At 49.4% G+C, this 71229-nt stretch overlaps 1 protein-coding gene across 1 annotated transcript; it reads right to left on the bottom strand.

The window, feature by feature from the left end:
- Positions 1-15339: 15339 nt before the first annotated feature.
- Positions 15340-52562, bottom strand: Hs6st1 (heparan sulfate 6-O-sulfotransferase 1). Its single transcript, XM_090343004.1, has 2 exons — positions 52013-52562; positions 15340-18164 (listed from the first exon to the last, which is right to left on the bottom strand). The coding sequence occupies exons 1-2, from the start codon at positions 52537-52539 to the stop codon at positions 17456-17458; spliced, it is 1236 nt and encodes a 411-aa protein (XP_090199130.1). The 5' UTR covers positions 52540-52562; the 3' UTR covers positions 15340-17455.
- Positions 52563-71229: the final 18667 nt, after the last annotated feature.

Here is a 71229-nt window from a genome sequence, read left to right as displayed (position 1 = left end):
TCAACAAATAGCCAGGCATGGTGGCATTCATTTGTTATCCCAGCTACTCAGGAGATAGAGGTATGAGGTCACCATCAGAGGCCAGTCTTGGGCTAAAAAATCTATCCAAAAACTACCTGAAATATTAAAGGACTAAAACCATGGCTCATGTGGTAGAAGAGCTCCTGCCTAGCAGGTGTGAGATCCTGAGTTCAGACCCCCATACAAAAAGAAATAAATATGAGGTCAGGTGGCTCACACCTGTAATGCAAGCTACTCAGGAGGCTGAGATCTGAGGATCACTGTTCAAAGCCAGCCTGGGCACAAAAGTCCTTGAGACTCTTATCTCCAATTAACTGCCAGAACACTGAAAGTGATACTGTGGCTCAAGTGGTAGAGTGCTAGCCTGAAGCTGAAGAGCTCAGGGACAACATCCGGGTCCAGAGTTCAAGCTCCATGAACAAAAAAAGAAAGGAAGGAAGGAAGAAAAGCAGAAAGAAAAGAAGAAAAAAAGAGGGCAGGAGTTTGGCCTAGTGGTAGAGTGCTAACCTACCATGCATGAAGACCCAGGTTCCAAATCCTCAGTACCACAGACGTAGAAAAAAGCCACAAGTGGTGCTGAGGCTCAAGTGGTAGAGCTCTGGGCTTGAGAAAGTCCAAGGACAGTGCTCAGGCCCTGAGCTCAAGCCCCAGGCAAAAAAGAAAGAATGAGAGAAAGAAAGAGAGAGAGAGAGAGAGATGGAGAGAGAGAGAGAGAGAAAGAAAGATGAAAATAAATACCTTCTAGTAGATTTTTATAGATAATAGCCTGCTGTAATATACAAGTTTGTTTCTTTTTTATAGACTCTTCTTTCTCCTTCTCCTTCTCCTTCTCCTCCTCCTTCTCCTCCTCCTCCTCCTCCTCCTCCTCTTCCTCCATCTCCTCCTCCTCCTCCTCCTCCTCCTCCTCTTCTTCCTCCTCGTCCTCCTCTTCCTCCTCCTCGTCCTCCTCCTTTTCCTACCAGGGTTAGCTTTGAGGTCCTCAAATCTCTGTTTCCTGAGTAGCTAGGATTACAGGCATGTGCCAACAATGCCCAGATTTAAAGGATTTTTTTTTGTTTTTAATTGTTTTTCTAAAGGTGATACACATACCTCTCTCTCTCTCTCTCTCTCTCTCTCTCTCTCTCTCTCTCTCTCTCTCTCTCTCTCTCTCTCTCTCTTATTCTTTTTCTTTTTGGTGTTGCTTTTAGAGCTTGAACTCAGAGCCTAGATGCTCTCCCAAAGTTCTTTTGCTGAAGGCTAGCCATCTACCACTTGAGCCACACCTTCACTTCCAGCTTTTTGGTGGTTAATTGGAGATAAGATTAGCCAGAAAAGAAAAGAAACCCACCACGTGTTCAGGCAGAAAAGAGTATATTGTGGGCAGTACAAACGGTGGTGGTATCGCACAAGATTGAGTTGTACGGGCAGAGGGGAAGGAGAGAGAGGAAAAGGAAGAAGAGAGTGGGATTTGTATTGAGCTAGATTATATAGGGGAAGGTGGGAGGCAGACCACAGCGGGTGGGGAAGTGATTTCAGAGCCTAGGTAGCCTCTCATTGTCCAGGTGATTACTGATTCTGTACTGATGAAGGGGAAGGGGAGAGGGCCGATCTCCTGGCAGACTTAATAATAAGTCTCGTGGACTTCCCTGCCTGAGCAGGGGTGAATTGTGATCCTCAGATCTCAGCCTCTTGAATACCTAGGATTATAGGCATGAGCCACCAGTGCCTGGCAGACATAAATTTTCATATTTTCTATGATGCAGTCTTAGGAATTGAAATTGAAGTTACATATGTCAAGGTAATGAAAAAAGCCAAAATGGAATAGCATTGGTTTGTAGCACTTAAATTGAGTCATGAAGCCAATTGAGTGGCTTTTCTCTTTTCTCCTCTCCTTTCATTTCTTTTCCTTTCCTCCCTTCCTTCTTGCCTTCCTGCTTGTTTCCTTTCTTTCTTTCTTTCTTTCTTTCTTTCTTTCTTTCTTTCTTTCTTTCTTTCTTTCTTTTGTAAGAGGGGGGGTCTCACATGTACATGGGACTCCTTACCCCAATCCTGGAGACCAACCCTGCACCTGATCTCTTGCAAAACAGCTTCTGTCATGACCCATCACAACTCCTGAGTAAGAAGGGATGTCATTTCCAACCTCCTCAAACTATAAACACAGATACCATTTGATTTTTTTGTTTACTTATTTATTTGTGCCAGTACTGAGCTTGAATTCAAGGTCTGGGTGCTGTCTTAGATTTTTTGGGAAAGAGCTTAAGCTTCCAGTTTGTGTGGTGATTAACTGAAGATGAGAGACTCAGGGACTTTTCTTCCTCAGCTGCTTTTGAAATTCTTCCCTCAGATCCCAGCTTACTGAGAAGCTAGGATTTAAGCTATCATTCTATGAAACTTTTGAACATATTTATTTTCAGGACTGCTAAATGGGTATTTCCCCAAATTGCAACTCTGATCAGTGTCAAATAACTGTAGTTTTCTTTGTTCTAGGCTAGGTTCATTTTATTCTCAGTCAACATTCAGAAAATGCATGCTTCTCTTTTTAAAGAAACTACCAAACGTTTTTCATATATATAATATTTATTTATTTACTATATATAGATTTATATTTGCAAGTTTTTGCTTCTTCCATGAGATATATCTCTCAGTCACACTACATCTTTGCATCTGGGCACTGTGATAGGCTGGATAGGAGAAGAGAACACAGCGTGACAGCTTGCATGCAACCTCAGGGCTGCATTATAGCAGAAATCATGCAACATCACACAGCGGGAACAAGATAACTCCCAACCTCCCTTGACCACAGTGGTCCATGGAAACAATCACTGACCATCCTCTAGTTCCACTGCATTCACCTCACAGACTTGTGTGTTTCCTACTTCCTCTGAGGCCGGGACATAGCCAGTGAATCTGCACTTCATTTCTATAGCTTGCTCATTTCTCAAATGTCATCATATAGATCCTGACATTATATACCTTACAGTCTTTCTTTTTTCTGTAGCAGTTCCAGGATTTGAACTTAGAACCTCTCGTTCTCACCCAGTTCGTTTGCTTATGTTTGGTGCTCTACCACTTGAGCCATGCCTCAGGCTAGCTTTTTGCTGGTTAATTGATGATGGGATCTCTTAGGGTTTTCTGCCTAGTCTGGCTTTGAGCAGATTTCAGCATTCTGAATAGGTAGGATCACAGGTATGAGCCACAAGCATCCAGCTATATCTTGCAATCTTTTTATATTGACTTTTAATTTTTTTTAGTGTGTGTGTGTGTGTGTGTGTGTGTTTTCATACTGGGCTAGATTTTTTTTGCTCAGAAAAGAGGATTATAGACATGAGTTATTAGTGTCCAGTTTTTATATTAACTTGAAAATAAAAACCCTGCATAATCCCTAATTTGGTGTTGGTGGCTTGCTTGTAATCCTAACTACTCAGGAGATCTGAGGACTGTGGTTTGAAGGCAGCCGGAGCAGGAAGGTCCATGAGGCTCTTATCTCCAATAAACTACTCAGAAAAAGCCTGAACTGGAGCTTTGTCACAAGTTGTAGAGCCCTAGCCCTGAACAAAAGAAGCATAGGGACCACACACAGACCCTGAGTTCAAGCCCCAAGATTAGCGCACACACACACACACACACACACACACACACACACACACACACACACAAATCCCAAACAAACAAACATAATTCCCTTAAAACTCAGTAGTTTCTTTTTTTTTTTTTTTTTTTTTTTTTTTGGTCAGTCCTGGGCTTGAGCTCAGGGCCTGAGCGCTGTCCTTGCACTTTCTCAAGACTAGAGCTCTACCACTTGAGCCTCAGCACCACTTCCGGCTTTTTTGTATGTATGTGGTACCAAGGAATCGAACCTGGGTCTTCGTGCATGCTAGGCAAGCACTTTAACCACTAGGCCAAACTCCCGGCCAAAACTCAATAGTTTTGCACCAATAGTTTGTTTCTTTTTCTTACTGTATAGCAATCCATTGTATGGGTATACCGGAGATTTTTAAAGACATTTGTTCATCGAAGGAAATCAGCTATTTTCAGATTTTTAATATTATGAATAAAATTGAGCATTTGGGCACAGGTTTTGTATGAAATTTTCATTTCTTTGAGACGTGTCCAAGGGTGTGTTTGTTTTATAAGAAAATAAGTAGGTTTATAAGAAAACTTCAAACTCTTTTTTTCCAGATCAGCTAAAATACTTTCTATCCCCAACAGAAACATAAAAAGCATTTCTTTACTTCCTTGCCAGATGCAGTGGTGTCACTGTTTTTCACTTTAGCTTTTCTAACAAATGTGTAGTGATACTTTATTATAGAAAGTATTAGTTCGGGATTTGTTAAAATGAAACACCTGAGGCAGGCTAAGTTTATAAAGTAAAGAGGTTTATTTAGCTCACAGTTCTGGACATCAAAGGCATCCGCTCTGCTCTGGGGAGGACTTTATGGCAGATAATGTGAAGGGGAGCAGCGGATGCAGGAGAGAACGTGAGAAAGGAAAAGATTGCTTGGACAGACAGGAAGCCAGAGCTAGAGAGAGGAGAGGATTGCTTCTGTTAGAACAAGTAACATTTTTGGGAGAACTACCTTAATCCTTTCTAAGGACGTCCCTCTCTCTGGGTTATTCCTCTTAACCACAGTGAGGATTGAACTTCACCAAGGAACCCTCCAGGGGAGAAGCACCAGGGCTGTTTCCAAACCAAGCATGTTCTTCTTTTGCACCTACCTCAAGGCCAGTGCTGCAAAGTGCCGGTCCCCTCCCTGTGGTTTGCCCACTTTCTCACTAGACTGTTTGTGGGTTTTGCTGTAGGCTCATGTTTTAGTGTTAGCTCTATTTTTTTTCCCCTGTTGGTCATGGGGCTTGAACTCTGGGCCTAGGCATTGGTCCTGAGCTCTTCACCTCAAGCCATGCTACCACTTCTGATTTTCTGGTGGTTCATTGGAGATAAGAATCTCATGGACTTTTGTGCCCCAGCTGGCTTTGAACCTTGATCCTCAGATCTCAGCCTCCTGAGAAGCTAGGATTACAGGCGTGAGCCACCTGCAGCCAGCTTTATTGTTAGTTCTTGAGGATGACTTACATACTGTAGATATAAGTCTGTAGCCTATATGGTTTGCAAATGTCTTTTCCCAGTCTGTAGCTTGACTCCTAAATTTCATTTTCTTTCTTTCTTTCTTTCTTTCTTTCTTTCTTTCTTTCTTTCTTTCTCTCTCTCTCTCTCTCTCTCTCTCTCTTTCTTTCTTTTCCTCTCTCTCTCTCTCTCTCTCTCTCTCTCTCTCTCTCTCTCTCTCTCTCTCTCTCTCTCTCTCTCTCTTTCTTTCATTTTTTGGTTAGTCCTGGGCTTGAGCTCAGGGCATGAGCACTGTTCTTGTTTTTTTTTTCTCAAGGATAGAGCTCTACCACGTGAGCCATAACACCACTTTTGGCTTTTTTTTTTTCTTTCTGTGTATGTGGTACCAAGGAATCAAAACCTGGTCTTTGGGCATGGTAGGCAAACACTCTACCACTAGCCAAACTCCTGTTCCCAATTTCTTTTCTTTTTATTTTTTTTGAGTTGGTATTGGGGTTTGAACTCAGGGTCTGAATATTGTCCCCTAGCCTTTTTTTTCACCCTGTTTCTTCAGTGCAGCAAAAGTTTTCCTTTTGATGAGGCTTAATATATCTGGCTTTCCTTTGTGTGTTTAGTGACAAGTCTAAGAACTCTCTTCTAAATGACTCTTCTCCTCCTCCTCCTCCTCCTCCTCCTCCTCCTCCTCCTCCTCCTCCTCCTCCTCCTCCTTCTTCTTCTTCTTCTTCTTCTTCTTCTTCTTCTTCTTCTTCTTCCTCCTCTTCCTCTTCCTCTTCCTCTTCCTCTTCCTCTTCCTCTTCCTCTTCCTCTTCCTCTTCCTCTTCTTCTTCTTCTTCTTCTTCTTCTTCTTCTTCTTCTTCTTCTTCTTCTTCTTCTTCTTCTTCTTCTTCTTCTTCCTGGGGCTTGAATTCAAGGTGTGGACACTGTCCTTGGGCTTTCTCAGAGCTAGCACACTACCACTTCTACCACTTGAGCCACAGCATCAGTTCTAGATTTTTTCTTTGTATGTGGTACCGAGGAATTGAACCCAGGACTTCCTGCATGCTAGACAAGCACTCTACAACTAGGCCACTCTGACTTTTTATCTAAAGCTTATTTTAAAAATATTGACTTGAGGGCTGGGAGTTTGGCCTAGGGATAGAGTGCTTGCCTAGCATGCATGAAGACCTGGGTTCGATTCCTCGGTACCACATACATAGAAAAGCCAGAAGTGGTGCTGTGGCTCAGTGGGTAAAGCTCTAGCCCAAGGACAGTGCTCAGGCCCTGAGTAAAAGCCCCAGGACTGGCAAAAAAATATTGACTTGATACTCAGCAAGCTGAGATCTGAGGCTAACAATTCAAAGCCAGCATAGGCAAAAAAGTCTGTGAGACTCATACATTCAATAACCACCAAAAAGCAAGAAGTTATAGCTATGGCTAAAATGGTAGAGCACTGGCCTTGAGCCAAAAACTCAGGGACAGTGCCCAGGCTCTGAGTTCAAGCCCTAGAACTGGTGCGCGCGCGCACGCACACACACACACACACACACACACACACACACACACACACACACACACACACACACACCGATTGATTTCCAATGTTGGGGATTAAACAGAAGGTATTAACTATGGCAAACATAAACGATCATAAGCTACCCTGACCCAGAATGACTTATAACTTTATATCTAACTTCATGGCTAATTTTAAACTAATTTTTATGAACTATGACACTTTGGTCAAGATGTTTTCTTTTGTTATTTGCTTTTACTGATGGATGTTCACTTGGGACTGATTGTGTGAGTCTATTTCTATTTGTTTAAAAATATTCCATTGTACTTTATGTCTCTCTCTCTGCCAGTTCTACATGGTTTTTATTATTGTGATTGTTTGGTTAGTTTTAATATAGAGTAGAGTGAATTCTCTTATTCTTTTTTATTTTCCTGTTAGCTTACAGAATTTCATTGTTCTATTTCCACACATGTTTAGAAGATGTTCCGATCAGTCTCATCCCCTCAATCATTCTCCTTCCCCTTACTCCTTTTCTAAGACAATGTCAAAACGTTTCATGATTGAAAATAACTTTGAATGTATTCCTCTTCTTTCATTCTTCCTGTTAGCCTGCTTGTTTACTGCCAGCACTCACCTCCCACATGCATCAAAGTCGTTTTGACTATTTTAGTTTCTCTGCCTTTCCATGTGAATTTTATTATAATTAATTAATTTATTTTTGTGCCAGTACTGGAACTTGAACTCCGGTCTAAGCTTTTTTGCTCATCTAGCGTTCTGCCAGTTAAGTCACATCTTCACTTCCAGGATTTTGGTGGTTCATTGGAGATGTGAGTCTCATGGACTTTCCTCCCCAGACTGGTTTCAAATCTCAATCTCCTGACTAACTAGGATTATAAGTGTGAGCTATCCATGCCTGGCTCATAACTTTTTTTTTATTTTGTGCCAGTCCTGACCAAAATTTTTTTTAAACAATTCAGTATGATATTGGCTGTTGGTCTGTCATATCTAGCCTGTATTATTTTGAGAGATTTCTTCTATTCCTAGCTTCTCCAGAGCTTGTTTTGTCAGTTGTGGGTCTTGAACTCTGTGCCTGGGCACTGTCCTTGAGCTCTTAAGTTCAAGGCTAGTGCTCTACCACTTAAGCCACAGCACGACTTCTGGCTTTCTGGTGCTTAATTGGAGATAAGATTGGCATGGAGTTTTTGTGTGCAGGCTGGCTTCGAACCATGATCCTCAAATCTCAGACTCCTAAGTTGCTATAGTTACAGGTGTGAGTCACCAGTGTCCAGCTCCAGAGGGTTTTTAACATAAATGGATTGGGGATTTTGTCATAGGCATTTTCTGCATTGAATGTGATGATCTTGTAGTTCTGCTAATGTGATGTATTATGTTTATTAGTTTATGTATGTTAAACCAGTTTTGCATCTCTGGGATAAACCTCACTTGATCATAATGTATGATTTCTTTTTTGATTAGCTGCTGAATTCTGTTGGCAGAATTTTATTGAAGAGCTTTGTGTCTGAGTTCATCAGTGACATTTTTCTATAGTTCTCTTTTTCTTTGGATCCCTATCTGGTTTTATTTTTTATTAAAATTTTTTTTTGCCAGTCCTGGGGCTTAACCCAGGGCCTGAGCACTGTCCTTGGACTTTCTCAAGGCTAGAGCTCTACCACCTGAGCCTCAGCATCACTTCTGGCTTTTTTCTATGTATGTGGTACCGAGGAATTGAACCCGGGTCTTTGTGCATGCTAGGCAAGCACCCTACCACTAGGCCAAACTCCTGGCCCTTTGGACACTTTTTCCTCAAGTCTAGTGCTCTGCCACTTGAGCCTCAGTGCCACTTCTGGCCTTTTCTGATTAAGTGGTGCCAAGCAATCAAACCTGGATCTTCGTGCATGCTAGGCAAACACTCTACTACTAGGCTACACTCCTGGCCCCTATCTGGTTTTACAATGAGTATGATACTGGCTTCATAAAGGAGTTGAGTGGATCCTTTTGTGCTGGGAGCCGAGTAATGCCATGTCTAACTTTGAGCTATATCATCGGTATTGTGAATAACTTTCTGCTGAGAGGCAAGGCAACACGCAAGAGGCAAGGGGTAGGAGACAAGGCAAGGCACAAGAGGTAGGGTGCAAGACTTGATTACGAATGTGTTATTGCTTTATCACTGCTGAGACCTAAAGTGGGGGTGTATTAGCTAGAGGGACTTCCTGCGTGGGGCTTGGGCAGGGTGACATGAGTTAGGAAAGGTTGTATGGTGGGTGGGCTGCAGAACTTAACTCCTGGGCTTGCAGGGGGAGGTCTGTTGAGGGGAGAGAACAGGAAGCTCTCTGCAGGGTGCCATGCTGGCTCCCCAGTTCTCTCTGGGGTGGGGAAGCACTACAACTCCCTCAATAGGCTGAGTTCCATGAAAAAACCATGGGGTGCAAGCAGAGTGGGCATCAATCACCTTCACATCAGCTTCGAACCTGGATAGCTAGCTGCAGGTATTTAAGAATCGAAAACAATTCTCTGAGTATCACAACACCTACCAAGTTATTGGGGAATGTTTTCCTGCTCAGGGGCTTGGACAATATGGAATAATAATAATTAAAAAATCCTAGGTGTTTCCTTTGTTTTAGGGTCCTAGAACTTTGGTGCAATACCAGGCCTCTATGAAATGAGTTTGGAAACATCTGGCTAAAAAATTCAGCTGGACAAAGGATAAAACACAGCAATGGTACACAGTAGACACTGTGGAAAATGAACTTGTGGGTGGAGACAAGAGAAAAAACTGTGAGAGAGGGAAAGAAGGGATGACATTGTCCAAAAAGAAATGTACTCATTACCTGACTAATAAAACAGTAACCTTTCTGTACATCACTTTTAAAACAATTTCACACATATTACTTTATTATTTTCAAAAACTCTTTTATTACAAAGAATTCTTAGACATCACCTTCTTCTTTTTTTTTTTTTTCCAATCCTGAGGCTTGAACTCAGGACCAAAGCACTGTCCTTGAGCTTCTTTTGCTCAAGGCTAGCACTTTACCACCTGAGCCGTAGCACCAATTTCCAGCTTTTTCAGTTTATATGATACTGAGGAATCGCACTCGGGGCTTCATGTATACTAGGCAAGCACTCTACCACAAAGCCACATTCCCAGCCTGCAAAAGATTTCTGAATAATTATTTTTTTATTAAACAAAACAAACACAACTGAGAAGGAAGGAAAGTAAAAAAGAAACCCACATCTGTTCTCAGGAGGGGACGCTCAGGTGCACGTGGCTGCACAGTTCCCAGAATCAGATGTGAACGAGCGGGGTGACTGCCACTGCTGTTGTCCTGCGTGGCTACTGAAGACTGAAAGCCCACCTGCACAGGGGAGTCCAGGCGTGTGATTCCTGCCAGTGCCCAGGAGTGCAGATCAGCGGTCAAGTTTCCTTGGGTTGACAAAATGAGAGGTTTTGCAGGGTGCTGAGGGCCTAAGCTGTGTGCTGGCAGCTCATGCCTGTAATTCTAACTACTCAGGAGACTGAGAGCTGAGAAATGCTATTGAAAGCCAGGCCAGGCAGCAAAATCTGATATTCTTATCTCCAATTAATGAACAAAATCAAACAGCCAATTAAAAAGCCATAAGTGTGGACCAGGAGTTTGGCCTAGTGGTAGAGTTTGGCCTAGCATGTATGAAGACCAGGGTTAGATTCCTCGGTACCACATACATAGAAAAAAATCCAGAAATGGTGCTGAGGCTCAAGTGGTAGAGCTCTAGCCTTGAGAAAGTCCAAGGACAGTGCTCAGGCCCTGAGCTCAAGCCCAGGACTGGCAAAAAAAAAAGTCAGAAATGGAGCTGTGGCTCAAGTGGTAGATAGCATTCAGCACAAGAGCTCAGGATAGCGCACACACCCTGAGTTCAAGCCTAAGCACTGGTGTGCCCAGATGCACACATGTCATGAATTTAGCATTTACTTTCTATTTGTTTTTAAAAATCACTAGCTGCTCATGCGTTGAATTATTTATTCACACGTTCCCAAAAATACAAGTGAGAGGCTCAGTGTCCTTCCCTGCATTTGAGAGCTGGGCATAAAAGGAGCTGGGAACGGTGGGTGGGAACCTGCAGGCACCCCCTCTCCACAACTTGGTGGCGTTGGAGTATCCTTACCTGGTTGTGACCCCCCCAGCTCTGTTTCCTCTGCAAGAATTTGATCTCCAGTAGTTATATCACATGGCCCATCACTGTGGTCCAAGATGGCTCCTTGAGCGCAAGCCATGACAATGTTCTAGTTTTTAGGTAGGAGGAAAAGCAAAGGGGCAGTAGGGCACTGGTAGCTCACCCCTGTAATCCTAGCTACTCGGTAGGCTGAGATCCGAGGATTCCAGTTCAAAGCCAGCTCGGGCACAAATTAACCACTAGAAAACCGGAAGCGGGGCTGTGGATCAAGGGGTAGAGCACTAGCCTTGAACTGAAGAGCTCAGAGGTAATGCCCAGGCCCAGAGTTCAAGCCCCACGACTGAAGTGTGTGTGTGTGTGTGTGTGGTGCGGGGAGTGGGGGGAGGGAGGCAGAGGGCTTGCTGCTTGTCTTCCAAGATTGTTTTCTTGTGGTACATGCAACACTTCCGAAGGTGGACTGCTTGATCAGAGGGTGGTGAGGTGGTCACATCTCATTCTAGAGTGTTCTGGGAAGTATTATTTCCATCCTGGTTGGCTGTCTTCCCACAGACACACGGAGGCTCAACTTCTATGGAAGCAGGGCCTCAGAGCCACCAGCAGGGATGAGTAGCAGGCTCTCCAGAATCCCCGAGTTTCAAATCTTGTGAAGTGGAAAAAGGCCTTTCCTGCTGGAAAAGCCAGCTGAGCGGAGGGCAATGTCATCAGGTCATTCTCCTCTCAGTGCTCTGAAAGCAGATTCAGCCTGACTCTAAGCTGCTTCCCAAACAAGAATATGTCGATTGTATGGAGGCCTTCGTTGGGCTGGAAGTCCTATATTGTTATTATTAGTATTGACACATTTCTTTCTTTTTTTTTTTTTTGCCAGTCCTGGGCTTGGGCTCAGGGCCTGAGCACTGTCCTTGGACTTTCTCAAGGCTAGAGCTCTACCACTTGAGCCTCAGCACCACTTCTGGCTTTTTTCTATGTATGTGGTACCGAGGAATCGAAGCTGGGTCTTCATGCATGCTAGGCAAGCACTTTAACCACTAGGCCAAACTCCCGGCCCCGACACATTTCTTTTTGGACAGTTACTCCTTCCCTCCTTCTCTCCACGTGTTTCCCCTCTGGAAAGCCTTCATGGGGCCAGAGCCCCTGAGCTCTTCCTGCTCCTGGCATTAAGCCTCCATGACCACTTCCTGCAGAAGAGACCACCAAGTGCCAAGCTGTGGGTTACACCATTAAGAACAGACTGGCTGGCACTCCTTGGGCTGGGCCCATGGAGCCTCTGGGGCCAGGGTGTCACCATGGGGACAAAGAAGGCCACTGAGCAGAACCTTAGCTTGAAGCCAACTCCCTAGCATCTCAGTCTCTGGGTCTTGAATGCCTGGCTTTTTTGTTGTTCAGGAAAGAAGTTTTTCAAAGTCTCCAGACTGCCTACGGCATGGGGACACATGGTTCTTTGGAGGCAGGGAAGGGTCGGCAGGATGTGGTACTAAAGCTACAGGGGGTGGGTGGCAAGAGAAACTGGATGCTGAGTCCTGGGTCCATGCCAGGGCTCCGGGTGTGGGTGTGGGGTTGGGAGGAAGCTGAGAGCTAGGCAGTATTTGAGCCAAGGGAGCTGGCCAGGGGCTGGCAGGGTAGGGACAGTGGGTAGGGGAAGCCTCCCTGCATGTGGCCAGCCAGGAAGGTGGGTGAGGTAGGGGCCTAGTACAGCATCAGAGGAACAGGCCACCCTGGCAGCCTAGCTTGCCTGGGAGTGGGGGAGGATGGAGGCTGCCTTCTGGTTGAGCCGGGAGTGGGGGGGGGGGCAAGCCGGGGTGTTCAGCCTGTCACTGTTGATGGGGGGAGGGGGGCTTGGATCCCATGTTCCCTGAGAAGGGACTGGGAGGGGCCCTTAACAGACTGAGTCCGTTATGGAGCTCAGCGCAGTGGAAAAGACAAACTAGGAAATGTCTATGGGCCATGAAGGGAGCAGAGCTGTGTGGGGGTGGTGATTGGGGGAGGTCTAGCTGTCAGGCAAGTCCTGCAAGACCCTTCTTTGGGTTCTCCAGGACCACAGCTTCCCAGGGGAAGCAGGGACCCCAGTTCCTGAGCTGGGTCTAAGGCCTGGCTGGGTGGGAGGCTGTAACACCAGGATCCTGTTTCCCACATGCCAGCTGGGTTGTGAGTGACAGAGAGAACGTTGGTGTGAGGGTCACAGGGAGGTGTGACCCATGTGAGGGTGACAGTGAGGACACTGGTGTGAGGGTGACAGCAAGGATACTGGCATGGGTCTGGCTCAAGTAGATTGGGAAGCAGTCTTCAACTTTAAACAGAAGTAGAAACAAAAGTCCCATGCTGGGGGAGTTCAGGATAGCCTTCAGCTCTGATCACAATCTCGTTGACTAGAGCTAGAAAAATGGAGGACTTTTCCATCTAGGGTTCTCTGAGGAAGCAGCCACGCTGAGGGGTGGCCCACAGGATTCCGAATCATGAATGAAATGGTGGTGGTGGTAGTGGGGTGTGTGTGTGTGTGTAGCTGAGGGGAACTTTTTTCCTTGATGTTCCTCTCTCAGATGGACTCCTGTGCTCAGACAGGCACCTAGCTGTCATGTTACTCTGGGGGTGAAGTGCAGATGTCTGATGACTGAAATCTGAGGCAGGCTGTGACACAAAGTAGGAGACTGGTTCTAAAAAGTAGGTGGAACCAGAGGGCTGGAGTTGAAAGGGATAAAAGGCTACCAATCACGTTCAATCCCCAGAATTGCCCCTCCCCCAGATCAAAACAAAAGAAAAGGTATTTGTGACTTGAACTAAGGGTTGAGGAGGAAGGCCTAGGTCAGCAGCATATGTTCACCTTTGCTCAGGTAACCAGATCTGGGGCTCTGTGGGGCTTGGTTAGAGCTCCCTGCCCTTTTTTTTTTTTTTTGGCCAGTCCTGGGGCTTGAACTCAGGGCCTGAGCACTGTCCGGGGGCTTTCTCAAGGCTAATGATCTACCACTTGAGCCACAGCACCACTTCCAGCTTTTTCTTTGTAGGTGGTACTGAGAAATTGAACATAGGGCTTCATGCATGTTAGGCAAGCACTCTACCACTAGGCCATGCTCCCAGCTCCTTACCCCTTTCACAGAGTCCAAACCCTCTAAGACCAGTCCCCAAGCCCACTCCCTGGTGTGGCATTTGGGTCCAAAATTCTATGATCACAGGGCAACAGGTGTATGAAGAACTTTGAAGGGATGACTGGTTTGTGTTGGTTAAAAACACCACCAATAAAACTGTGCTGAAAAATGCTCTGTAGGGCGGTAGGCCTTTGGTTAAGACAGTAGCAGGTTAAGCAATGTGCAGCAAAAGCTTTTGGAAGTATACCATTGAGTCAAGGGACAATCTGGACATAGATTGTGTTTTAGATAGGAATAGGGTGCCGATTTTAAATTTGGGGCCCAAGTTATAGAGTAGAATATCATCCTGAGATGAATGTGAAACATTCTGATGGCCACAATGTACTGCCAAATGTGTCAGGAACGTGTAAGTACAGGTACACTAATGTGTGAGCAGTAGACAGAGGGAAGGTCTAAGGACAATGTGGCAAAATATCAGGTGAATTTAGGCAAAGAGCTTGCTAGGGTCTGTATGGAATGGTACCCAAGGCTCATGTTGGAATTTAAGCCTGACTGTGAGGACTTAAGAGGGTGGAGACAGTCTGAGTTTGGTGTCTGGAGGTGGGGCCTCTGGGAGGATTAGATGTCACCCCAGGAGAGTACCTATGCTAGGGAGTGCCCACGCTGAAACTTTGTGGCTACATATATGCTGCTCCCCCTTTTACCACTTGATGCCCTGTGCCACAAGGCAGGAAGGGCAGTGCTAGTAAGATAAGGCATGTGGACCCTGGACTAGGAGCATGAGCCAAATGAACCTCCTTTGTTTATTTATTGCTAGTCCTGGGGATTGAACTCAGGGCCTGAGCACTGTCCTTGGGCTTGCTCAAAGCTAGAGCTCTACCACTTGAGCCACAGTACCACTTTTAGCCCTTTCTGTGTATATGGTACCAAGGAACCAAACCCATGGCTTCATGCACTCTACCTCTAGGCCATGCTCACGGCTTCCTTTCTTTGTAACTGGTCCAGTATGTGGAAAAAACTTTTGGCAACAGAAAAGGGATAGTACTGAGCCTTTGAGCAGGTGTCTGTAAACTGTTTGAACTCTTTCCCAATCGAATGAGGGGAGACCACAGCAGGTGTGACGATGGTGTTCAACATCCCTGCTCAAGACCACCTCACTCACACCTGCTTCCATCTCTTTGTGCTGTCACGAAGGAGTCTGACAGTGACTGGCTTACTCCTGTAGAGTCGCATGGTGTGACTTTTGTTTTCCTGCCCTGGTGGACCATTTATACACAGGAAGTCTCCAGCCTGCTGCCTGGGCCTGGGACCCGGGATGCAGGTGCTTTACCAGATGAGCCACTGCTCCACTTTCAGCATTTTGCTGGTTATTTGGAGATTATGATCTTAGATTTTCCTGCCCAAGCTGGCTTCAAATCTTGACCTTCAGATCTCAGCCTCCTGAACAGCTAGGATTACAAGCACGAGCGACAGGTGCCTGGCTTAGGACCCTGTTTTGAGGGCAGGCTGCCATCGCCCCATGCCACCACTTGGTGGCACCACTACAGACCACAGCACACAGGGTCCTTTCTGGGGTTTATTTCATCTGCTAACATTCATTCTTGACCTAGACAAAAACAATTAGATGATTATGACTGGCTATGTCATCATCAATTCAATTTTTGTAACCAAAAAATTTCTTCCCAACATTTTTTTTTAATAAGAAGCTATAAATAAATAAAGCTTTAAATGCTCCTGGGTTCAAGTTAAACAGTTCCAGTTCCCAAAAGGTTCACAGACTTGCTGCTCGGGCAGTTCTGCTGCCCTGGCTTCCTCTCCGGGAGGGGACGTCTGCAGGTCCACAGGGTCCCTGGTGACCAGACCGTCAGCCTGCTGAGCTTGCTTCTGTCCGCTCAGCGCTAGGGACGGCTCCTCAGAGCTGGGGCCACCCTATCCTTTGACATCTGATGAGATGCTGTAGGCACAGGGAAACCCACCTGGAAGCAGGTGGCCTGAGCGGAAGAGTTGGGTTGAACAGCCCAGGGACTGAGGGGCCTCAGTGTGGGTCTGGCCTGAGGCAGGATCATTTTCCAAATGCAGCAGAGATTGAGGAGAGACCCGTGCTTCCGTGAGTTGGGATGGCGGGGCATAAGTTAAAACATATTCCAATATGTACAAAACAGATCCTACACTCTGGCCATGTACATAGGAAGCCCACCAGACAGGGCCACTGAGATCAAGTGCCCACTTCTGGACAGGAGGCCTCAGAACCCTGCATGGCCTGTGTAAGTCTCCAGGAATCCACAGACACACCCTATCCGGCTACTAAGAGTAGCCACCCGAGATGAGCCGTGAAGATGATTATCCCACAGGGACCTCAGCTTCCCTTTACAAGAGCCACTCTTCCTACTCACCTGGGCCCTGCCCCCTTGGTGTGACCATGCTCCAGGAGGCGGCCCTGGGTTAGAGGCTGTTCACCTCGAGCCCAGCTTGCCTGTGGACCCAAAGTGAAGTGGCCAGTGTAGGAAGCCTGAGTGTGGAGCCTCTACGCCGGACAAATGAGGACTGAGCCACCTGCTCCCGGGCATCTGCACCAGCTTACACCTGGGTTTCATGTGGGCTGCAGATAGGCCCTGCCTGTCTGTGCTGGCTGACATCTCCATTCCATAAAGGAGCAGCCAATGGCTGAATTAACCAGGGAGAGAGGGGGTCTGGTCCTACGTTGGGGTCAGCTCTGGCTTCTCAAGCACACAGCCTCTGAAGAGCCAGGGTCTCTGCTGCTCAGCTGTGGGATCATCTAGGGCTTCTCAAGAACATGGGGCAATGTTTTCAATGGATATGTAACATGGCTTCTAGTAAAACCACTGGCCAGCCTGTGGGGCTGCTGGAACAGGGCCTGGCCAGTCTTCGTGAGGGGCAGAGAAATGCAGGGGGAAGGGCCAGCACTGTTTCTTTCAACTTTGGCTCTGGGGGTCCCTATGACCACCTAGAGCCACCATGGCCCCAGGCTATGGCTCACAGGCAGGCTGTGGTTGCATTACAGCCAATGGAAGATGGACTGTACTTTTACACTCAGGGCTGTGGGAGGGGTGGTAGAGGAGCCCTTGAATCTACTTCCTGGTGATTGGGGGCTAGCAACTGAGGACCAGAAAGAACAGGGTTAGTAGGGGCACTTGGTACCCATCCCCTTCCTAACGAGCTAGGGCAGCCTGGACGGTCAACACCAAACGCCAGGCTGCCCTGGGTTTTGACCATGAGCAGCGGTGGATGGGCGCTGGGGAGCTCTAGGTCTGAGAACCCCCAAGGCCTGCCTGTGCTCCTTAGAGACCGCGTGGCCCAGGCCTGGGGCCACGGTGCCTCCCGAGGCAAAGGGGCTGGGGGGTGCTCATTTGGAGCCGGCCACTCGCCCCTAGCGGCCCGAGCGATCAGGGTGAGGGCAAGCGCGTGCATAGTTGGCGTGGGACTCACTGCTGGCCCTACGCGTCCCCTCTCCAAAGTCTGTGTCCTTTGCAAGCGTTGTGACAGGGCCGTGGAGACCCCACGGTGCCTCCGGCTCCCTTCCAGCAGCTTCCCTCCGATCCGCTGTGCTGCGCCCTGATGGGCCGCCCCGCCCCGGCGCCCTCCCCAGGGTGCCCTGGGATGGGAGTTCCGGGTGCGCCCCGACCCTGCCGTCGGTCTCCCCTCCCCGCGGCGCCACCACTACCACTTCTCGATGATGTGGCTCATGTAGTCCTCGGTGGGCACGCGGCCCGCCTCCTCGGCGTCCTCGCGCGGAGGCGGCTCCTGGGCGCGGTGCAGCAGGCGCTGCTCGCGGCTGCGCAGGCGCTGCTCGCGGCGCTCCAGCTGCCGCTTGTACTGGTAGCGCTGCTGGAAGAGGTCCTTGGCGTAGTCGTAGAGCTGCATGTCCAGGTCGTTGAGCTCCTCGATGCGCCGGATGGTGTCCTCGTCCACCTCCACGCCGCCCGCGCGCGTGCTGTTGTACTGCATGAAGGGCCGGATGAACTTGAGGTTGAACGTCCGCTCGAACAGGTACTGCGTCTTGCGCTGGAACTCGGTGAGGCCGAAGAAGGCCATGCCGCGCAGGTTCTTCTTGGCGCTCTCCAGCAGCAGCTGCGCGCGCTTGCCCTCGGGGATGAAGGACAGGTTGTAGCAGCCCACCAGGCTCAGGTCGGCCAGCATGCGCACCTGGCGGTTGTTGGCCAGGTTGTAGGGGCAGTCCATGAACTCCTGCAGCGTGCAGCCCGACCAGTCCGTGCCCTCGTAGCAGGGCGGCAGCTCCTCGGGCGTCGGCGTGCGCCCGTCGCACATGTGCAGCGACGTCTTCCACGTGGCCCCGCGCTGCACGTGCCGCCACTCGCTCAGGTAGCGCGACACCGGGTCGCGCAGCAGGGTGATGTAGTAGAACTTCCTGCAACGGGAACGGAAGCCAAGGTGAGGGGGGCGCGGTGCGGGGGGGGGGGGGGACGCAGGTGACTTGGCACTTGGCTCTCCGGACGGCCATTTCTCAGCGGACATCCCTTCCCCCGGCTCTGCGATGTGAGGTCTGCAGGGCCCAGGCTCAGAGGTCCACTGGCCTGTGGGACACATGAGCACCTATGAGGTCACACCGTGGTTAGTTCCACGAGTGCTTAGACCCTGGCACCAGGATGGCCCAACAAGATGTCCTGACCTTCCCGTCTTGAGGGCCCCCATGTGTCCCGGGCACACCACAGAGGCAGGGCATGCACTGCACCTACCCACAGACCTAGGTGCTGGCAACAGTCAGTTCTGGCATGGGAACTGTAGCTCAGGGCCTTAAGACAGAGGTCTATGCTCCTTTCTCACTGCCCCCCCTCCACCCCCAGGCAGGAGGTGACTGGGCAGGGAAGGCCTGGCAGCTGTGTGATACAGGCAGGGGCACAAGGAAAGGGGACTCCATGCCCAGGAAGCCCCCTTTGCTCCCTGAAGTCTTCCGGTGGGATTCAGGGGGCTGGCAGATGCTCCCTTCCTGCCTTACTCCAAGTATGACTGCTGAGTCTGGCTCCAGGCCCATATGGGGTGCTTAGCAGTCACAGGCCAACACCCTCACTCAGCCTGCCAGGCTGAGGGTAAACAGTGCATGTGCCCCCAGGCTGTGGGCCCACGATCCTGAGTGACCTGTGTCCAGCCACATGATCCACATTAGTTACTGATACTCTCCAGAGGGGCTCAGTTTTGTGTTGCTCTAGCCTCCTGGGACATGGGCCAGGGCTGGATCCCAGGCCCACTGGCCTCCACGCCTCCTCCAGAAATGACAGTACTGCTATAGTGCAGGTGTCAGGATGCAATACTCCCCATATCCATCGCTTACCACCTTTGTCTGTGAAAGGGAGCTGCTATCCAGTGAGGGCAGCATCAGAAGGTAATGGGTAGGGAGGCTGGGTGGATTTTGGCCTCAGTTCCTCTACACTCTTCCCACATTGGTTCTCTCAGGCCATATTGCAGATGGGAAGAGCCAGACTTCCTGGAGGAGGTGGCATTATCACTCTCAGCAGAATCTGTCCCTGCAGGTACTCAAGGGTGACCCGGCAAGGCAATGAGAAGATGAAACAATGGAAATGGCTCATCTGGTGCTCAATAAATGAATGTGAAGACTGGACAGGTGACCTTTGAAACAACTGAAGATTAAGGAAAAAAATAACGAGGACTGGTTGTTAGAATAGGACCCAGCCGATGGAGAAACCAGGAGACCACATGTGAGAAAGCAAGCAGTGTCTTTAAAATGAAGAGAAAATGACCTACATCAAACTATCTTCCAAGTCTGGGGGTAGAGTAGAGACTTTCAGGCATTGAAGAGCTTAGGAACTTTATTTTAGGAAGATACTGAAATACATACTCCATTTAGTAGAAATCAAGACTAAGACAAAGAACAAAACTCCCTAAACAAGAAAACAACATGTAGGGAGTAGGAACTGCAAACCAGGAGAAAGATTCAGTTGTGTATCTTACTGAGCCTATCAGAAATAAAGGGGCAGTGGCTTCAGGAAAAAAAAGAGGGGGAGGGGACATGGACAGTTTACTCAACATAATAGAGCATCTAGGAGAAAAATGGTAAGTACATGGCAGAGTAGAATCGCTGGAAAAAAATTAGTCTATAAAAACGGAAGAAAAAAAAAGTAATGAATAACTCCAGGAAAAAAGAAGTCTATTACCAGTCCCAGGAGTAAATAAGAGGCTTTGGAGACATCGTAAAGTGAATATTGATATAATAGACACCTGCGCTTGAACTCTATTTGGGGAGGGTGGAAGAGGTATGAGCATCTACCAAAATAGAAAACAGGAACTGAGGAAAGGCGCTGTGGCACATAGTAGAGCACTAGCCTTGAGCTGAAGAGTTCAGGGACAGCATCCAGGCCCAGAGTTCAAGCCCCTACTGACCAAAAAAAAAAAAAGAAAAATAAAAATAAAAGGTACTCGGGGAGTGTGGCCTAGTGGTAGAGTGCCTGACTAGCATGCACAAAGCTCTGGGTTCGAGTCCTCGGTACCACACACACAGAAAAAGCTAGAAGTGGTGCTATGGCTTAAGTGGTAGAGCACTGGTCTTGAGAAGTCCAAGGACAGCACTCAGGCCCTGAGTTCAAGCCCCAGGACTGGCAAAGAAAAAAATAAACAAAACCCTCCACCAACCCTCTCCCCAAAAAACCCCCAGATATTCATCAACAGGACTTCAAGCTGTCTCAAAATATGGAGGGGCCAGGTGGTGGTGGCCTATGTCACCTAGCTATTCTAGGGGCTGAGGTTTGAGGATGGTGGTTTGAAATCAGCCTGAGTAGGAAATTCTGTGAGATTCTTAGTCTCTAATTAAACACTGAAAAGCCATAAGTGCAACTGTGGCTCAAGTGGTAGGCATGCTAGCCCTGTGCAAAAAGGCTCAGGGACAGCACTCAGGCCCTGAATTCAAACTCCAGGACTGGCACCAAAAAACAAAATAAGGCTGGCTGCTGGTGGCTGATGCCTGTAATCCTAGTTACTCAGGAGGCTGAAATCTGAGGATTTTGGCTCAAAGCTACCACACACACACACACATAATCGCCCGAAGAATATTGAGCTACAAAATGGTTTCTTGGTGAGGTTGGAAAGAAGAGTATATTAGAGTATAATTTTGTTTCCTCACAAACTGACTGAACTCTAAGGAGGTATATAAATTAAACTGAAATGAAGCTCAATATTGAGGAAACTGGCCAAAATTTATAGAGGCTTCAACTTCACCAGTAACTGAGGCAGTGGCGCATTAAGCCACATGTGGTTCCACTAGAAAGGAAACGTGAGATAAGAGTAAGTGAGGACACTCATGTAGGGCAAAACTGAACCTAGTCTCTGCTTGTGGGCCGTGACTGTGAATGGTTACTTGTGTGTCTTCAGTAGGAAGCTGAAGGTCAACACAGAAATCCCTTTTGCAGACACACGTGGCTCTCTGACACGAATCCCATCTGAACGATCAAGCTGGGCCTTGGGGTTATAATACTGTGTTTACCACTGACTTGTTGCTGTGTGAATTATACAAGTTCAAGTGTGTCCCGAGCACTTCAAGATAAAAAATATAGCTTACACACGGGAAGGAAGACAAAAAGTAAGACCCAGTAGGGAGATATGTGAGATGCCACTGCTTCAAACCAGGAGTCTCACTCCCCACGGCTCCTCTTCTGCAGGAAGGAGTGGCTACCTTGCAGGGAGGTCCCTGCGGTCTCAGTGAGGGTGGCCGGTTGCCAGGCCAGCTGGGGCCGGCTGTGGTTTGTTAACCACCTGTACATCAGTGAGGCGGAATGTTGTGTGGTTTCTCTAGGAAGGAAGTACAGACCATATGGAGCCTCAGCATCTGGACGGAGGCTGGCCTGGACATCCTACGGCTTTGCAGACACAGATGGGGGCAGCTCGGCCCTCAGGGTCTCCCCTTCCCCAGCACAGAGGCCAGGGACTCTGTTCAGTGGGAGGCATGGTAGATTATGCTGTCAGGGTGGCTGGTCACAGATCCCCTTCTGTGATCCTGCCCTACCTGGCAGTCACAGCAGGTCTCCGAGAACATGTTTCACGTGAGGGTGACAAAGAGCCTTGCCCATGCTTCTGGCTGCTTATCATATGATAGCCAATGCCGGGAAGGCCCACTGCTGTAGCAATGGATAAAATGTGGGGTGCGACTGAGACCAGACCTCTGTAGCTGTATCTGTGTGTCCACCATGGGCTACCCCCAGGCCTGTGTCTGGCCCTTTGTCTCCTGGGCCTCTGATCTAAACAGCCTGAAAACTTTGGGGGCAGTGCCTATTGAGATTGATCTATTATTATTATTATTATTATTATTATTATTATTATTATTGCTGCCAGTCTTAGGCTTGAGCTCAGGGTCTGATTGCTGTCCTTGAGCTTTCTCAAGGATAGAACCCTACCACTTGAGCCATAGAACCACTTCTGCCTTTTTTCTATGTATGTGCTACTGAACCTTGGTCTTTATGCATGCTAGGTAAGCACTCTACCACTAGGCCAAACTCCAGGCCCTGGTCTCCCATTTCTCTTGCCACCCTCCAAAGGCCAGGCTAGACAGGAGCCACCAGACGACATGTCCAAGGCAGATAGGAACAGACAGAAGTGTTGGAAGAGAAGTCTCCCGTGCCCTCAGTGTGGCCTCTAGTTCATAAATTCATACAGATGGTAGCTCACTGGTGTAAGGGACTGCCAGCCAGTGGGTCTAGATGCAGTGTGGGAGGTGGTTTCCCCTACCTTGGTGCTCAGGCCTATGGCAAGCAAGGCCCTCGCCTTCCCTGGGAAGGCTCTGCAGCAGGCATGGAGTGGAGGGCTGTTCTTCATAATGGCATGGGGGAGGTCCTAGTAACACTTCTAGTTGCTCTGGACTTGTTGAGAGAGCAACAGAGTGTAGAGGGACAGACCTGGGTCATGTGTGCAGGACTGGAAGGTCTGTGATCCTGGCTCCTGAGGGGAGTCAGAGGCAGGGGCAGACCAAGGAGTCCTCCCATTAATACAAAAACAAGCTCAGACAAGTAGAGCTGAGATGCAAAAGTCACACAGATTCCAAAGAAACTAGAAGACCTCAAAGAACTGGTCTGCATGGACTGCAGCCCATAGATTTTATTGCTTGAATCACTGCCTAGTATTTAATTATAGCGCTGTGTGTGTGTGTGTGTGTGTGTATGACCTTCAGCTGTTTTGACATTTTTGTGGGCCCCACCACCGTGTGTGTGTGTGTGTGTGTGTGTGTGTGTGTGTGTGTGTGAAAGAGAGACTTCCAGCTGTTCTGACATTTCTGTGGGCCCCACCGCCATGTAAGATCCTGAAGCACAAGGAAGGTGCTTTCTCCTAGAATCTGTTATATGACAATTACAGAGGGCCCTTGTTTCGGACTGGGCTCTAGCACTGGGCCCAGTAGCCCAGGCTAAAAATCACAGTGGAGTCAGTTACTATATCCAAACCAAGCTGCTAGGTTAACAGTCAGTGGAGAAAGGCACACATTTCCCCAACTGGCCAGGCTCAGAGGGGATGATAAAGAAGTCCCCTTTGTTTTAACTGACATTAAGTTACTGGACGTGATCAACCAGTTGCTTTCCTGCTGTTTTGTTTCTCGGTCAACTCTGGAATGATCTTCATCAGCCACTATCCCTCTGCTAGGCTAGTAGAACACTTCTGCTTTATGAAATCAAGTGTTGCCCCAAGCTACAGCCCAAAATAAAGCCAACTGAAGTAGTGAAAATTCATGTTACAATGTGCTTTTGTACAGTTCCAAACGGTTAAGGAGTGACTAGCTTTCAAGTTCTGATCTGTATTCTTTTTAGTTATTGCTGATACCAGGGACTGAACTCAGGGCACCCCTGCACTTGCTTAGTTGGCAATGTACTGTTTGAGCCACATACCAGGTTTTTGTTGGCTGAGACTTGAGGGTTTTTTTCTGCCCAGACTGGCTTTGAACTGTGATCCCTCAGCTCATAGCCTCCTGAGTAGCTAGGATTTACAGGCCTAAGCCACCAGCCCTGATTTTAATTCACTATATTATATTTTCCTTTCTTCTTTCTTTTGTGATGCTGGGATGGACTCAAGTCTTCACACATGCCAGGCGAGTGTTCCTTTTACCATTTGAACCATGCCTCTAATCCCCTGAGTTTGCATTCTTACAGGACAAGCTTAGCACCGGCTGGAACCCCACTCTGTGGAAAACAAGCACAGGAAGTCTCTGGGAAAAACAAAGTGAAGGGGTAAGTTCTGAACTCTTTTAGGAAGCAGGCTGGGCTGGGCTTGACAGCCAGAGGCCAGAAGCTGCAGTCACTTGTCTCTGCTGTGACAGTTGCACCTGTGATCAGAGTTGTGTAAAAACGACACAACCTCCGAACTGGAGACTGGGTAACTCATTGTCTCACAGGATATGAGATGAGGGGTGCAGCATAGATAAATGGTGCATCTGCAATGTTATAAAAAGTGTCAAGCCTACAGTAAAGTTCCAAGTTCAGTAAAAACCTGTAAGTCCCAATGGGCCACTAACATATTCTTTACATGTTTTTGCACCGTCTGAAATTACACATTACAAATTGCATCTCCCTAAACTGAAACCGAATCTAAAACCTGCAACTTCCTGGGTGCAAACATGATACAACAGTGGAAAGTTCCACCCCTGACTTCATGTGGTAGAGTCATAGTCAAAACACAAGCCAGTGAAAATACTGCACAAAACCATCCTCATATGTGTAAAACACAAGGGAGTTACAAGTTTTGCATTTATCATTGAGTCATCTCCCCAAGTATGATTAAGCAAATACTGTACAATCTGAAATCTAACATTTTTGGTCCCAAATATTTTGGATAAGGGGGTCTTCAACCTGTACATAAATAATTCAAACAACAGTGTGACTGCACAAACACCCTGCTTGGGTAGGTGTTGACCTAAGAAAAGGGCCTAGAAAAGGCCATTCCTGCCTGACCTGGTCCTGGATGAGAGAATGGAGTGACTCGCCAGGGTGTGGGTGGCCGAGCCCTCCAGACTGTGCCTCTGGGCTCCATCCACTCTGCAGGACCTTCATAAATACGGCATAGCTAACCAGCTACTAAACTACTCAGACCTTGAAACACAAGCAGGCTTTTCTTCCAGTACAAGGATTGTGCTTGCTGTCATCTACATCTATCTAAGCAGTGTTGCTGCAAGCTCATGTCACTGCTCACGCGTCCTTCACACCAGCTGCAATGTAGCAAGAATGTTCCCTTTGTGGGCCACTCCCCGCATATTCTTATTTTTCTAGGGTTGTTTCATGAAGACAAAGTCTACACCATAAGGTTGGATCTAGACAGTTCATTGGCTAATTTTTGTTTTGCCAGTCCTAGGACTTGAACTCAGGGCATTGGCACTGTTCTTAGACACTTTTGCACAAGGCTAGTGCTCTGTCACTTTAGCTACAGTGCCACTTCTGGCTTTTTCTGTCTATGTGGTACTGAGGAATCGAACCCAGGGCTTTGTGTATGCTAGGCAAACACTCTACCACTAGGCTATGCTCTTGGCCTTACTTTTTGTTTTTGGGATAGGCTATGTTGGCCCTGCACTCACACAGCTCTTATCTCCACCTCACAGGTCGATGACATGACAGGTATATGTTACCATGCCTGGCTCCAAGAATTTTTATATTTTTATTTTAAAGGTGTATTCTAAGGGGTCTTTAGAAGTACAGAAGCTACGAGATGTTTGGATAATGGGAACACTCAACTCATGTCTTGCTTCCAGGCTCACAGGGCACCTCCCAGCAGGCCAGGGATGGGTAGTGAGTGGGCCTCGGTGTCCAGCACAGGGAGGGAATGGCAATGTTCAGAAGACTGCCAGAGCCGAGGAGCCCACGGCACAAAGCTCCTTGCACTCAGCCTTCCTCTGTCCCTCGGTTGCCAACCCCAGGAGGTTAGCTGCTTCACTTGCACCCCGAGACGGCCCCCAGGTGCCCAGGCCTCAGCACCACAAGTTTGTTCTCACCAGCTCCTTAGAAATATGGACGTTTGGCTGTGGCTCAAGTCCCACTGGAAGGTGGATGGCATGTGGGGCTGACGGTTTCCTTACCCTGGGGCAGGAAGGGGCCAGTGAGGCTGTGGAGGAGGGACAGAGGGCACTGAACAGTGGCTGCTGACCTCCTGCACCCGACCTCACATGCAGGAGTGGGTGGCCCTTCTTGGGGCCTGCAGGGCACCCGGACCACTGAGTCTGAGCTGTCATCAGCAGGCTGGGGAGCCCTTTTCCAAATGCACATAGAAAATTCTAGGCTAAGGCCGCCCCTCTCTTGGTAACATCCGCAGAACAGCAGTGGCTATTTTTGTTGATTAAGTGAATCTACTTCCCAAAATACCATGGTTCAGGGACAGGCCTTGTGGCATCAGGGGTCAGGTGCAGTGTGGGCACAGGAGTGGGCAGGGCCCCCCCACGGCTTCCTGGGAAGGTGTCCTGCCTGCTCCACATCTGCCCTCAGATCTCCTCTTTTCCCTCAGGATGCCCTTGGCAGGGCCCCAGAACGGAAGCTCGGGGAGGAAATGTGAAGGTGGCCAAGCCCTGGTGGCCCTCACGGATGACCTATGAAATTGCTATGCTGACAGCTGAAGATTAGAGATGGATGCCCAACAGGGTGAATGAGGGGCCCCAGCCTTAGCTTGGCCCCTGGTATACTCCTCCTCCAGTGGGCAGAGAGCAGGGCCTGGGCAAAGCTCACCAGCAGGGGGCGTGAGTGGCACACAAGAGACCCTGCTTAGCAGGGCCAGCCAGAATCACCACTCCCAGGCCTGTTTGCTTCCAGTGAAGCTGGGAGGGCCACCTTGGTTTACCAGGGAAGCTGAATTCTTACAGATGGCAGCTAAAGGACAAGTTTAGGGAACAGCACAGAAGTCCCTAAAGAGGAAGCCCAGAAAAGGAGTCTTAGCCTAGTGTATGTGATGAAGTCTGGCCATCCCAGTATCCTTAGAGAGACAGCTATGTCCTGCTTTCCTTGCTAGCTAGGATGCAGAAGGGACTGATGAGCACTGGCAATCAAATTGGAGCACAAAGCAGAAACCTCTTTTTCTGGGCTGGTGGGGAAATGAGGAGCCTGGGTCCCTGGTATTTCTGTGACTGCACCCCCAGCACAGCCTGCCAGTACTGGGGTTCCTTTTCAGAGGCAGGGAAGGAAACTACCACCCCATGCTGACTTCTGAACCTGCCCCATCCACTCAGCACCAAGCATCAAGGAGATGGAATGGGGAGAGGATGAGCCATTGGCATGGGGTGACTGGCCTGGGCTACAGACCTTCAGTAATAATTAATGTACTGAACTGCTGGTGCTCTACCTGGTTGTTCTGGACAAGAACTATTCCCGTTTTCCAGACAAGAATGCTACGGCCCAGAGAGGTCGTATAGCTACCCAGGCCACAGAACTGAGTGAGAGGACAAGGTCTGCCAGGCCTGGGCTGAGGCACTACCTTGGGTGGAGCAGCAGGGGATTCAACAACTTCTGCCAACAGCCCCAGTAAATGGATCATCCAAACCAGTGTGGCAGTGTGAAGAAGGCCATTTCCCCCAAAACTTGGAGAGTTCTGGTGAGGAGCCAGCAACTACACGCAGAAAGTCACATCCAGACCCACAGTGAAGAGGCACACAACCTCACCAAGAGAACAGAAGCTAGGACTGTTGGGTGCTGTGGATCACAGCCCATACCCTGGACTGTGGTGGCCATGGCAGTGCCTGGTTGTAGGACCCTGGGCAAACATCCTCTCGTTTCCTGGACAGAACTCTCCTCTTACCCCACAGCACAGGGCTATGCTGAGCACTGTGGGCTGGGGCAGATGGCTGATCACAGAGATGACAGCTCTGTGGGATACCTAACAGCACTTCTGCACCCCACCAGGAAGCCAGACAGCCATGACAGGAGGGTACGTGGGGGGAGGGCTCACCCTCTCAGGGCCCAGATGTCCCTGCAAAGACAGGTGCAGTGAGCAGGGCCAGGCTGCCTCAAGCCTGCCCTACCTCCTTGACTGCCTTCTTAGTCCAACCATACAGCCTGACTGCTGGGCTGGAGGCCAGGAGTTTGGGGCAGAAGCTTGTGCCCCCAGAGCTCATGCCTGGAAAGGGGCCAAGCTTATGGAAGGGCACAAAGTGTACCACTGCACAGCAAGGCATGCTGGGCCGGAACGCTGGGGCCTCTACCTGCACTGATACCCAGGGTCCAGGGTTTCTTTTTCTTTTTCTGGTGTTGGTACAGGGGCTTGAATTCTGCACAATCCTTGGCTTTTTGCGCTCAAGGCTGGTGTGGCAGCATTTGAGCCATACTTCTGCCATGGTGGATGGTTAGAGTCTCTGGAACAGTTTTTCCCAGGGTTGGCTTCAAACTACGACTCACATCTCAGCCTCTCGAGTAAGTAGGATCACAGGCTCCAGGGGTTCTGATTTTCATGGGAGTACGGAGATCTTGGAGGCAGCTTAGCAAGTCCTCCCTCCTTGCTAGCTGTGGCCTTGCTATTGTGACTCACCCAACTCTATTTCCAGATCACTTCTTCAGTGAAAAACCCAGCTGTCTCTAACCCACAGCTCCTGGATCAGACCTGCTGTGGCGAGTCTCAGGCAGGACGTCCTCTGGACTCATTCTTCTGCAGGTGGATTTGGAGCCCTCTCCTGCACAATGATGGGGTGAGAGCAGGTGAGCGAGACTGTTGGAGGACGGTGACAGTGCTCAGGACTGCCAGGGAGATGTACCACATCCACTTCAGCATGGGATATTTGCAGGCCTGTAACTGCCATGTGCCCAGCAGCTGGGCCAGGCAAGAGAGGTCCCAGTACTCAGCCACCCTCACCTCCCCATTCCCCAGTGGCAGTTCCTGCTGCAGGTGTAGAAACACCCCTTGGCCAGGGCCCTGATGGCACAGAAGTTAATGGCTGTAATCACACCATGCTACTCCAATGCCCGACAGGAAGGCCTCCAGGAGGTCCAGGCCTCTAGGGTAGGGGATGGCCTCCACTTACGCTGACACTGTAAGAAGAGGGCTGCAGGGCGTTGGGGCCTTGGTTTACCCAGTCTGCTTGCTCAGTGTATTCCTCTCAGCCAACTGGCTGAGTGCAGGCCACAGTGCATAGGACTGGGGTGGGGTGGGTGTAGAGAGGATTCTACTCCCCCTCAGCAAGGCCAGGGATCTGGCAATGGTTCCTGGGCTCAGGAGCTGCTTGGCCCCCACAGAAGCCTCTCCTTTAGGGCAAGTCTGGGAGGCAGTTACAATTCAACCAACTCAGGAGGTGGACTATGGGAGATCTGGACGAGAAGATGAAGGCAGCAAAAATGTACTCCACATTCTAGGCCAAGACAGGCAACCTGAAGGCTCTCTCACATGGTACAGGACTGATCTAGACTGGGCTGGAATTAGGCTGGGATCTAGCCTGTCCTTGGTTTCCCACCAGCCAGGTACTCAGAGAGAGAAGGCAGGGGTGCATTTTTGTGTGACCTCCTTTGTGCCCAGAGCCTCCAATATAGGCACTTTACTCTCCTCCCTGTCCAGTCCCCCCGCCCCCAGGGCCTTCCCTCACTCCCCATCCATCTGTTACCATCTGTCCTTGGACACACTGGCCCCAGGTCTCTGCCATCTGCCTTGTGCACACCCACAGGCATGTAATCCAGCCTGCCCTCCCTTCTTAAACAGCTGAGCTGGCTGAGTGCAGAGACTGTCTCTCCCAATGCTATCCTATGATGTGGCCAGAGCTTAGCAAGTGTCCTCTTGGTCTGGGTTACTCCTGAATGTGGCTGTTCTTGTTCTCAGTGCTCTGGCTAACAGGGCTCCTCCTCACTGTTCCGCAGCAGTAACCTGCCCGGGCTTTGCCCAGACTGCCAGGCTCAGCAAACCCATCTCCGGTCTCGAGGAAGCACATATGAACACAGTCACTGAGCACACACGTGTAGTCCAGTTAATCGACTGCCCATCCTCGGGGCACAGGAGTCTGGTTCTGAGGATACAGTTTAAGAGTCCAGGGTGCTGATATGAACTTAGGTCCTGCTGTTTTTAATGACAGACGAAAGGCTAAGGTGAACAAGGATAGCAAGCGCCACAGCCCACGCCAACAAATTCTGTAGGGCAGATGGCAGGAGCTGGAGGTCAGTGTGGCCAGCTTGCTTCCTCTTTTTTTTTTCCCCAGGATGCACTCTCCGTGGACTCTGTGGCTCCTTATCATGCCCACACAAAGCCCTGATCTCAGGGATCTTGCTGTGAATCCCTCCAGATTGTGGGGTGACAGCTGACCTGTTTTTGGGAGCCAGGGTGATTTGTTACCCAGGTCCCCTAGGCTTTGGCTTGTATACAGTCCCCTGGCCAGGGTGTTTAGTGGGAGTCCAGCTCTGTACTCTTGAATGTGGTATGAGTGGGGAGACCCGAGCAGCCTGGAAGCACCCCCATTAGTTCCTCAGGCCTCAGTGGGGCCAAATAAGTCTCAGTGACACTCACCAGAGGTCATGTGTCTCTTGGCCCTGGGTGTCCAGGTGTGGCCCCATGAGGCAGTGCACTTAGCATTGTCAGAACAAAGAAATGTGCAGGCAGTGGGCCCCGAAGGAGCTGGAGCCAGGAGCCCTTCCTGCAGTAACCCTCTTGGCCTATACCCCAAGGGGCTAATTCCTGCCCTGAGGTCCATACATTGTCTCTGCCTATGGCAGCTGTCCCTGCTGCCAAGTAATGGTTCAGGCAAGTTCTCCTAGGGTCTTTCTGTGCGTGTGTGTGTGTGAGTGCATGTGTGCGTGCGTGTGTTTGGGGTGATGTCTAGAAGCCTCTAATCCCTCCACTGTGCAAGCACTTCCCCTCTTCAGACAGCTCAAGCCCTTGGGGGTTGGAGGGGCGAGGATATCCAAGACAGAGTAGAGCAAGGATGAGGTCCCAGTGAGTGCCAAACTGATGGATGGGCAGGACCTTGCTCTGCCAGCCGTCCCCATGTGGCCTGTTTCCTGGCTCGCTTTGAGGCAGGCCGACAGAAAGCACCACAAGGCTTTGGTGGAACATGTATGAGGTGCACTGTGGAGGCAAGGAACCTGCTCATCCTGAGAGACAGCCTGCTGGGACGCGAGAGGCCTCAGGGCAGGGCCAGCTCCCTCTTACCCCCAATGTGCCGAGCTCTTTTCTCTGTTCCAGAAGATTTTATAAAGTACCTGCTGTGTGTGTGCAAGAGAGGAGTATGTGCCTGGGCTGGCAGTGCCCAGATCAGCAAGTGCCATGGAAGGTGAGCACAGGTCTGTGACCCTATTTGGGCTCCTGGTCAGGCCCAGTCCCCAGGGTTGACCTGGGGACGTGGGGCATAGTGGCAAAGAGTGGGGAACTCCTCAAGACAGAACAGCAGAGCTCAGAGAAGTGGATGTGGCCAGACGTGAGGAAGCTGCCCAAGCTCATGGGAGTGAAGTCAGTTCCAGGAGGAAATGAGTTCATGGCTTCAAGGACAGGACATTGTTAGTAAATGGTGGGAAAAACGAGATTGCCAGTTTTTATTTCAAAATACCCAATTGTTAAGTAAGTGTGGAAAAGCAAAAAAGTCTTAGTTTAGGCGCAGGAAACATAACAGTCTCTCCTGCCCCGACATCGACAGTCTCAGGGGGCAAAGCTTAGAAAGGAAGTCATGTTGCTGTGGTGCCCAGAATGGGGGTCTAGGAAGGTGACCCCTCTGAATGCACTCTGGGATTCTGACTGCCCCTCTTCTCGGGGGCTGGAGGACCAAGAATGGTGGCCCTCTATCTGGGGAGGCCCAACAGTACTTCCTCAAAGCCCCCAGCCAGTGTGATCCTCAGGTCCTGACAAGGCCCCAAACCCTGTAGTCCATTATATCCGCCAGCGTAGCAGATGCCATGCAGGTCACAGCCACCACCACTCCTGTACAGGCCCAACCGAAAATTACAGTGTGCTTCTGGTCATTCTCTAGTCCAGTTTTGTATGTATGTATGTATGTATGTATGTATGTATGTATGTATGTATGTATGAATTGCCAGTCCTGGTGCTTAACTCAGGGTCTGGGCACTGTCCTTGGACACATTTTTTTTTTAAATATATATTTTTTTGCCAGTCCTGGGTTTAAGCTCAAGGCCTGAGCACTGTCCTTGGACTTTCTCAAGGCTAGAGCTCTACCACTTGAGCCTCAGCACCACTTCCAGCCTTTTTCTATGTATGTGGTACCGAGGAATCGAACCCGGGTCTTCGTGCATGCTAGGCAAGCACTCTACCACTAGGCCAAACTCCCGGCCCCTTGGACACATTTTGCTCAAGGCTAGCACTCTGCCACTTGAGCCACAGCACCACTTCTGGCTTTTTCTGAGTATGTGATACTGAGGAACTGAACGCAGGGCTTCGTGCAGGCTAGGTGGGCACTCTACCACTAGGCTACACTCTCGGCCTTATTTCTAACCAGGGGTAGCCCTGTGACGGCACCTCAGTAGACATGCCCAGGACTTGGGTGCTCCCATGTGGCACAGGTGAAGTTCCTTCCTGGCTGTCTGCAGGGACAGCTGTCCCCTGCACATGGACACTGAGGGAGACCTGTAGCAAGCCCTCTACTGGAATACATGGGGCTGTGGCTCCTGGAGGCTCTGGGAGCTCTTCCTAAGGAGGGAAGGAGGTATGAGCACATCTTTAGCAGGGCCGGCTGGCCAGACAGCCAGCTAGGCTTGGGTTGCTCCAGGAAAGAGGTGATGGTGTTTGGCTCTGTGGGGAGTTTGCCTATTACCTCATGCATTACTTACTGCATTATCTGTCTCCCCCCCCCCCCGCCCACCTGCCCATTTTGTGTGGCACTGGGATTGAACCAAGGGCCTTGCATATTAGGTAAATGTTCTATGGCCTTTTTGTTTATACTTTTTTTTTTTTTTAATGGGTCTTGCTGTCTGCTGGGATTGGCTTAGACTTCTCAATCTTCCCATCTTCTCATCCTGAGGGGCTGGGATTGCAGGGATGTTCCACCATGCCCAGCTTGAGTGAACATGAGAAGCAGGGCTCTTCCCTGGGCTTTTTAGAAGCAGAGGGGGTGAAGGCTTCCTGTCTTCTCTCTCCTGACATTAGTCCTACAGCCCTGTCTGTGGCTCTCAGTGAGCAGGCATGGAGGATGTAAACTCTACTAGGCCTTGGGCCTCACTAGGCTGCTGCTCACACTTTACCCCTACCGGACTGGTCCCTTGGGACTCCCGACGTCAGAAGGGCATGGTGTCACTGCTCAGAGACGGATGCACTCAAACCGTGGGGTAAGAAGGTTGACAGAGCTCTGCTCCTCTGCTGCGATCTAGGTAGGCAGGCAGGCAGGCAGTCAGATTACTGGGTCTTGTGCTTGCTAACTTGGCCTGAGACCTACCCAGTATATATCTGGGCCATGAGCTCCAGGCTCACTTTCTGCCCCTTGGCCTCCCCTGAAGCCAGTGTCTGAGATGGAGACTGTTCTTCCCCCTGGCCTCACAGGGCTAGGCCCAGGGGAGAGGTAGAGGCTGGGGAAAGGGGGTCTATAATCCCTGCCAGGGTGTGTAATACACACAATGCTAGCTTAGAGCACCCCACAGCCAGTTTTCACTAGCTTCTACCACCTGCCAAGCAGAGCCAACCTCTGGGTATCTGAGCAGGCACACTCCCTACACAGCCTGAGTACACATAAGGCACTATGTAGCACATGGCAGGTGAGCCGGCACCTTCTGTGCACAGCTCCAAAGTGCTCAGGATCTATACACAGAGCGTGAAGGGAAGCCACACCCCGGGATTCCCTGGAAATGTGAGGCCCGGGCCTCTTGTGCCTCTGCAGTGATACAGGAGCATAATCGATGTGCATGCTGGGCCAATATGCTGCCTTAATGGGCATCACCAGAGGCCAGCTCTGGTCACAAAGCACATAAGGCTGTACAGAGCAAAACAGCAGAATCCCAATACAAGTCAAGAGGCCTTGTTCCTGGAACAATGCCTTGGGGGCAGTTTCTTTTTGCTTTCTCTGCATCTTTCCAATTTTATAGAGTCAAATATATATTAGAAAACAAAGCAACAACAATTCATATGGTCTAATTTGCTTTTCATGAAGGGTGCGTGTGTCTGGGAGCCCTTTGAGGCTCCCCAGCAGCCTCTCAGCATGGGTCGAAAGCCACAAAGCCATCTATCATTTTCTAGGGGGGAGGAGGTCCAGAACCAATCGGAAGCCCACAGGAGTGCCCTACGACCCCACAGATGGCGATTGCTCACGTCCCACACAACACCTTCCCAGGATCTTGGGCATTTCCAGGACTCCAAGCACTCCTAAGCCTCATTCTTTCCCCCATGCATACACTTGTATGTACATAGACACGGAGCAGGTCAGGAGAAGCAGCTTTGAATGTGCTGGAATACAGTCTGTTTTTCTCAAGGCAGAAATCCACACAGCTTAAACAGTACATTCCAGAGAGAAGCCCCTACAAGCCCAAATTAACCACAGTTCCTCTGCCTGCTAATGTTGCTTTGCGCACAGGAGGATGACTGTCTCTGGCTGATGCACTGGGAGATCTGTCCCCTATACCTTTCATCCTGGGGATGGATAACCATCTTCCTAGAGCCAGAAATCCTTCTGCCTTCCACTAGTCGGCTACTTCAGCCCCCTCAACCTCCATCAAGGCCTTTTGTGGTTAGTGGCTGCCACAGGGCTGGCTATAGTTTGCCACTCTGAGGTGGTCACCACCACTCCCTCTGTGGATGGGCAAACCAAAGTAGATCTTTTTACCACCCAGTTCTCACAGATCCCAGCTTCATAAACCATGTGCTGAGGCATGTATGCCACAGACAATGCCCACAGGAACAAGGTATACCACCACAATCCGCTTCAGGACATTTCCCACTCACAAGGGCTCTGCTCCTGATCATCTACGTGGCCTTGACGAGTACCCAAAGGAATGTCTGGTGTGTGTTTTCTCCTGGTAAGTGACATTATGTCCGCGAAGGCCACAACAAGGTGCCCAGCAGGAGGAGGATCCAGCAGGGAGAAAGGAGGGGAACTAGATGAAACAGACTTGCATTGCTCTCACCAAGCAATTGTCAGAGATCATTTAAGAGAGGGAGAGAAGCCATCAATCAAATAATTTGTATAATGTCCTAATGTAAAAATTACAAGAAGTCCTGTAACCTAAAAATTACAGTAGTTAAAAATTTAAGCGCCAGGTGGGGTGGGGCACCCTGGAATATCATAAACTTGTAGCACTCAGGAGGCAGAAGTAGGAGGGCCAGTGAGTAGAGACCCTATCAGAAAACATCCTCCCCTCAGTACTAAGGAGCGCCTGGCAGCCAGCTTTCAAATGTTTCTACCAAAGCAAAAACTCACACGTATATGAGCATGTGCATGAACCGTGGCATAAGTACATGTATAACTACATGTCCACATGTATGTGTAGAAAGCAGGCAAGTGATCACAAGCATAAACAAATACAGCAAAATGTTGCTGGTGAATCGAGGTGAAAGGTTAGCATCGTCTTTTACAACTATTTCAATGACTTTCATGGGTTTGACATTTTTCAAAATAAAAAAGCGAGAGGGAAAATTCTTACAAAGCAAATGCCAGGCTATTTCTACCAAAATTGAAAATGAGATTATCCAGTTTTATGCACACTTGTCTAGAAAACAGCAAAACAGCAAAGAAACAAATTTCCCCAACTCAAACTCAACAAACACAGGAGAGGAAAATTATAGACCAACGAATTCACAATAAAGATGTTAAATATTTTTTTAAAAAGTCACAAGACAGAAATCAAATCAGAGGGATTGTGTTATACCTATGTCAGGCTATCCTAGGCAAGGGTGATTCAATGTGAGAAAATACACATGTGCCTCCTCACATCGTCAGACAGAGACATCTCAATGGATACACAAGCAAAGGAGGTATATCCTTTAACATAATAAAGCACCTCCAAACTCAGGGCCAACATGAGTCTCATGGGTAAATTAGATGCATTTCTTCCAAGATCTGCAACAGGACAGATACCTCCTCTCCCTATAGTGGTTTTTCATACCATCAGGTGATATGGTGGAATATCTGAAAGGGTCTAGGCACAATTATTAACTGGGTCCCCCTTCTATATACAGGTCCTGTTGGCTTGGAAGTTTTTTGCAGAATGGTTATCAAGACACCACAGCATGGGGACAGCAACTTCTCACACCTGCTGACCTTGATCTGGTCAAGGTGAAGCTGTAGTTTGGCCTCAGAGGCTATGGGTAGCAAAGAGGAAGCAGTAGCCCCTTGGGTGCCAGGAGAACTCAGCAGTGCGTCACCAGGGCACTCAGTGGCTCACAGGAGCCCTTGGCTACGTGACCTACGTTCTCTGGGGGTTGACACACTCTCTGGAGGGGGGTATATCTCAAAGAGGTGGATGGCTGATGTAGTATGTGCCCTGACTGGCAGTGTAGCTCATCTGAAGGACACATGGAGATGGGTGCAACAGGGCCCTTTCAAGCTTTGTTCAACCAAAATTGGTGGTCTACACCATTCTGAAGCTTCCCTTCACATGGTCCTCTCCTTTCATGGGTCTCTGGGGCTAGACCTGGAGGGGCCATCCTGAATAGATGTGCTTATAGCCCCAAAGGCCTTGGCTTGGTGCCTACAGGCTCTTCTGCCTAGGCAAACACTCTTCCTTCAAATGGTCCTTAGCCCTCTTCCACCTCTCTGCTTGCACAGGACTGCTGGGCCTTGGGATATACTTCTGCTGCCACCAAAGTTTTCCTTCCTTCCCCAAGTTCCTTAGTCCTAGTGTGACTGTTAAAAGATCTAGCACAGGAGAAGATCTCTAGGTATGTACAGTGAAGGCAAACTTGTCCTGAGGCTGGGAGGGGGAGCTAAGAGGGAGCAGCTCTGAAGGGAGTGGTAAGGAGACCCAGGAGAGATGGTTATCAAGCAGTACCAAGGAAATGCTAGGGACTCAGCTCTGCTTTGCTGCCTGCCTCAGAGGCTCCTGGTGAAGGTTGGAGAGGATGAAGGACCAATCAGGATATCTTGGCAGCCGGCATGGGCTTGGGCAGGCTCTAGATGCTGTGGTCTTGACTGTTCTCACTGAGAACAGATAGTTTCTTCAGGTAGTATGTGGGCCCAAGACAACTGGCCCATCTATCCACTGAGTGTATCCTCAGGGGCAAGGGCACGGACTGCAGCCTGGTGCAGACAGCCAGTAAAGCCTGGTACCAGAAAAAAATATGCTCTCTTCCTTCCCAGAAGAGACAGGCAGGGAGCACAGAGGTCTGGCTGTCTGGGCAAGATGCCAGAGCTCCAGTACCAGGCTGTGAGGAGGGCTGACAGTCTCTGGGAGACCTTGGCACAAGGTGAGGGAATAGGCAGTGCCAGAACAGAAGGCCAGGCTGCCCTGCAGGGGCGTGGGGATGGTAAGGCTCTACAGTGGGGCAGCTGCACCTGAAGCAGAGTCAGGCCCCAGTTGAATGCCTAGAGGACTGCAGGCTAAGGCACATGATTGTGTGCTATGCATGCATGCATGTTTATGATTCATGAGAGCAGGAAGAAAGGCAGGGGAGGTGATAGCTTCCACTGAAAAAGAGAGGTGGCTTCACCTCACCTAAGGCTGGTGGCTGAGGCCTGTCTGCACTTATACCCTGGTCACTACTGCTCATCTGATGGGGACGTGCTCACAGTATCAGCAGTGTGCCTGCCTGCATTCCCACTGGGGAAATGACAGCAGATATGAACTCTGAGAAGCATACCAGCTTGAGGGAGTTTCATACTGCAGTGTACTAGTAAGCATGGGACCAGGAAGAGAAGGAATCCAGTCTGGTAGTGGGGCCAGACTGAAATACCTTGGGGCCAGACTGGGAAACACCCAGGGGTTTGCCTCAGGCAGCAAGACTGAGGAGCTGCAGTTTGGAGTTGCCACATTCTGTGGCAGTCACAGACTGTGGTGGTCACTGTCTGGACTTCTGCAACAGTCAAAGCCATGTGGTATTAGTAAAACAATACACGGAGACCAAGGACAGAATAGGGAGCCCAGAAATAAACACATATATTGTAAAATGATTTTTTTTGGTGGGGGAGGAGAAGCCGTCCTGGAGTTTGAACCCAAACACTCTAGCACTTGAGCCATGCCTACAGTACTTTTTGCTTTAAGTTATTTTGGGATACTCCTGTGTTTTTTTTTGCCAAGGTTAGCATCAGACAGTGATCCCTCAGTCTATGCCTCCCATGCACCCGTGACGACAGGTGTAAACCAGCACATCCAGCTTTTTTTTTTTTTTAATTGAGATGAATCTCACTAACTTTTTCCCTGGGCTGTCCTTGGATGCTGCTCGGCCTGCAGAAGGGATGATTAAAGCAGGGGTCCTGAGTCAGTGTGCTGGGTGTACAGATTTGCAGTGGCTATTGTAGTCTAGGCGGACCCCGAATTAATGATCCCCCTTGCCTCCATCTCCAAGGGGGATCATATCCCAAGTGTGGAATTATAAGCACAAACTACCTTGTCTAGACTTCATCAAAGGACTGCTGACAGGATGCCAGGATCATTCCTGGCACCGTTTCTTCAACACTGGGAATAGACTAGGATAAATGGATACCCACGTGTTTTCTGTTTATTTGTTTTGTGATGCTGGGTATGGAACTTGGGAGAATGCTACTGAGCCACATCTACAGTTCTTGGACCCCCTCCCAAAAAATATTAGTGCAAAATTAATGATTTAAATGTAAAAAGTAAAAATGTGAAACTCAATGCTGCAAAAAAGTTTCATGGCACTGGATCTGGCAGTGATTTCTTGGATAAAATAGCAAGACCCGAAACAAATTAGATAAACTGGGCTTCAATTAGATTTTTGTGTATCAGAGGACATCATCATCAATAGAGAGAAAAAGCCCAACAGAATAAGAGAGGACATTTGCAAATCATACATGATACGACTGGCTTAACAAAAACACTAAGCAACCCAATTTAAAAAAAGCCAGGTGAGCCAGGTGCTGGTGGTTCATGCTTGTGATCCCAGCTATTGAGGAGGCTGAAATCTGAGGATCACAGTTCAAAGCCAGCCCAGGCAGGAAAATCCATGAGACTATCTCCAATTAACCCCCAGAAAACTGGAAGTGGTGCTGTGGCTCAAAGTGGTAGAGTGCTAGCTAGTCTTGAGCAAAAGAAGCCCAGGGACAGTGCCCAGGCCCAGAGTGAGCCCCAGGACTGGCAGGGGTGTGTGTGTGGGGGGGGTGGGGAGGAAGCCAGCTGCTGGCTCACACTCGTAATCTAGCTACTTAGGAGGCTGAGATTTAAGGATTGTGATTTGAAGCCCGCTGGGCCATCCAAGTCCCTGAGCTTCTTATCTCTAATGAACCAGCAAAATGCTGGAAGTGGAAGAACCCCAGCCTTGAGGGAAAAAGCCAAGGGAGAGAGAGCATGAGGCTCTAAGTTTAAAGTCCCAGTACAGGCACCAAAAAACAAAAGGAAACAAACCCATAAAGGGTTATAGGTGTAGCCCAGGAAGTAGAGCACTTGTGTAACATTGCACGTGCCCCTGCATGGCTCACACACAGACAAAAATTTGATTAGACACTTCTCCAATGAAGATATACAAACAGCTAATAAGCACACAAAAACATGTTCTGCACCACTAGGCACCAGGGAAATGCAAATCAAAACCACAATGAGGTACCACCAGCATGGCTATTAGAAAAACAAAGCAATCAGGCACACAGCCACAGCCATTTAGGGGGTGCAGGCAGGAGCCTTGAGTCTAAGTACCAAGGTCTAAGTACTAAGTTATGGGATTGGTCTGTGAACAGCAGTGTTAGGCAAGAGACTAAGTTCTTAATAAAATCAAAACAACAAACAAAATAGTGTGGCAATAGGAGGTAAAGAAGTCAGAACCCTTATGTATTCTTGCCAGAGATTCCGGCCACTGTGATGATGGGAATGGAAAATTTCTAAAAAAAAAAAAGTGACACACAAATTACAGAGAACTATCAACTCCCTTTAGCTATACACCCAAAGAATGGAAAGCAAATAGGCATTTGTATGTTCACACACATAGGGGCACACTCACAGTAACAAGATGTGAATAACCTGAGTACCCATGAATGAATGAACGAATGAATAAACAAAGGAGACATACTATGTAAACATAATGGAATATTATTCAGCCTGGAAGGAAATAGGACACATTCTACAATATGGATAAGCCATGAAAATACTTCAATGAGCTGGTCACAAAAAGACAAATATCATATCCTCAAGGAAATTCCTAGAGAAGTGGAAAGTAGCTGCCAGGAACTAAGAGGAGATGGAATCAGGATCTGAGGGATCCAAAGTCAGTCTCAGTCTGGGAAGAAGCCACTGGGGAGACGAAAATGAAGGGATGGGTACACGTCAACTTTATGCTGTGTACTTTTTGACAACTAAAAAGAAAGGTTGTTTCACAGTGGAGTCTGTAGCTAGGGTGAGTCCTCAGAAGCATGGCCCAGAGGCTGGTTGGGGGCTGCCACCCTGGGGAGCCTCAGAGACCAGGAGCTGCATGGGGCCTGTCCAGTTATAGCTGTTTCCTCCCTGCTCTCCTACAATGACTGGGCAGTGCAATTCTGGGTTCTCTTGGAATGAGAGACCAGAGGAGACCCAGGGTACCTCAGTGAGGGTAGAAAGGCACCTGCGCATTGGTTGGACAGAGCAGGGGTTTGTTCACCAACTGCTGGCCTCCTGCTGAGGAACAGGGGATAATCAGACTGCTTGCTTCCTCCTCCCACCCCACTGCTACCACACCCAGTAGGGACCCTGAAGCCTTCATTCCCAACACTCTCCCACTGTGGCATTGACATCAGGAGGAGTGGATTCTTCTATTGGCTGGCTCCCTGTCCTCCTTAGGCCAGCATCTCTGTCACATTAAGGAAGCTGTGTGGTGTATCTTTTCCCTGGAGTGTTGGGGATGGGGATCTCTGGGGCTTCTGACCCCACAGCTGAGTGGTTCCTGTGGTTGTGTGGTACAGGCCTCACTGCCCACTAGATCTGTCCCCAGAAGCCACTGCCCAATGAGGGAAAAACTGTTACCTACCCCCACTGACCACCTAGAGCTAAGCTTCAAACAACTGGGGAAAGAGGGGATGTCCCACAACTGAGGCTTGGCATCATTATCAGTCATGCCCTTGGCCTCATACCTGCACTCTGAGCCATCTCAACAAGGAAAGCCTGGGGTGGTCACTATAGGTTTGTCCTTCAGTGACTGGAGCAGAGGCTCAGGGCCTGCCCCACCCACAGAGCAACCAATCTCTCATCCTGTCCCAGTCTTTGTCCTTGGTTTTTCCAAGGGAGAAGCCCTACAGTAGGCTACCTATAGAGAGCAGATGTGACAACCCACCTGTCACACCTGCCTAAGAAAGAGAGCTGCTGTCATCCCCACAGCTCATAGCCCTACTCCGGGGAGCACAAGAAGAAAGGGACTCCAAGGCCATGTCACCTGGAGTCTGGGTTCCTAGGTACTTGGATGCCATGCCCTCAGGTGCCCTCAGCCAAGGCCTTGGAATAGCCATCTTGTGTGGGTGTGAGCCTCCAGGCTGCCTCCCTGTCTGCAGTGACAGGTCACCTGTGAAAAACATTTCCTCCCACATCCTGGCCACACTCTGAGGGCTCAGGATGCAGGAGCAGCCCAGCCACCAAGTGGAAAATTGCTCAGCTCTTAGGGGGCACTAGTGGGAAGGAATTTCAAACGAGAGGAAATGTCTCCAAGTGCCAACCACTTGTAAGGAAAAAGGGATTCTTGTTCCAGAATGTTTCTGAGTCACTGCTGACTCCAAAGCACGAGCTTCTGCTGGGCGCGTGCATGAGTAAGGGTGCACATGTGGTATGCGGTGAAGGCGTGTGTGCATGTCCTGGGCAGCTCTGGCCAGCCCTGGAGTCCCTGCACCTTTGCCCTTGGGGGATCGATTAGGTGCAGGTGTGGCCTGTGGCTGATAATGCCTGCCAGAGCCCAGGCCACTGCTGGAAATGACAGCTGTGGGGTCCTCGCTGCTCCTATGGGGCTAGGGGGCACCATGTTGGCCTGTGTCTCCATGGTCTCAGCACATCATGAAGACTAGCTGGGTAGAAGAGGAGGGAAGGCTGAGTGTTGGGCCAAGGAGAAAGCTCTGAGTCTTGCCTTCAGAAATGCCTACCACACCTGTGCACAGAAGCAGGAGCTGCTGTGCACAACAGAGCTGAAAGCAAAGCTGTGGATATCCAGGCTCCAGCCAGGGTTTCCCCTGAAGCCAGTGTTATCTCAGAGGACCTGGGGCCTCCACCCGACTTCTCCTTGGGCAGTACTTGGGATACCCCTTCCTGGCCAGGCTGTGCAGGGATTCCACAGGCCACCCCATGGAAAGGTGCTGCTCTAGAAAGAGAAAGAAACAGGGCTAACCTCCCTAGCCTTCAGAGCAGACAAGACTGTATATCAATGCTTGACAATACTTACTCATAAAGGGCAGAGTTTTGTCCCCAAGTCTGGGACACACCTGTGTATGTCCCCGCCCTGTGCCCTCCTGACCTGCTCCACTTGCTAAAGCCTGCCCTTATTTTACCCTCACTGAAGCTTGGGTGTGGAGCCCTGTTCTGCAGACAGAGGAGTCAGCAGAGGCTCCTCCCCCAAAACGAGGAGCACACAGGAGAAAGCAGCTTCTAAACCCAGTGCGTCCTCTCTGCCCCCACATGCAGTCCTAGGCAGAGTGAGCTCTGTTAGGCCTGGCTTTCTGAGCCCCTCTATCTCCTCTGGTCACCTCAGCATCCAGAGGAAGCAGGAAGAGCCTCTGAAGGTGACCCCTACAGACAGCACCAGCCACCAATCTCTGCAGGGTCTGAGGAGTCTTGTACACACAGCAGGTACCACTCTGCCAGCTGTCAGGCTCTCACCTGCCAGAAAGTAAGCGTCCTGGTCGCCTTTGGTGAATGTACTCTGACCATCCAGCTTAGATGTCTGCCAAGGCTTCTAGCACACGGTCCATTCAAATAGGACTGTGATGGCTAACTTCAGGTGTCAACTCAACTGTGGAAAGGGATGCTAGGATGGCTGGTGTGTCAGTGGGGGGTTGGGGAAGAGGCTGGCATCCAAACTGGTGGGATGAATAAGGAAAGCTGCTCTCTCAGTGGGGGCAGGCACTATAAAGACAGCCTGGGAACTAATTAAAAGGCAGAGCAGACGCTGGACCCTTTTCTGCCACAGGACATCAGCAGCTTGAACTAGGAATTGCAGTCTGGTACAGAGGCAGTCAGATTTGGACTGAGCTTCACCATGGGCTGGGTGAAGCTTGCAGGGTCTCCAGCTTGCAGGCTGCTTATTGAGAAACACCATAGTCTACTTAATTTTGTGAGCCATTTTCCATATGCTCCCTTCCCATTCACCCACCTGTCCACCTAGCTGTATTGCCCATGTTCTGCTCTGGAGAACAAAGGTAACCACCCTCAGGGGACACCACTGGCCACACCTACCACCCCAAAGCATGCCCAACCCCTCTGAGTGTGGTCTCACTATGGGACTGGGTGATGATTCCTAGTGACACAGTGATCCCCAGAAGAGCAGAGGCTCTGCAATCCACTAGGCCACCTCTGGTCTATCAGCAGATGCCATGCAGCTGTAAACCAGGACAGAGAATGACCATGAAAGGGGACAGGGCTCGGCTGGGGGAGGATAAGAGTGGGCAACAAGGACCAGAAGCGGGGGGTCTGCTCAGCCTGCTAGGTTACATCATGGCACTATGTTCAACCTGCTTCTGTCCTGTCACATGGGTGACTTGTTCTAAGAGCCTCTGGTAGGGAGTCATTCTGCCAACTTGTTCAGATGGAGTCAGGGCAGAATGCTGGGTTCCCACACATTTGCTGCAGGCAATGAGGGAACTAGAGCACTGGCAGCAAGGCCAGCGCCATTCTTATTGCTGATGGAGCCGACATGCCACCCATCTAGGTCCCCTCTCAACCAAGTGAGAGCTAGGAAAGTGGGGAGACACTCCCCATGGTTTTACTCCTGTTTTCTACCCACATGGCCAAATACCATTCATCCTTTGTAAAAGTGAGTTTCCTGCTGGGCATGCTGCCAGCCCTGCTTCCAGAAAAGCAAAGGAGCAAACTCCTCATAGTCCTCAGCTTCCCACCAGGCCCCCACAAGGCTGGGATTTGACTGGGGAGGCTCTGAACCTTTCAGGGTCCGGAGGTGGGCTGACAAGCAGCTTGTCTGGTCTGCTTGAGCAAAACCAGTGCCTGGACTGGAGAGATGGGACAGGAAGTGCCTCAGAGCCCAGCTTAACCCAGTCCTGAGGTCTGCAGAGGCTGGGGGACACAGCCTGGCAGCCAGGATAAGGATTCTGTTCTTATCAGCCCTCCCCTCCCCCTGTGCTAGGGGAAGGCCTCTCTTTCCAGGTGACACCAGAAACCTCCAGACTTCCCTGCAGTGCTATTCTTAGGCACCTTCCCTCTGTGAACTGTTTGGACAACTTGGTCTCACTGTGGCAAACCACTCCCTGAAGAGGAGGATCAGCACTCCAGAGAGGTCTGGTGCCATGCCCTGGTCTCCTTCCAGGAAAGGACAACCCATCCTGCCTCTCCCACGTGGAGGCAAACACCGAAGCTCAAACCCTCACCAAAGCTCAGCAGGTGTTTATTTCCCAGGGTCACTAAAGCTCCAGAGAGGCACTTCCATGTGGTTCTAGCCTATAGGCTTTGGAGGAGAGAGATTCCATGGGCTGCAACCGCAGGGAGAGCATGATCCAACTATTCAATTATTCCAACTCGACTGTACTGTACAGGGACCCCAATAAATGAGGCGGATGCAGGAGGCACCGCAGGCATGCCTCGTCTTTCTGGGCTCAGCTTAGGTAGCTACAGCCCAGGCAGTGCTGAACACCTCTGAGGAAGGCCCTGGGTGTCTATATGCCGAAAGACAATGGCTAATAATACCCATCTATCCATTCCCTTATTAGCCTTCTGGTATCTAGCTGAGGTTTCAGAGGGTTAGCACACCTCCCCTCTCCCACATGTGTACACGGTGCTGGGCTGAGGACAGAGTGTGCCTGTGCTAAGTCTTTGCCCGGTGCACAGGCCAGAGCCATGTGCAGAGTGGATAGACATGTGGGAACTGACACCTGCTGGCCAGGTTACCGGCAGAACTTGGCACTAGGACACACAAGGAATGCTATCCACCATAAGGGAAAGGTCAAACGACCCCGCAGGCAGGTGAAAACCCAGGCTAAAGGCACAGATAGGGGGTTGAGGAGGCAGTTCAGTGGTCAGTCAACATGTAAGATCTCACCAAGCACTGTGACAGTGTACACAAAGCCCACAGCAGCCCTATTTCACAGCTGCTGCATGGAAAATATCCAAGTCTGTGGGCCAAACCCACGGCAGGCTGGGGACACTTTGAACTGGGGACAGGATATCCTCTGACCCACTACTAGAGACACACAGGACTTTGCACAGGCACGGTCACCACCCCTGGACTGTGACAGCCACAGAGCAACCCACTACCCGCCGCTCTCAGAACAAAGGGGCTGGAGAGGAGCTGTGTCTAGACAGAGCTATCTGGCAGCGGATGGATTAAATATGCATGTCATGGACTAGCAGAGAATCATCTCTGAAACAGGCTGAGCAAAGACAGCAGGTTGCAGGAGGTTAAGTATGGTTTGATACAGGTTCCAGAAAGTTTGCAACATCAAAACAGCCCTGTGCATGGTTTAAGTGAGGCAAACCACCTTAGTGAAGGTGTAGCTGAGTAACTGATGCAGGAAACATATGAAATGCAGGGCAAAGGGATGGGGTGGGGCACACAGGGGCTCCAGCACCAGATAGAGATGAATGAGGCTGTCTGAGCTCCCTGCAGATACCTGTGAGGAGCCAGGAGGGGGGAGCCCTGGAGGGGAGGGGAAGAGATGCCAAACTCCAAGGATCAAGACCTCCATTGCAGGACACCGTGACCCCCTGAGGGATGGGACACCCCTAAGCACCATCTCCACATCTGGGCTGTAGGACAGTGAGGGCAAGAGAAGGAACACAACAAAGCTCTCTGGTCAAGCGGGCATGGACACTGGCACAGCTCAGGGGAAGGGAGGACGTATGTTCCACACCAGTGCTGATACCTGGAGGACACCCCAGACCACAGGACTCATCTGCCAGAGGAGGGACCAACCCAGGCAGGGCTGAGGCCTAGGCCTGCTGTCCTTCTATGTGCCCAGTCGAAGGCACAGCAGCTCCTACCCATCATGTCACAGTAGGGTTGTCGAACTGACCTCTGTGGATGCGACAGCTTTGTAAACCATTAAGGACAGCACTTTAACCCTCTAGTTACCATCTTGCCAATTACCGATTTGTTCTGTTGGCCTTTTGACATTCTCCTTGTAAACAGAGACTGCTGGGGGTCCCTCACAGGTTGTCCTGCCGTAGGCTGTCGGGGGCCTCCTTTGGCCATTTCTCACCCGAGTACTAGCCGGAAATCCTTCACTACCACTGGCCCAGCACCATGCACAGCCCACGGGGGAGGAGTTGATCCCCTTGTCCCATTGTGAAATCCAAGAAGTTACAAAGAGTCATGGCTCTCATAACATGTTTACACTTGGAGCTAGAGGGACAAGATAAGGGAGTGCCAGGTAACTGGCTATTAGTGCCCTGTAGAAGCAGATGGCAGATAAATTTATCTCATTTTGGAGTTGGGGCCACGAAGGTCTTTTATGTTTCCCTAAACCTAAGCCTATAAGCCATACCAGTTCCAGTCAGAAGGAGGGAGGCTGGATCAGGGCTTGTCTATTTCGCCTGGACAGACTTTCTAGAAGGATCTCATCCCCATACATATCCCACAGGGGTAGGGAGGGAGAGGGGATTCCCATGTTCCCCTTTTCCCCAGAGTCCCCGAGTTCTGTTCACATGGAGACAACCTGACAGCCACTGCAATAGCCTGGAGGCCTGCCCAGGCCAGGGAATGAGGCTTGGTGAATGAATGAATGGACCAATGGGTGGGAGAAGGAAGGGGCTCCAAATGGTCCACGTGCCCTGGAGGAAGCAAGAGCGGGGCAGGGGTTGGGCAGGAGAGGCCTCAGGCTGGCTTGGAACACTGAGGAGCCTCCTGGGGGAGCCAGGGGCAGGGGGAAGAGCCTGTTCAGGTTGGACTCTGCCACATTGTACCTCCTGCAGAGGCTGGGGGTAGGTGTCTGTAATGACTGAACAGTGCCCATTCTGGAGAGAAGCCAGCAGCCAACACTGCAGGGGGGGGAGACACATGCTATATTTTCCCAAAATGATGGCCCAGTGTACCTTTGAGACTCAGGGCACCACCACACTTGGAAGGGGCATTTTATCTAGGGATGAACAGTCACAAGTCATAATGCCAGGTGACTTATAACTCTGACAGGCCTATATTCAAAGGCAGAAGAGATACCAACACTGACTCTCCACTCATGCTGTCTTGTCCCCAGGGCCATTATCTGTTCCCATTCATCCTCCTGACCAGCTGGAGATACACCTGAACCCTAACTATGGTTCCACAGGGTGATGTCATATCTGCATTCTTAGTCATTCTGCAAAACCCTGTGCTGGAGAGACATCGTGACCTCCCCTGATATGGGAGGCTGCTCTCCACAGGCACCATGCTCATCTCACTCTGGCTTGGGCAGCATCCTGACCTCTTCCTGAGCTCAGGACTTTAGTCCTTTCCCTTCCAAAAGAAAAACAAAAGCACCAGGTACTGATAGCCCATGTCTGTAATCCTAGCTGTTCAGGAGGCTGAGATCTGGGGGTGGCAGGTGTTCAAGGTTTGAAGCCAGCCTTGGCAGAAGTCTGTGAGACTCTTATCTTCAACTCACCCAAGAGTTCAAGCACCAGTACAGAGGTGGAGGGAGGGGGGAAAAAAGATAGGAAGGCAGGCAGGCAGGCAGGCAAAAGCAGATCAACAAAATCTCACTGGGAAGAAAATTTCCCTTCTCAGAAGCAAAAACAATAGTTGAACAACAACTTCAAGTGCACTGCGCATGCTGATGAGTGCCAGCAAGGGGGCAGAGATGCCAGTCCCACACTCCAGTGGTGGGAACATGCCTGGATTATACTGCATGACCATCCAATGCTGGCCTGCTCTGATTACTTCCCATTCCCACTAAGTGTTTCCCCAAGTGCAACTCCTGGGGTGAAGACAAGCACAATCCTGGGCCTCCCCCTACCTGGAACACCTTCACAGTCCTTCATAACAGGCTTAGTCCAATATGAGGGACAACAGAGGGAACTGCTTTTGGGGTTGCCCCGATTTCCTGCTTCCTGAGCAGAGCAGACTCCAGAGCAGGAACAGAGGCCAGGACCATCGAGACTCACTCCCACCACGTGTTCACTCTAGTGTGGCTGATCTTTCTCAGGCAAGGTGGCAGAGCTGCCGATTTCTTAGCCTGAGGTCCATGGGAGGCCACAAGGTGCTGCCCCCAACCAAGTCTCCGTGCCTATCTGCAGTCCTCACTGCTGCTTCCTTTCCCAAGCCAAGAGAACATGGCCTATTGCTGGCCTCAGCTAGTTCGGTGAAAGGCAGCTGCCAGATGTTTGGGATGAAATTGTGCATATGCCAGGCTTGGGTAAGCCCACACATTCTGAGGTCTGTGGTGGCTATTCTTACCATGGACAGCTGTCCCCACCAGGGCGGAGGGTGGAACATTGCAGAGAGACCTGGTGGAAGCATACAGGCTTGTGAGGATGGAGGACCATGTGCTGGCTTTCAGTCCTACAGCTTCTCTGGGCTCTGACTTTCTTTCCCAGTAAATGTGGGCCAATCTTCACAAGCCTGCCATCAGGAGGCATTGAGGGCGGCCTCTCACCCCTCCTTTACAGTGTTGGGCCATCCTAATAGCCTGTGAGTGGGGCTGCGTTTTGTGACAAAAACCACAAGAGATACTAGTTCCTGACTTGAGAAAGTGTTTTAAATGAGAAAGAAGGACACTCCAGTCCCCTCAGGAAGGAACACCTCTGTGAGCCTCGCAGCAGCAGGTTAAGAATGAGCCAGCATCCAGAGCTCCTAGGAATGTCTGAGGGAAAGCAGCATTGCACACAGGATGTCCACAAAGCACGGCCCACAGGAGTCCAAGAGTGGGCGCCTGGCCTATCCATGACTAGGAACCTGTAGCCATGGCCACTCAGAGGGGCACAGCGGCAGCCCCTCCATGGGAATGCTTTTAATGGCCTGGGAGATTCTCAGGATGTGACTTAAGGGAGTTTTCTCCCTCACACTTCCCCAGCCACCACAATCAATCACCAGCACAACAAAGGGAGCATGGGAGAGAAAAAGACTTAAGACTCCCACTACCAGCATATTGGCTCCTCCTCCTTCCTCCCTACTAGATCCAGGACTGACCTCCACAGCACTCCAGATCCACCACTGCTGGCCACATTTCCATCATGGCAGCCAAACTGTTCAAATCCCCTATAGAAAGTCCACAGTGACCTGTGACTGGGGGTAGGGGTGGGGGTGACACAACTGTTGTGTGTACCAGAAATGGGCTCTCCTAGTTCAGAGTCAGTGGGGATGGTGTACAGGCTGGCTCATGATATGGGGTATGGACACCCTGGGCTGTGTGTGCAGTGTGCTGACAGACCCTGAGTCAGGTGGGCTAACAGCTGTCTCCCTGGCTACTACCTCTAGACAGACACATCTGTCAAAGGCACAGTTCTCCCAGGCTGTTCTTGGGTACCTCAGCTGATGTCAGCAAGCAAAAGACCACTGTAGCAGACACAGGAGCACAGTGACCTTCTAATGCTTCGCTCACAGGTCTGCTCCTGCACTAACTATTGCTAGAAGTTCTCAAAAACATTCCAGGAAGGTGGTGAAACTTCCATTTGCCTCCTAAATGTGTGCACAGCTCAGAATGGCCCTAGGCACATGTTTCTTTGCTGGAAGCTGAGAAAAGCCCACACCCAAGACTCTCCCCCCCCCCCACAACCCCCCTCCCCAGCCTCCAAGTCCCATGGCCACCAGAACAGTGTGGGGTGGGGGCAGTGGAAAGGTTCTAGACATATGCCTTCAGGCAAGGAGTGTGTTCAAGCTTCTGTGATGGCCCTTGGAGGTGTGGAGGAAGGACTGCCTGCAAGGTCCTGCCCTCCTCGAGGACCAGCCTCGAAGTTACTCCACCACACACAAGGCCCCAAACAGCAGGACAGCAAGGGTGGCAGCTGAATCTCAATGGCAGGTCCCTTCTGACAGCAGCCATCCTGCCACTGTGGGAAGTGCCCTCTCCACAAGTGGTTGTGTTCCTGGACAGAGGGGTGTAGTGATAGTTTCTGCAGCACCAAGGCCCTGCTCCACACCGGGGGCCTCTGTGCAGCCAAGCCATACAAGCGCCAAGCCATACAAGCACCAAGCCATAAGATTTGCCCGACTCCCAGTTAGCTCTGTAATCTACTTAGTGCTGGAACAGAAGGAGGCGGAAGAGGGGAAGACAGGTGACAGGGAGGCACCTACTGTCACCTGCTAAATGACACTGCAGAGGGCCTCCTGAGAGCTCTGCCTGGCCTGCTGCTGCTGAGCTAGCAACTTCCAGGCTGAGGGGTTGGTGGTCCACTCGGCACGGCCAGCTGACCATGGGCCCTCCTCAGGCAGGGGCAGGGAGGCGCTGGGCTTCCTGGTGCCTCCTCTGTTCTTCTCATTCCTGGCCTGAGCTTCTGTTTTAGAAGAAAAACTGGGGAGTGGGGACTGGGGACCCCTTTACTTGCAGGAACTCAAGGGCTGCCACAAAAGCTCTGTCTGCAATCTACAAGCCAAGGTCGCACAGTAGGCTGACTTATAAGCCTCAACCCCTTTTTCATCCCAAGAACACCCTTCTCTCCAGTTCCACAGACATGGTGCCACTCTCCCTGAGATTGGCAGGCATGCAGGGAGCCCCCCCCCCCCCCCCCCGCCTGGTGGGATTTGTCAGTGCCCTGCACACAGAATCTAGAGGTCTGGTTGATGAAGGAGGGCTGGCTGCCATGGCCAGACCCAGTTTCATCTACAGTGAGGCTGAACCATGGGATGCATCCTGTACCAAGAACACACGTATGTGGGGAGCAGGCCCAGGACTGGGCAGGTGGCTTCAACCATCAAGTTAATATCTCAGAACACTTCTTCCTGGGCTGGGAGCTGCTGTATGGAGGGACATGGCACAGCCACAGGAAAGTGGATGCATCCTCCCAATTCCAGACAGGACCCCTTCTTTCTGACAGTCCGAGAAAGATTATGGGAAATGACAAATTGGAGGCTGTGCAGGGAGGGCACAGACGGAGAACAGCTGGTCAGCTCTAAGCAGGCTGGATGGTTCAGAACCCCTCAAATATACCTAAGCGCTAGCCCAAACCTTTCGGCAAGTACCAACCAACATCTCTATGTCACAGACATGCCCACCCCTACCCCAAAGACTATCTGTAAAGCTCAGTCCTAACACAAATATGGAGGAGAGACAAAAAGGCAAGGGAGACCTCACTTCTCAGCCCAGACATGCTGGAGGAGGCCCCCAGGATACCAACAGGACCACAGCAGCACAACAGGACAGGGCAGAAACAATCCGAACTTTAAATGCAGAAACCTCAGGCATCCTGAGATCTCTTAAAAGTGTCAGCTTGCAGCTCAGTCCTGCTTGCCCCACAACTACTCAAACATGGGGGGGCACAGTAATGCTGCCTAGTACTCCCCCTGCCCCAGCCTGGCTGGTGGGTTCTCAGGGAAGGTACCTCCCCTCAACCCCCTCATCCCCCCACCCCCTTTTGTTCCTCTCCTCTTTCGAGGCTGGGGAGAACCGTCGTGTGCCTTCTCCCCGCCCCCATTGCTGGGTCACACAAGGCCTTTGTTCTACCTGCACACACCGGCAGGCAGAGCCCACCCCTTTCCTGGCAGCTCCTCCCCCTTCCCCTGAAGGTAGGTTGGCAGGCACCTTAGGGCCCGGGCGGCCAAACAGCGTCTATCTCCCACCCCTCTCCCTCTCCCTCTCTCTCCACTCCAGGTACCAGCCAAGACCCGGGGAAGCGAATACTCTGGGTGGGCTACACACGCATTCACAAGCCCGTTTCCACGCCCAAGGACCGGCGCACGAGGCCACACAGGGCCAGCGTGGACCTTTAAACCACGCGATTGGCCTCACAGCAGCCGGCGGTGCACCCCGAGTAGAGCCACCAAGAGGGCAGAGGGAGCTGACCCAGGCACGGTCCAGCAGCGCGAGGGGTGCCGGGGCGAGGGGGAGCCTGGGAAGGGAGGTCAGAGACCAGGGGTGGCGGCTCCCTGTGGGGGGTCCCCCCAGGAGAGCCGGGAGGGCCGGATCGGCTGGGCACCGTGCGGTGGGGGTGGGCACACGGCCCGCACTCTGGGCCCCCGAGCCCCCGGCGCGCTGCCCCCGCGGCCGGCGCTCACCTGGGAGTGCGCAGGGCGGCGGGGTCGCGGCGGTCCAGCACGCCCGGCACGCAGTTGGTGAGTTCGGTCCAGTCGGCGTGCAGCCCGCAGCTCCAGCCGGTGGAGAAGCGAGAGAAGAGCCAGGTCTCGCGGCGGTTGGGTCGGTAGCAGGTGCACTTCTTCTGGCCCGGGCGGCAGTCGCAGGGGACCTCGAGGCGCACATTCTGCACGAGGTGGCGGCCGAAGGTGGTGCCGCCGGTCTTCTGGATGTGCAGGAAGACGATCACGTCGTCGCCCTTCATGTCGAAGCGCAGTGAGCGCTCCAGCTCGCGCACCGGGAAGTAGTACTTCTTCTCGTAGTGCGGGTCGGGCGTGGGGAAGAGGTCCAGGTCGTCGGGCGGCGCGCGGCCGCCGGGCGCGCCCAGGCTCAGCCCCGGGCCCGCGTACTGGTACAGGATGAGCATGAAGCACGCCGAGCCCGCCACCACCAGCACGAACTTGCTGGCGCGCTCAACCATGGTCCTGCCGCCGGCGCGCCGCCGCCTCATGTGTCACCATCGCCGGCGGCCCGGGCGCGGGGCGCGGGGCCTGGGAGGGCGGGGGGGCGCGGGCGCCGCTGCTCCTGCTGCTGCCGCCGCCGCCGCCGCCACCGCCACCGCCTCCGCCGCCGCCCGCCCGCGCTCCGGCCCGGCCCGGCTACTCGGCGCCCAGGCTGCCCGCGGCGGCGCGGGCCCCGGCCCTCCGCGGCGCCATAGCTGCTCCTGGTCCAGGTCAGACTCCCGGGCCGACCTCCGGCTCGGCACCCGTTCGGCCCGACCCCAGCCCGGGTCCCTCGGCGCCCCCAACGCGGGCCCGCTGTGCTCCGCGCCGAGAACGCTCTGCGCCGCTCCGCGCGCCGCCGCGTCTCCGCAGTCCGTCGCCGCCCCGCCCCGGCCCGCCCCCGGCCCGCCCCCGCGGCGCCTCTTGCTGTCGCCGCCCGCCCCGGATCCTCGGCTCCGCCTCTGGAGGTGGGGGTGGGGGCGAGACGCGACGAGTGCCGGGCGCCGGGTGGCTTGTCTCGGCGACGCCGCTGCGCTCGCGGGCCGGCAGCTGCGGTCGGGGAGCTGATTCCAGCCGGCCGACGTGTGTGTGTGTGTGTGTGCGTGTGTGCGCGCGCGCGCGCCTGGGGTACGAGGCTCCCAGGCGTGGACACCTCTCCCAGGCGTGTGGCGCATCGGCAGGCGCCCCTGGGGCGCGGGCCCCTCTTCCCCGTCTGGACCGCCGGCGTCTCCCCGTCTCCCACGCCAGGAGCGGCCTGGACCTTCGCGCGGGCGCCCCGAACTTCCACATGGAAGAGCACAGAGCTGCACCTCGAGGCACCGTGCGGTTTGGGACTAGCAAGGCGAGGGCGAGGAAGGAGAGAGAGGTTTGGGGGAGAGGATCCGATTCGGGGGTCCGCATGGCTCCCTCCTCGTTCCTCCCGAGTCTCTGAGACAGTGACTCCGGACCTCTTCCATGAAAAGATACTGAGGTGTCTGCAGAGGCTTGCAGGCTGCTCTTTGAAAGCAATTCAGCCAGTGTGCATTGTTTCCTCCACATGTCCAGCCCAGGTCCTGCCCACCATCCTCGGGGCCCCGACCTGCAATCTGGGATCTCCAGTGGAATTTTCACTAGAGTGAAAATAGAGGCCAAGCTCAGTACCCATGCCACTTGGATACTGACCCCTGATCAGAGGCCAGAGCCTCATCTCTTAGAGAAGCAGGGAGTGACAAGACCTGTAGGAATCCCACCTAGCAGAGACTCCTAGTGCTTTGATTCAGGCTGGTGTGTCCTGCAGCCAGGCCTGGGTTCAAATGTCCACAGAGAACCAGCTGGTTGGTGGTGACTGGGTTTCAAGCTCTTAGGGAGCAGAATGCATTGCCTAGTTGAGTGTTTGTTGAATGCCAATATGTCACAAAGAGGCTGTTAGAAATATGAAATATGAGCCAGGTGTTGGTGGCTCCCACCTGTAATTCTAGCTACTCAGGAGGCTAAAATCTGAGGATCTTGGTTCAAAGCTGGGGCAGGAAAATCTGTGAGACTTACATACAATTTAACCAACAAAAAGTTGGAAATGGAGCTGTGCCCAAGTGGTGCAGTTCTAGCTTTGAATTGAAGGACAATACTCAATCTGAGTACTGAGTTCAAGCCTCAGTATCCGCACACAACAAAGAAACAAACAGGCACTGGTGGCTCACACTTGTCATCCTAGCTACTCAGGAGGTTGAGATCTTAGGGCTGCGGTTCAAAGTCAGCCTGGGCAGGAAAGTCCCTGAAATCTTAACTCCAGTTAACCACTAGAGAACTGGAAGTAGTGATGTGGCTCAAAGTAGTAGAGCACCAGCTTTGAGTGAAAAAGCTCAGAGACAGCACCAGGCCCTGAGTTCAATCCCTACGATCAGGAAAAAAAAAACCCAACAACAAACAAACAATCAAAAAACAGAAAGATAGAAAGGGAAAGAAATATATAGTATGCAAGATCAAACCAGAACGTTTTGAGAGAAACGAAAATTACTGATACCCCTAAACTCAACTAAAAAAGAAGCCCCCAATTGTCTGAGGGACTGAAGGAGTAGCTGTTGTGATTAGATGGGTGACCTGGAGTTCAAGCTGGCACACACATGGTGCATGTACATGTAGCCGTGCAGGAGTGTCTGCAGTACAGCCAGGCCTCCCTAAGCCCCAGCTCAGTTGAAGCTACTTTTCAGCTGTTCCTGAGCCAGGCAGAGCTTGAGGTAGCTTGGTAAGGCTTGCCTTGCTGAGAGTGGGGGCACAGTAGTGTTTTCCTGAGCTGCCTCCTTCTGCCAGCTTCTCAGCTTGGTGGTGGAGTCCATGCACAGGTGTCTTTGCTTTAATAGTATTGACCTGCCAAGAGGTAAATCATAACTAAGGCTGCCCTATATTGAGAACCCTGGGTAGCAGGCAACAACATCATGCCATTTCCAGTTCCATCAGCAAGCATTCAGTGTGGGCTGTGATACCTCTATTCCAGAAGAGAAGACTGAAGTGGCAGCCAGATAAGGCCAGCCATTGACCTTTCACTCAGATCACCGGCTCTCTAGGCCTGCCTCCCACATCTATCTGCCTTTACCTACTTCTGAGCTGTGCCCAATGACTCCCAGGCTACAGCTGGGGCAGTGACGTGGGGTGGAGGGCTGGCGGCCCAAGGCAGGTAAAAGACCCTCAAAATCATTTGGTACAATACCAGGGTAGATGCAGATGCTTGTTTTGCCATCCCAGGGTCTCGACCCGTATGGCAGTTTTTGTATGGCCTGTGAGTGATGCTATAACTATCCAAACAGTCATTGGGAGAGAAAAAGTTTCTGCAGTCCTGGGAGGGTCCCCCCTCAGCTATTGCTGGTGGTCGCTGCTGTCAGGTGGGGGCATGAGCCGAAGTGCTCAGGAGCAAGCCTGGGCCGTTCTTAACGGTCTATAAAACCTCCTGTGCTTGGTCTGTGTCCCTATACTGTATTGAGCTCTCAGTCTTGGTGGAGAGGGAAGGAGAGCTTGGCAGAGGTTGTCCTTAGATGGTTGCCTCTGTGGCAAACTGCGATGGATTAGCCTGATCCATTTCCAGAGAAGCTGTTTAGTCAGCCTTCCTCCCTGGATGGGGCCTGTGCCATGCACACCATGGAAGTACTGCCATGGATTGACAGGTCAGGAAGGGGCAGCTGGCAGCCCCTGGCACTCAGTGGGCGCTTCTGGTAGCAGTTTCCTTTTTCTCCTTACAAGTTCTGCCCAGGAGCCAAGGTTCTCCTTGGATATAGGAACAAAAGAAAAAAAGAAGGCTCAGAGTGTGTGCTTGAGGCAGCACCCAGCCTGGGTGTTCAGACTCCAGAGAAAAGGCATTTTCTGCTCTTCTGTCCTGTGGGCATCTTGTCCCCAGAAGGATAGACCCGTCACTTCATTTTGGATCTCTGACTCAATGTCGAGAAGAAAACAATACGGTTACTGGCAGGATGTGATGAGCCGATAAACACAGGCCACTATACTTCTCCAGAAAGCTCAAGCCACGAGGAGATTTCAGCGTCAGAAACCAAACCTAAGTCCCCGCCCGCCGCGCGTCCTTGGAGTCTGAGAACCAGAAGATCAACCGCGCGCGGCGCGCCTCGCGGCCGGGCCTGCAGTCCCGCCGGCCGGCGCGCGGGGGCAGCGCCGCGGCCTCGGGCTGGCCGCGAGCTCCGCCGCTGACATTGCGAAACCGGGGGATTTTCCACGCTCGCGTCTCCCGGTTCTCCGGGGCCCGCTGCCCATGGATTTCCCCCCGAAGGGATGGAGTATGGGCGGGTGTGTAGGGCGGGTGTGCAGCCGTCGTCCTCAGCGCCTCCCCCCGGGGACCCCCCATTTTCCACGCAGGGCAGGGAGAGAGGGTTTTGTGTGGGGACAAAGTTTGGAAGGGAACTCGGGGTCACGGCGGACTTGGAGTGGGCTGGGCCGAGCAGGCGGGCTCCGACGCTGGTGTGCGATGTGGGGGGGTCTCTCCGCACACCGCGCCCCTGCCTCTGCCCCACGATCCCCCCCAACTGTCCTCCCCCCCACTGCCCCCCTCCCCGTCCAGTGGCCAGGCTTCTCTAGCAGGCTCCAAGGCCCGTCCAGTGTCCTCCCTGGTGACCCACTCCGCGCCCCCCCACCCCATGGCATGGCTGTTCTGTGAAAGGACGCAGCCTTCTCTGCGCTCTTGTGGCTCACTCCTGTAATCCTAGCTACACAGGAGGCTGAGATCCCAAGATCGAGCTTCAAAGCCAGCCCATAAGCCTCTTCATTATTTCCAACGAGCCCTCCAAAAGCCGGGAGCGGAGCTGTGGTTCACGTCGTGGAGCGCGCCACGCTTGAGCAGAACAGCTCCGTGACAGCGCCCAGGTCCCCGAGCCCAAACCTCCCGTCCACAGACACCTACCGAAAGATGGAAGCGGCGCCCGGATCAGAGGGCTGCCTCTTGCCCCCACCTCCACCTGACCTTTTGCTAAGTCGATGGGAGGCTATCTTTAGGGAACCGTCTTGAATCTTTTCGCTCCTGCCAGTCTCTGTAGCCCCGGTGGGACCATAACCCCAGCAGCATCTGCTTTGACCCTTCTGAGCCCCTGTTCCTCTGTTCTGGCTTCCACTGGTTTTAAGATCTTAAATTCTTATGGAGTGGCTTTGGCAGTGTCTATAAATTGAGAGTCAGAGCCATTCAGAGGAGTCACCTGGCTTTGATCTTCTATCTGCTCAGTTGTAGACCTTGAATCAGCTTCCACAGCCCTCTTCTGCCAGACCTGGGAGAGCACCCAGGCTGGTCTGTGAGTACACCCCATGTCTTTGTAAGTGGGGTGCTAACAGGCTGGTGGCTGGAGACAATGTGGCGTTCTACCCTTCAGTGGAAGTATAATTTTATTGCTCAGAGTGGAAGTACAGCCTACCCTCCTCCCCTACACATTCCTCAGACGGGGTTGTTGGCAGGACAGTGGCTGGCTGGGTGAGACAGATTCCACCAGCTTGGTGAGGCATGGCTAGACAGAATTGCTGCCTGGAGGGCAGCATCCCAGTCCCTCTGTCTGGAACTTTCAGTGGGCTTGGTCACAGCTCACAGGCTGAGGAAGGGAAGGATGGGGGAGGGGCAGCATGGAGGAGAACCTTCTCCTTGGTTTGTACTATTCCTTTCTCTGCTCAAAAGAGTGACCACTCCAGTGGGAGTGAGGACAGCCACCAGGTAAGACAGTGCGCTGCTTAGGAAGATATGTCAGAGTAAGCTTTAAGATGTGCTTTAAATGTTATAGTTGGAGACAAGGCCCCAAGATCATGGGCTGGTGTTGTTTTGTCTTTGCCCTCCCTCCCTAGCATCATCTGAGGCTGGGTGTGGCCTGGGGAAAGTGGCCCAGGGCTGTGCAGAGCCTGGAGAGGGGACATGTCAGCAGTATCAGTGCATACAATTGGGGATTGTGATAAGCCTCTATCTACCCCCTTTTCCTGTGTCTCGAGATACCAGCCACATGCTCTTGTGTGCTAACTGCCATTCCAGGCAGCTAGTGGCTAGTGTCCGAGCCCTCATGATCTGGAGGACTCTCTTAAAGATCACCCTCTGATAGGCTAACTCCAGCTGCGATGGTGTCTCTAATGGATTTCTCTGGGCAGGCTCTGAGGCCTTCATGGTGACAATCGGGTGCGTTTTGGACAGGGACCAGGTTTCTAGGCGCGTCCTTTGCCAACAGAGCCCTGATTGTCCCATACCTACTGTGGAGTGGGGGCACACGTGTCTCACCACAGTGCAGCCAGGCGGGACCTGGCTGGCCGTAACACTCATCATCCTTGCTGCTTGCTCCTCTTCCTTGCCCCTCTCCATTAACTGGCTTCCTCTGGAGATTTTGTGGTATTTAGACATCCATGGAGAGCCAGGCCTGGCCAGGTCTCTGATCAGCAGGACAAAGCTCAGTCTACAGTACTCAGGGATGGGGTATACACGAAAAGAAGGTCCTGTGCTGGTGACAAGGCCCTGTCTAGGCTGGCAGAAGGAGGGCAATTTGTGTGTGTGTGTGTGTGTGTGTGTGTGTGTGTATGTGTGTGTGTGCACGCATTACTGGGGCTCGAACCTTTTCTTTTTGCTCAAGCCTGGCACTCTACCACTTGAGCTGTATTTCCACTTTCAGGTGATTAATTGGAGATAAAAGTCTCACACTTTTCTGTCTGGGCTGGCTTTGAATCATGATTTTCAGATCTCAGCCTCCTGAGCAGCTAGGATTACAGGCCTAAGCCACTGATGCCCAGATTGAGGCCAGGTTCTGAAAAGGGAAAGCATACAAGCCCATTCCCTCAGAACCTTCTGCCTTCTAGGATAGCAGCCAGATCTACTGACTGTTTGCCTAAGAGAGTTTGATATTTACTCTTATATGTTACCTTTCTGTGAATCTGGACCAGAAAAAGACATATCCCTAACTATCCTCCCAAAGTACCAAATGCATTAGCAAAAATTTAAGGCAGCTAAGTTGACCTCAGTCCTCACATTTGGCAAGAGAGGAATTCAGGCAAGACTTGAACATAGTAAATACAGTGATAGGAAAGTTTATTAGGAAAACAATATGACATGCCACAGAAAGACAACATTACAGACCATCTCAGCCAACTTCCTAATTAACAGAGATTATCTTTGAGTTAAATAGAATGGGAGTTCTTATTTTTATTTTTATTTATTTTTTTGTTGGTCATGAGGCTTGAACTCTAGGCATGGGCGCTGTCCCTGAGCTCTTCAGCTCAAGGCTACGTCCCTACCCTTTGAGCCCCAGGCCAATTCCAGTTTTCTAGTGGTTAGTTGCAGATAAGAGTCTCTTGGGACTTTAGTGCCCAGACTGGCTTTGAACCGAGATCCTCAGATCTCAGCCTCCAGAGTAGTTAGGATGACAGGCGTGAGCCTGAGAATGGGGATTTTTAAAGACAGATTTCTGATAGAAGGTTGTGACACCTGACCTAATTTCCTCACTTTTTGGTTCTTCTTACTTCCTGGTTGGTTTGTAGCCTCCCTCCCCTATTTCCTTGTCAGGCAGGTTTTGATTTATCAGTGTATCTTGCTATCTGCAAACCGTGTCTAGGCCACAGTTCCCTGCCTGCTCCACTAACAGGTCCCATCAACATGGTGGGCCTACCTGCAGCTGCTTTGGGGCCTCCATTTCACTTGATGCCTCTGTACTACCTTTGTCTCTTTTTGTGGGAGCAATATTTTATAAAATATGAAAATTCACTGAGTTCATTTTCATCTCCCTCTTCAGCTGGAAGCATCTTTTGCCTTGGGGGGTTTGGGGCTTTCACAGTGAGCATTCAGCTTCATTGATTCAAAAATCAGGCATTTGAGTTTATTTAGAGCCTGGTTATATTCCTGAAAGGCAGAATGTTAGAGACGGGTGTTTTCCAATTCTTCTCTCCCTCAGTATTTCAAGATGAAAATAGTTGGCCAGTGAGGGTAGCCCAGCCCCTGGGGGCCTCGGGCTGGGCAGTCTCTCTGCAGGGCAGCCTGTGTTCACAGATGAAAGGAGGGGCTGTATGATCAGGGAGGGAGCCGACAGGCTTTCCAGTCAGTCCTGGGCTTCTTTGCAGCAGAAATGAGGTTTGGCAGCTCCTATGACTCACTGGGATACAAAACTTGATGACCTGGTCTGGGACAGAGTGGTTTGACAGATACACGATTGCCTCAACAGCTGAGTTCCTGGGGCTGAGACCAAGCCCAGAGAGTCCACTGTGTACCCCAGCAGGCTCTGCAGCCTCCCCAAGCTAAACCACAGCAGGGTTACCATGGAGTCAGTACCTGTTACTCTTGCTAGGACCCTGAGGACTGTAAGTGCCCTTGAACCTTACAAGCAGAGGCCAAGCTGTTGAAAGAAAGGCCCTGCAGGTCACTAGAGCACTGGATCGGAAGGATAAAAGATGTGGAGACAGCTTTAAATGCTCCCACACACCTAGGGTCCTCATGTAACCCGATGAGAAGCGTAGAGATCCTGGGGAAGGGTCTGTGAATTTAACATTTTATAAACAAAGGCTGAGACATGAAAGAAAGCCTCACCAATGATCAGATCAGTTGGGGATGACTGGATGGCTTTCTGTCAGATTCTACTCCCCAAAGGGTAGATACAGATGAGGTCAAATGGAGACAGATAAAGCATTTCTGCCCAGCCATGAAGGTGGCTCATTCTCCCATTCCTCCCTACTAAGTTTGGAACCCAGCACCAGGCACAGGCCAAGGGTGTATTGGAAGGCGGAAGGAGACCAGTTGCTTTGCGATCCGGGCCTGGAGAAGTAATGTCTTACATTTCATCCAGCACAGGTGGGCTAGCTTCTCGCCAGGTGCACCTCCATATGTAGGTCCCACAGGCAAAACTCCCAGGATCATCTGGTCCCTGGGGGACTTCCTCTGAACATTTCCACAGGAGAACCTTCTCTGGTGTGTCTGCCCAGGTGATCAGCAGCATGGCTGGCAATATCAGGTGAGCCCTACAGCCCTTATAAGAAATAGTTGTGGTAGATGAGACTAGGTTGTGGGGAGGGCTTCTCCCCTGAGATCTGAGGCTTCCATCTAGTCCTTCATTCCATCAGATAGACAGGTTGCACTAGCAAAGGATGCTCCCCACCTTGCATGGCATAATCAGGAAGTTTCTTTATCCTGATGGGTGGAGCATCCTTTTACCTACCTGGAGGTCCAGTGAACCGCTATCTCCACCAGCAGGGATTAACAGGAGCCTCAGCAGACCTAGATCTACCGGGTAGACTGAAACAGTCCCCAAAGTCTTCAGAAATGAGATTTTTGTTTTTTGGTCGTGGGACTTGAACCCTGGGCTTGGGTGTTGTCCCTGAGCTCTTAAGCTTAAGGCTACTGCTTGAGCCACAGCGCCACATCTGGCTTGCTTCCTGGTGGTTCATTGGAGATAAGAGTCTCACGGACTTTAGTGCCCAGGATGGATTTGAACCTCGATCCTCAGATCTCACCTCCTGAGGAGCTAAGATTACAGATGTGAGCCACTGTGCCGGGCCTAGAAATGAGATTCTTATTGGAACAACAGAACACAAAAGTAGGTCAGAATATGTGTGCTCATTCTCATAGAGGACTGACTGAAATGAAATATGCAATAGTATACACAGTTTGCTAGCATAATAGAAAACATGTCAAAGATTCAATAAAAAACCGCTCATATATAAAACTGGGAAAAGCTTAACTTGAATATGAAAAGAAAATCAATTGATGCCAATGTGGAGATGAGTCAGACAGGTATTGGAATGATCTGGCAAGGATCCTAAAATAACAGTCCTACAAATACTTCAATAAGCAATTACAAATTCTCCTGAAGAAAAATTTAAAAACAGAAAACATGCCAGGTGCTTGCTTGGTGGCTTGTGTCTGTAACCCTGTTTACTCAGGAAGGTGAGATCTGAGGATTGAAGCCAACCAACGCAGGAAAGTTCATAACTCTTAGCTCTCATTAATCACTAAAAAAAACCATAGGTAGAGTTGTGGTTCAAGTGATGGAATGCCGGCCTTGAACCAAAAAGCAAAGGGATAGCTTCTGGCCCTGAATTCAAGCCTCAGTACTGGCACCCACATGCGTGCAAGTGCACGCTCACACACACAACATAGCCTCAGCAAAGAGATAGAAGTTATTAAAAATGATACTTAACAACCAAACTCTCAACTTGAATAACAGAGAAAGCAGCCCTATGGTGGATGGAATCTCAGGACTTCGAGACAATAGCAGAAGATCAGTATTTCCATCCTTGAAGCCTGCTGGAAAACAGAAGGAGAAGGGATAAAAGGATATTTGGAGATGTAATGGCGGCACACATCCCATATTTGACAAAAGATATAAACCTACAGATCCAAGAGCTGAGCATATTCCAAATATGATAATCCATGTCACTGGACACCACAATTAAATGTTGATAGTTCTGTGCTGGGTGTTTTACATGATTACCTAAAATCTTTTAAGCTTATGATGGATTGTTAGGGCATAGCTTCATTCCAAGTCCAGCAGCATCTGTGTATTACTTATAGAACAGCAATACAAATGACAGTCAGCTTGTTCAAACCCATGAAGATCAAAGATTTTTATAAAGCTGGTGGATGCTGGTGGTTCATAACTATCCAAGTAACTGAAAACCGAGGACCCCATTTCAAAGCCATCCTGGGCAGATAAGAGCCTCTTAGCTCCAATTAACAAGCAAAAAGTCAGAAGAATAGGTGTGGCTCAAGTGGCAGAGCACCAGCTTTGAGAGAAAAAGCTAAGCTTGACTGCAAGGCCCTGAGTTCAATCCCCAGTACTGGCACAAACCCTCAAAAGAGATTTTTTCTTTTCTTCTAATTTTATGTATAGAGGGATTACAGTTATATTTGCCAGACAGAAGGTGCATTATTTCTCACACATTCATACCCCTTCTCATGTTTTTGTCCCCATTTCCTTCCACTCCTCCCCTGATCTTTATCCCCTCCTATTTCAAATAGACAAACATATAGATAATATACCAGGTAACAAAGTCAGATACTGTAATAACATGAGATTAACCAAAGGGCAACACAAGAGAAGAGAAAAAAACCCCATAGTACATTAAGAACAACAGTCACTCATAATTAAGCTCTTGTTTCCATGTCCTGGAGGTCTGTCCATTAATTTGGCCTCATCCTATATGGCCTTATGTATCCAGGGTCTGAGCTATTGTAATCCTCTGCTAGGAGAGTTCTAGGTTTGTACCAATTATTACAAATGAGGGAAACCATTGAGGCTATGTTCCTTTGAGTCTGGTTTACTTCACTTAATATGATTTTTTCTAAGTCTTTCCATTTCCTTACAAATGGGGCGATGTCATCCTTTCTGACGGCAGCATAGAATTCCATTGTATATAAATACCACATCTTGTTGATCCAATCATCTATGGAGGGGCATCTGGGTTGGTTCCATATCTTTGCTACGGTAAATAGTGCTGCAATGAACATCATTGTAGTTGTGGATTTAGTATGTCCTTGTTTCTGCTCAATTGGGTAAATGCCAAGTAGTGGAATTGCTGGGTCATAGGGGAGCTCTATGTTTAGTTTTTTTGAGGAATCACCATACTGCTTTCCATAGTGGTTGAACAAGTTTGCACTCCCACCAACAGTGTAATAGTGATCCCTCCTGCCCAGTAGCTGTTATTGGATTTCTTGATCATGGCTATTCTAACTGGAGTGAGGTGGAATTTCAGAGTTGTTTTGATTTACATTCAAAAAGTGATTTTTTTATAAATCATACTTAATGACTGAAGCAAAAATTATAGCAACATCTGACACCCCAAACAAAGTTGCAAATAGAAAAAGATCTGAATGGATGTAAATGGGACCAAAGATTCCATGCTGACATCAATTTGGGGTAAGCCATAGTTATAGATCATAGTACCTGGAGTAACTGATACAAAAATTATATAGCCATATATTATGGGAAGGCAAGGAAATGAAGTAGGGAAATAAGAAACAAAAATATATAGTAAAACATAATAGTTCCAACCTGTAGACAGCCTAAATGCTTTTCAACAGGTGAATGGTTAAAAACAGCAACAGCAACTGTGGTATGTCCAAAAAATGGTGTTCTATACAGTAATTGCCTGGGAGCAATCTCAGTGGAGTGGAGCTGAAACAAGCTGTCCTTAAGATTTACACTATGCTTCCATCTCTGTAATACTGTTTTGTGTATACCAGTCCTGGGGCTTGAACTCAAGGCCTGGACATTGTTCCTGAGCTATTTTTGCTCAAGGCTGGTGTTCTACCACTTGAGCTACAGCTCCACTTCTGGCTTATTGGGGATAAGAATCTCATGGACTATCCTGGTGGGGCTGGCTTCCAACCACAATCCTTAGATCTCAGCCTCAAGTAGGTAGGATTAGAATTACAGATGTGAGCCACAGGTACCTTGCTCTTCCTTTCCTCCCTCCCTCCCTCCTGCGCTCCCTCCCTCCCTCCCTCCCTCCTTCCCTCTCTCCCTTTCTTCTTTTCTTTGTAGTAAAAACATCAATGGTTATGAATTTATCTTTGAGTATGACTTCAGTTGTACATGAAACATTTTGCTAAGCACTATCTTATCATATTTCGTATGCTTCTTAAATCTAATATTGCCAAGTTTGACTTTTTTCTTTATAGTTCCCTAAAATTCATCATCTAAAAAGTTGTTCTCTTTAGTTTATATATGCTTCTTATTGATAGCATAACTATCATTGAATTCGAAGGGAATGATTGTAGATCAAATAATGCATTGTGATTGCAAGAAAATTAAAAACTTAATTTATTTTTTACTATGAAGCTAATGTACAAAGGGGTTACAGTTATGTAAGTCAGATAAAGAGTTCCTTCCTTCCTTCCTTCCTTCCTTCCTTCCTTCCTTCCTTCCTTCCTTCCTTCTTTTTCTGGTCCTGGGCTCAGGACCTGAGCATGCTCTTGCTTAGCTTCTTTTGCTCAAGGCTACAATTTTACCACTTGAGCCATAGGCCACTTCCATCTTTTTCTGTGATTTATTGGAGTCTCACTGATTTTTCTGCCTGGGCTGGCTTTGAACCATCCTTCTCAGATCTCAGCCTTCTGAATAGCTAGAATTACACGTATGAGTTACCAGTGCCTGTCTTCCATAGTATTAATATACCAAAGTTTCAGTAGTCAGAAATCATGCACATTTAAGTTATTTCCAACCATAAATACTGCTGTATTGAACATCTTCATGCACTTTCCTGATTGCTGCCTCACGATCAATTCAGAAAATCTAATTTTTTTTTTGCCAGTTCTGGGCTTGAACTCAGGGCCTGAGCACTGTCCTTGGATTTTCTCAAGGCTAGAGCTCTACCACTTGAGCCTCAGCACCACTTCCGGCTTTTTTCTATGTATGTGGTACCGAGGAGTTTGAACCCAGGTCTTTGTGTGTGTTAGACAAGCACTCTACCACTAGGCCAAACTCCTGGCCTAGAAAATTTCAATTTTTGTCAAAGGTCCTATGTGGTCAGCTTTGATAAGTACTGTTCAGTTGTCATTCTTAAGGGCTGCCAGTGAGTACTCCCCAGCCATGTGAGGGAACTGGTGTGTAGGCTATGTTTAGGCCTCTCTATCTTCTCAGCTTCAGTCAGGATTTCTCATCGTACTGTGATTTTTGTGGCGTTTCTTACCTCACATATGTGGCACTTGCTGATCCCTTTGCCTAAACTTATCCCAGCCAAGGGCTACACCAAACACACTTTTGTTTGCTTAGGAACCATTTTTTGTCATATATTTGTTATTGTAATTAATAGAAGGGTTACATGATATTTGCCAGATAGATGGTGCATTAATTCCCATACATTGATACCCTTTCACATGTCTTAGGAACCATTTTTTTTAAAGTATAATTTTATTGTTATTATTAAATGGTATTATAGAGAGAGGTTACCATTTCATGATGTAGATAATGAGTAAAATTCTTTCTGGACAGTGTCACCCCTTCTTTCGCTGTCCCCCAGCTTCCTCCTCCTATCCTTCCCTGTAAGTTGCATAGTTCATTTTCCATACAGTGTCTACTAAATAGTAAATACCATGACTGCAGTTGTTCATTCTTCTTCCCTCCCTTTCTGTGGCCACCAATCTCTTTAAAAAGGGGAAAAAAAGCACCCTAAAACAAAACATAACACCCCCCCCCCACCACCACCAACCAGCAAAACAACATGTTTCTATTTTCTGAAGGTCCTTTCAATAAATAGTAATTTAAATGCTCGGAAAAGTATTCTCCTTTAGTTCTATATAAGTTATCAATTTCAGCCAGTTGTACTTTAGATCTAGCTTCCACATATAAGAGAAAACATGCACTGTTTATCCCTGAGCTTGCATTACCTCACTTACCATGATTTGTTCTAGATCTAGCCACTTCCCAGCAAATGACATTATTCTTTCAAATGGATGAGTAAAAGCCATTGTGTATAGGTACCACATGTGGGGCATCTGGGCTGTTTTCATAACTTGGCTATTGTGAATAGTGCAGCAATGAACATGGATGTACAGGCATCTTTATGATATTCTGGTTTGTGGTGTTCTGGGTAGATTCCCAAGAGTAATATGGCTGGGGCATAGGGAAGATCTATGTGTAGATTTTTAAGGAACTTCCAGACTGCTGTACAGGGTGGTTGTACCAGTTTACATCCCCACCAACAGTGCAATATTTCCTTTCCCCCTTACATTCCCACTAGCATTTGCTAATAATAGGATTCTTGATGCTGGCCAGTTTTACTAGGTTAAGATGGAATCTCAGGGTAGTTTTTTAAATATATTTTTTATTGTAATTAGTAGAAGGGTTACATGATATTTGCCAGATAAATGGTGCATTAATTCCCATACATTGATACCCTTTCACATGTCTTGGTCCCCATTTCCCTTCCCCCCTCCCCCACCCCTCATCTTGTTTTCCCTGTTCCCTATCCAATTTCAGATAACCAAAGACAAATATATCCGATATATCAGGTAACAAAGTGAGATAGTGTAACAATATGAGATAACCAAGGGACAGTAGAAGTGATGAGAGATAACATAGTACCTTAAGAACAACAATCATTCATTATCTCAGGGTAGTTTTAATTTGCATTTCCTTTATGGCCAGGGATGTTAAGTATTGGGACATTCTTACTTCTTCTGAGAAGTCTCTCCTTAGTTCCTTTGTGCATTTATTGATTGGCTTCTTCTTTTTTTTTTAAATTGGGGGATGGTTAATTTTTTGAGCTCCTTGTATATTCTGGATATTAAGTCTTCGTTGGAAGTATTGCTAGTAAAGGTCTGCTCCCAGTCAGACACCATTTTTATTGGACTTGGCTTTCCATTCATCTTACATAAAAGGGTAACTTGCACCTCCCAACCCCAGTTCTCAGTCTTCCTAACCTTTCTCCTTCACTTTACTTGCTCCACATTGGAATATGAATGCTAGGGGCCAATGTGGTTAATTCACTCTGAATTCTGCATCCCAGGCATGTATCATATTTTCTGTGTGCAAAGTGCTCCACAGCACTTATGAAATAAAAAATTATATAAGTGTGTAATACACTGTGCCAAATGTTCAAATAACCACCCCACATGTACACGCGCATGTGTATAGGTGTGCACACATACATATACATCTGGCTGTCATCATAAAGAGCTGCCACAGCCAAACCAATATTCTGTTTTCTCCTCTTTAGATATCATATATGATTCTTTTTTTTTCTTTTTTTTTTTTTTTGCCAGTCCTGGGCTTGAGCTCAGGGCCTGAGCACTGTCCTTGGACTTTCTCAAGGCTAGAGCTCTACCACTTGAGCCTCAGCACCACTTCCGGCTTTTTTGTATGTATGTGGTGCCGAGGAATCGAACCCGGGTCTTCATGCATGCTAGGCAAGCACTTTAACCATTAGGCCAAACTCCCGGCCCTCATATATGATTCTTGATAGCTTTTCTGACTCTTGAGCCTGGCATGTGATTCAGTGTTAGAGGTCATATTGCTCATTGGGAAACATAGCTTATATATTTGTGAGCTCTATGGCATGCTATAGGAGCATTAATTCATGATTCTCTGTCCTAGTTTACCCGTCTGTAATACTTTGTAAATCTAAAAAATTATAGTTATTATTTAATATGTTACACATTGGTGTGTGAAAAATGTTATCTCACTGATATGTTATCTCTGTTGTTTCAACTACAGTTCTTTAGTAATTAAAACAAATTGTTTTCATTCATTTTTCTTTTGTATGTGACTGTCCTCAGATTTTAACTCAGGGTCTGGGCACTGTCCCTGAGCTTTTTCTCAAGGTTAACACGCTACCACTTGAGCTATAACACCACTTCTGGCTTTTTCTGTTTATGTGGTACTGAGGAATTGAACCCAGGGCTTCATGCATGCAAGGCAAGCCAAATTCCCAGCCCCTGTTTTCATTCTTTTGGGCTATTTAAAAAAAATTAAACTATGCATTATTTCCTTAGTTAATCTTCCTATTGAAGTGTATATATGTGTGTTGTATGTAACTGTGCAAGTGCACATGCATGTACACACACATGTGCTGATCCTGGTGCTTAAACTCATGGCCTGTGCACTGTCCCTGAGTCTCTTTGTGCTCAAGGCTAGCATTCTACCACTTGGGCCACAGTGTTACATCCAGCCTTTTCTGAGTAGTTGACAGAAATAAAAGTCTCATGGACTTTTCTGCTTGGGCTGGCTTTGAGCCACAACCCTCAGATCTCAGTCTTCTGAGTAGCTAGGATTACAGATGTTAGCCACCAGTGCCTGGATGAAGTGTGTATATATTACATTTTTAGCAGTTCTTTAAATGTTAATTGTATTATCCCCTTGTAGGTTTAGATTTCAGGAACATGTCTCACAGATTTTAGTTTAGTTTTTATAATTAATATTTTGGGAATATATATAAACTCTAATGCTATTCAGTCAAAGCTACCCATTTCCTTATGTTGGTGGTTTCCTGTTCTTATAATCTTTCCATATCTCAAGATTATATGAAAGTCCTGTTTATATTTTTTACTTTCTCTCTCTCTCTCTCTCTCTCTCTCTCTCTCTCTCCTAGTACTGCAGCTTTAACTCAGAATGCCTTTGAATGTGATTCTCAGATCTCAGCCTCCTGAGTAGCTAGGGTTGTCAGGGTAAGCCACCAGGTACTCAGTGTCTCTTAGATATGTATTGTGTTTATTGTATTTTCTTTTCCGTGCTGGAGACTGTGTCTAGGGCTTCACACATACTAGGCAGCTGCTGTACCCTGGGCTACACTCTCAGCCCTATTATATTTTTTTAATATTTAAAACTTAAATTAACTCAGAATACATTTTGCTGTGTGAGAACTAGTGTTTTTTTCAAATATGAATCCCTTTTTTTTAATAGCAATTGTTAATTCATTCTAACAGAGAAAATGGATAGATTATAAAAACTCTAGCTTCAAAACACCCACTAGGGAACTGAAGTTATAAAAATATCTAAATATATTGAATTTCAGAAAGTGATGAAGCCCAATGCAGCTTTTACCCTTAGAAGATTGGGGAGAAAAGGAGAAATCTGCTTCAGAGGAGTAGCCAATATTTTAATGAACATTTAATAGCCACATGTGAGCTGGCAGAATAGATTAGCATCCAAAAAACCAAAGTAAGTCCACACCAACCTGCCAAACAGAGCTGTACTCAAGCCAAACCCAACTCAACCTGACTGCATAGAAAGGTACATTGTCTCCTGGGTATAAATATTGATAACTTCTACTGAGTGATTGTTGTCCTTAATGTACTATGTTATCTCTCATCTCTTTTGCTGTCCCTTGGTTATCTCATATTGTTACAGTATCTCACTTTGTTATCTGATATATTGGATATATGTGTATTTGGTTATTTGAAATAGGATAAGGAACGGGGGAAAACAAGATGAGGGGTTGGGGTGGGGGGAAAGGGAAATGGGGACCAAGACATGAGAAAGGGTATCAATGTATGTGAATTAATGCACCTTCTATCTGGCGAATATAATGTAACCCTTCTATTAATTACAATAAAAAATATATGAAAAAATATTGATAACTTCAGTCTCAACTGTTATTACTTTTTAATGCCTATACTGAGGCTTGAACTTAGGGCCTGGGCATTATTCCTTAGTTTTTTTCACTTAAGGCTGGTATTCTACTACTTGAACAACTGTTCCACTTTCTCAACTATTATTTTACTAAGTCTGATATGCAGAAAATCCTGATGAGACACACAAGACAATTATAAAATATGATCAAGGGCAAGAAGGGAGGTAATCCGTAAGAGTAGGATCAAGAAGGCCCAGATGTTTAAAAACATATAGTTATGATATATAAATTAAAGGATCCAGCTGAAAATATAAGCAGCCTCCATAAGTGCATAGAGGATATTCAACAGAGAGATGAGAATTATAATAGTCAGTGCAAATTCTACAAATGAAAGTTACCAAAAAGTATAAAATTGGTAGCTCATGCCTACAATCCTACTACTCAGGAGGATGAGAGCTCAGGGTCCTGACTAGAAGCCAGTCTGGGAAGACGTATCTGAGAGACTCTTTTCTCCCGCTATCTATCTCTAACTAAACTGGAAGTGGAAGTGTGGCTCAAATGGTGGGCACCACGCATGAGCAGAAGCATGAGTATGAGGCCTAAGTCCAAGCCTAAGTATGAGGGGAAGGAAGTGTAAAGTTGGTTTGCTGAGCTCATCAATAGCCTTGGAACAACTGTGACATTGAATTCCATCCGTGGCTTGTAATCCCTTAGGTTGAGAGAAATCTTCCAGCGTGAAATACAAAGAAGAAAGAATATAAGAAAATAAAAATCAACACTGTGACCTCTGGAACACCAGGTCAACAGACAATGGGGAAGAAGATATGTTTGACTGGGATAATAACAGATTCGTTAAATTAAGACGGATGTAAGAAAATCCACAGACCCAAGAGTTTCAGTGAACTTTATGTGAGAGGAGCTCAGAACTATATCTAGGCATATCATATTTAAACAGGTGAAGCCCAAGGATAAAGATACAACTTTAAGCCGGTGCTGGTGGCTCATACTTATAATCCTAGCTACTTAGGAGGCTGAGACCTGATGATCATGGTTCAAAGCCAGCTTGGGCAGGAAAGGTCACGAAACTCTTTTTTTCATATATTTTTATTGTAATTAATAGAAGGGTTACATTATATTCGCCAGATAGAAGGTGCATTAATTCACATACATTGCTACCCTTTCTCATGTCTTGGTCCCCATTTCCCTCTCCCCCCACC

The sequence above is a fragment of the Megascapheus bottae genome, chromosome 12, assembly GCF_031878675.1.
Source record: "Megascapheus bottae isolate mThoBot1 chromosome 12, mThoBot2.hap1, whole genome shotgun sequence".
NCBI classification, from domain to species: domain Eukaryota; kingdom Metazoa; phylum Chordata; class Mammalia; order Rodentia; family Geomyidae; genus Megascapheus; species Megascapheus bottae.
The sequence above is the reverse complement of the archived record's forward strand: the minus strand, read 5'-3'. Positions and strand labels throughout refer to the sequence as shown.

Excerpts from the sequence above, each read along its gene's own strand:
- Hs6st1 (XM_090343004.1), bottom strand. The coding sequence starts at position 52,539 with ATGAGGCGGCGGCGCGCCGGCGGCAGGACCATGGTTGAGCGCGCCAGC. Across the intron at positions 18,165-52,012 it reads GCCGCCCTGCGCACTCCCAG|GAAGTTCTACTACATCACCC; the intron begins GTGAGCGCCGGC and ends TTCCCGTTGCAG.